At 39.1% G+C, this 72,089-nt stretch overlaps 3 protein-coding genes across 3 annotated transcripts; all 3 read right to left on the bottom strand.

The window, feature by feature from the left end:
* Positions 1-55,793: 55,793 nt before the first annotated feature.
* foxc1a (forkhead box C1a) lies at positions 55,794-57,967 on the bottom strand. Its single transcript, XM_084913443.1, has one exon. It carries the CDS (start codon positions 57,701-57,703, stop codon positions 56,285-56,287), a length of 1,419 nt encoding a protein of 472 aa, XP_084769569.1. The 5' UTR covers positions 57,704-57,967; the 3' UTR covers positions 55,794-56,284.
* Positions 57,968-64,135: 6,168 nt separating this feature from the next.
* Positions 64,136-68,006, bottom strand: foxf2a (forkhead box F2a). Its single transcript, XM_084913171.1, has 2 exons — positions 65,838-68,006; positions 64,136-64,672 (listed from the first exon to the last, which is right to left on the bottom strand). The coding sequence occupies exons 1-2, from the start codon at positions 66,826-66,828 to the stop codon at positions 64,509-64,511; spliced, it is 1,155 nt and encodes a 384-aa protein (XP_084769297.1). The 5' UTR covers positions 66,829-68,006; the 3' UTR covers positions 64,136-64,508.
* An 89-nt stretch (positions 68,007-68,095) lies between these two features.
* On the bottom strand, positions 68,096-69,650 carry foxq1a (forkhead box Q1a). Its single transcript, XM_084913172.1, has one exon. The coding sequence runs from the start codon at positions 69,379-69,381 to the stop codon at positions 68,560-68,562; it is 822 nt and encodes a 273-aa protein (XP_084769298.1). The 5' UTR covers positions 69,382-69,650; the 3' UTR covers positions 68,096-68,559.
* Positions 69,651-72,089: the final 2,439 nt, after the last annotated feature.

The following is a 72,089-nucleotide window of genomic DNA, read 5'->3' as shown; positions in this document are numbered from 1 at the left end:
ACAGGAGTGACACCCACTTTAGTCTTTGCTGCTGTAGCCCATCTGCTTCAAGGTTGGCCGTGTTGTGCAATTAGAGATGCTCTTATGCCTACTTTAATTGTAACAAGTGGAAATTTAAGTTACCTTCGACTTCAGGTCAAAGTAGTCTGTTCACTGGATATTTTCTCTTCTTTGGACTGTTCTCTGTAAACCCTAGAACAGTCAGGTACACAGTAATATGAATGTTCCTGCTCAGTGTTGGAGGAGGATTGTCTGTATCTGAATGAATTTCCACAATGGCATCTTGATGGACTTTGACTGGTACCTGGTGTGTCTGTTGTCTGTCTGTCAACACCACCCTCAGTGTGAGGTTGTGCGCAGGCACACCATTTCACTGAGAGTCTGTAACTACTGCCAACATGTAGAAGTGGATCACTCTGTGGTTCAGAACGCTAGAGCCTGTCCTCCTGAAGCTCTTGACTGACTCCTGGCTTTAAGCAAGCACAGACACATTTAGCATAAAAAGCATTCTTCTTCAAGCTACATGAAAACCAAAGGTGATGAGTTCAAGGACTAAGCTTTATGCTGTAAGCTGGTGTTCTGACAGTGTTTGTCCCTTTTCATTTGCCTCAGTCTTCAAGTTTCACAAGTTTCTCCTTTAGATGTGTCCCTCCCCTACCCCAGTCTCCACTCTTCACTTTGTCTCCTTGCTTTGCTACACCTCTCCAGCTGCGTGGCACCACACCTCCTGGTTGTTATCCTGATGGTCTCTCTCCTTTGACTCCATCCCTACCCTTTCATGCTGAGGCGTGACACGCAATGCCTTTAATGTGGCCTTGGCCCCATGTTCCTCCTGCCTGTTGGACTCATCCAGGAACAGTAGATCTCAGATCCACCCTGGGTGATTGATGGCAAGAATACCCTCTCCTCTCACCCTCCCCGCCCCAACCCCTGTTAGGGGGACAGCATAGCGTTTCATGAGCTCATCTGTGTGGCGCCCAGGAGCTGCACCTAAAATGCAGACTGCACTCATGTCTCGCCCTGTAAGACTCCCTGGGGGACACAAAGCATGTGTGACCTCCTTTTACCCAGGCTGCACCCCATCTACAAACTACTCTCACTGTATCACCATGGTCCCATCCTTAATTTGTAGTGACATACTTCAACATTTATCAAGATATACCATTTAATTTTACATCCAAATATGCCCGTGAATAAATAGATAACTTTATTTTGATTATTACAGGTAATTTCCGCAGTTTGAGATTTTGCCAAAAAAAACAAGAGAAATATCAGAGGAAATTTGAACAGCGTTGTTATTAAATGCATTTTTTAAGCCTGGCTGAAGTGGAAAAGTGGACATTAAATAAAATTTCATGAAGCATTTAATTCATATAAGTCCAGTATATCTTGTGATTATGTCTCTACCTGACGTTTGCATGGGACTGTGGTTCTTTTATGAAGAAATGTGGGAAGTAAGAGCATGAAGTGAACATGTAACACAGAACAACTCACCTATTCTCACCTCAACAGCACTGAAAGCATCAAAACACTGTAATTAAATATAATTAAGGAGCTTGCCACATTGTCTCACCAGCTATTGTCTGGCAATCACCTGCATAGTCATGTACCAACATTTCATAATCTCTCCCTCTTTATTTTGTACCCTTCTCTTCAGTGTTTCAATCAAAAATAGGCAAAAACAACTTGAAAAAGTTTATGTTTGCCATTAATCAGACAAGGCAGATTTTTTTTTTAAAGTAGAGTATAGTTGAGGTTACAGCCTGCTCCAAGACCCCAAGACAGACCCCCATGTTACATATCTAATACTACTACTACTACTACTACTACTAATAATAATAATAATAATAATAATAATGATGGGGGACAATTGCAGTTGTGCTAAAAAAGAAAGAAAGAAAAAGAATAATAGACAGAAGCTACGGGATGGAAACAGGAAAAATGTTCCATCTCCGGCATGTAAGTCTAAGTTTATTGTTGACTTTTCACCTCCTATTTAATGCCACCTCTTTTCCATCAGATTTGTTCATCTGCTTGAGTTCTTCTCATTTGTTTTATTTCGAGGATATTATCATGAAGACAAATAAAACCATCAACAGGAAAAATAAATGCAACTAGACAACTTCTTCAACATCTAACATCTTGATCCTGATTGACAGTTTTATCTGACTAGCAATCCAAAACAATCACAAATTAGACAAAGGAAACCAGTAAAAGCTAAGCTATGAGCTGAAATATTTATTTTACCTTAAAATTAAATGATTCAGTGAATAGCAAGTTTTGCTTTTGCTCTAGCATTATAGCATGAAAGGCTGATCTTTTCATGCTTTCTCCTCCCACCTTAGCAGAGAGAAGTCTGTCTCCCTCTGCATGTGGGACATTCCAAGTGGGCAGGAATCTGAGGACAGAGATCACCTAATCTCTTCGAATGAAGTAGCACCTGTTGGCGCAGTGCTGGATGAGGAAGAAAATACCAAGATCAGTGGCAGCTCTTTGTTGACCCGATACACTTCCCCCGATGTATCAGCTGGCAGCTACTTGAAAACCAGTCGTCAGGTCCATCAGGATGACTGATGGACTCCATTAAAACTTTATGTAGACATATGTAGATATAGATATAATTCACATCACTTGTACTAAATTTGTGCTAGTAAAATTTAAGTTAGAATGACACAGTCTATAATTTAAGTTTATCCCATCTTAACCATTTTTACTCCATCTATAGACACACCATCAGCTTTATTTTATAGCAATTTGGTGCACATTTCTAAATACCCGTAGTTTTTCTGGAAACATTAGAGCAGCCTGATTAGGGCAACACTCTTACCTGATGCTGTAAGAGCGTTGCTGAGTGAGCCATCTGACTCAAATGAAACCAGATCATTCATTTAAGAATAGAGCACCCATTGAAAGGACATGCAATCCAGTCTACCAGTACCAGTCAAATTATCTCACCCAGCTGTTCACGAGGTGACCATGTGCTGAAGAGGACCCTGAGAGACTTGTGAGAAGGGGCATAAATCACAACTGAGGACGCTGCAGTTGCTGCGTGTGTCTGCATGTGGTGAAGACATTAGATTTTTGCCATAGCTGCTTCGGAGAAGTTGTCGTTAGATGTGTTTGTGTTATTATTCTGATTACACTTGGGTTCTGTAAGCTGTCTCTTGTAGCCTCTGAAAATTGGAAGTGCAGAAGAGGTAATAAATGAAATGCAAGCGAAGTGCCACATATCTTCTTTGTGTAGACTAAAGTATGAATGTATCCACACTTTGGTTTATCCTGATAAATGATCTGGATTTCTCTTGGAGGGAAATTGTTAATGTGGCCAGAGGAGGTCTAGTTTTCCCTCTTGTCCAAGGTTATTTAAACTAAACCAACCATTCCTTTAAATGTCTCAAATCCCTTACAGCATGGGCCACAGCCTTAATGCCTGTCAAAGGAACGCTGCTTTGCATGTAGCCTAATTATTATCTGCTACACAAATTGCTAGGAGCTGGATTGTTCACGGCTGATGGTCCCAAAGTTTATGGATTGAAACTGTTGGAATGTGGACAATTACCACTTTCACTTTCTCACAAAAACCTTAATACAGTTTACATAAACTATTCTCTTGAAAATTCTACTTTAAAGAGCTTTATGGGGCTCTAGGGCCAGCTCAAGCAAACAGAGAATCTGCTCTGCAATTCAGACATTACTCTACTAGCAAGGACAAACAACGATGACGATGTTGTCACATTTCAGACTGTAGGCGCTGGCAGAATTCAGTTGTAAGTAGGCTTCATTTAGGTGAAATATGTTGTACCACCTACCACTAAGGTCTGCTCAAGGTTAAATTTTGCCAGACTTTAAGTTAGACTACTATATCTTTCTTGTGATTTAGGGGTCACAGAAACAGGAAACCGCAAAGAAGTTAGTCAGCAAACACCCGAACTGCTAAAAACGTTCTCCTCAGTTTCTCGCTGCTTATTGTGCTGATTTGTCACAGTGGTAATCTGTGTCAAAGACAGGTTATTTATTTGAAAAACAAGCCCTATTCTTTAGATGTTATTTTATGTATGTTCACGATTACTGAAAAGCACAGAGCACAGATTTCTTATGGGAATGTTAAAAATGCCACTATTTTAATTGTATTTACCCTCTTTCTACATATATTTAAATAAAGAAAGAATATTTGTTGTTTAGAGTCAAATATGAAGCTGTCTGTGGAAGCAATGAATTTGATAATTAATGCGATTTTTCCATCATTCCTGGGAATATTTGAAAATTTGTCCCCCCTTTATGTTATGGAATACTGAATAGAAAGAAAAGAAAAATATAAAGAATAACAAGAACAATATTATTTAAATTTAGAGTATTTACTGTTTTTTCAACAGAAACTGCTCTTAAGGAGTCTGGTTCTACAAAAAGCAATGGTGCAGGTCAGAAACAAAAGCCACAAGCTACTTATCAAATGCTTTTTTCAGCCTTTTACGACTGGAAACATTCAAGTCGATCAAAAATGACCAGTCTTACGATTTTTATTGTGTGTGCTCATATTTTAGGGAAAAAGAAGTAATGCAAAAGATGAAATAGACTAAAAAGAGTTGACCTGTTGTCAAAAGTTGCTGAGCACCTAAGAGTGGTTGAACAGTTTAACCTATAATTACCACAATTAAAATAATACTCATATTAACAAAGAAAAATTGCTTCCAAATGGTCTTTCACATGCGCAAGAAAAGAAAAACAAAAACACATGGCACAATCTGGCTTCAGATTTCTGGCAGCAGAGCATGACATGTCAAATCAGAATTAATTTTGCATAGAAATGAGTAACTAGCTGCTTTTATGAATATACCACACGTGAGTACAATATGTCCAGTAGTGAACATTTTGCAGCGTGACCTTTGATTTTAATGTTCGTAAGCAGAATTCATGCTTCCTTTTCGATTTGTTGCTGTACTATTATGTTGCATGGTGGGAATTTCCATGTAACTTGGTGGACAGAGACTGAAGGCAGGAAAAACAACTTAAATGTGTATTAGAACTGTGAGGGGATTCAAAAAGTTGCTCATAAGCCAGATAACTAAACAGATTAAGTAAGAGAGTGGAAGACAAGCCAATACGTGAACACAACGTGCAGTATTTGAACAGTAAATATGTGATTTTAGGAGATTTTGTGATTGATCATTTCCATTCTGATTCCTCACTTTAAAGTGGTCTCACAGGAGAAAGAGAGGGAAATACAGTAAATATTGCACATACTGCTCTGACGTATCACAACCTGTTTTGCAAGGAAAATTGTAGGGGTTGACATCAAAGTCAAAAGCCCACTGCCAAAATCAAAATGTCAGCCGTTTGGCCTATTAAATTCACTGGACCCCTCACTCCTGTGATGAGGAGAAACAAAAGAGACTCCAAAGTCAACACAATTTTCTCTCTTTCTGACGAAAAAAAAAAGCACACTTACAGGTTTTGTCGCTCATAGACTGAAGAACACTGTTTAAGAGATCTCCAGTGGTATTACCGCTTTGTGGGGGTTTTTTCAAACTACCTCTGGCAATAACAACCTTATGTCCAGTAAGTGCCCTTTCAGTAAAGAATTGATGTAGAGGCCCATTGCTGAGTAGTGTCAGGGAGTGATCAGAGGAGTCATGTGGATAAAATCACACTGCTGACCCTGGACATCAGTGATTGATGTCAAATGTGACCGTGAAACTCAATAGGGGTTGTTGTACTTTTGATTTTATTGGCCACCATGTCAGGCTGCCTGCTTTCTGTGGTAACAAGACCTGCACTGCTACAATGTAAGCATTTCCATGCATGCTGCTGAACAACATTATAATGATACATCACATTACATTACATTTAGTAGTAGTACCTTATTTCTTGAGAAAACATTTGAATGAATGCCGTAATACAACATCTTTTAGCCAAAACAGTTATAAGGCTAAATCGTAGCACTTTATAATATATCCCAGTAATAAGCAGAATAACTGAGGGGTAACACTTGAATGGTAAAAAGATAGTAATTTATTAACACTATGTAAATACTAGAGATGGCACGATACCACTTTTTTATGTCCGATACCGATATCATAAATTTGGATATCTGCCGATACCGATATGAATCCGATATAGTGTGTTTTTTAATCAATAAAACGTTTTTTTAATATCTTGCTGCATTTTGTATAAGTTTATACTCAAGTTTAAATAAATAACAACACTAAAGCTATTCTGTTACACCTGTATGTAAAAAATACACTGCACCCAAAATATTTCATAGTTCAGCAACACTGATCAATCTAATAAACTTAAACCTACTACATCCTCCCTGTTCTGGTATTTTAAAGAGTACTTAGCAGAAATATTAAGCAACCTAACCAATAGGGTTGCAAACTCCCAGCAAAAAACAAATAGGGAACCACCCCCCACCCTCCACCTCATGATGCTTAATCGATGTAATCAAATTTAATTTGATGCAGTGTGGAAAAATGCACAGAAATAAATTATTTTTCAAGAATAATTAAATAGATTCAACATCTTTCTTCAACAGAATTGCAGAATTCACAGATGGTACTTTCCCAAAGGAAAAAGCACTATAGCTTACTAGGGTATATTAGACTTAACAGTTACTATATACAGTAATGGACTTCTATATATTTTACATCAGATTAAAACTTTGGGTGTAAGAGTCAGATAATTATTTATTAAAAGCTAGACATTTTAAATGAGAATAAGAAAGAAAAGTATGTCTTTGTGCCCCCTTTTCCCTGTTCATGCCCTATCGGCCCCCCTGGCTAAACTTTGCTAGATCCGCCCCTGCACAGTTACCAGCCGTCAGCTACGTAGAAAAAGATCCTGGTGTAGAAAGTAATCTTAAATAAATTCTAACAACAGCTTATCAAGCTTAAACGTGCTGCTGTTGTTCAGCCGCTGGTTTCCTCTTTCTGGTGAGAAGTGGGCCAAAAACAAAGAAGAGAGACGGACTCACGACAGAAAAGCCGATCAGCTGATCATTAATCAGTTTCACGATTGAAGTAGCAGCAGGAGAGAGAGAGAGAGAGAGAGAGAGGGGCAGTCCCTCCATATATCGGTTGTTAAGCTTAACGTGGGAATGCTTTACAAACATTCAGAGATGAACTTACACACTTGCTTTACTTCTCTCTGGGAAAACTTCCTCGGAGATGAAATGCCGGATTGCTAGCAAGGCTACAAATACACACAGCCGCTCTATCACGTGATGCACACTGCTGCAACGTGCTACGGTTATGAGCCGAGTTACGCCGTGTAGCAAGTTTTGTGAGGTGCTTTTTTGATATTTAATGGATCGGATTACATTTTTTATTTCTCACCGATATCCGATCCAGTAATTTGGGTCAGTATCGGACCGATACCGATACGTAATATCGGATCGGTCCATCTCTAGTAAATACCAAAGTGATAATTGTGTCATAGTTTAGTTTTAACAATGGTTCTGTCTGGTTCAAACAACCAAATACAACCAACCAAGAGCAATGATATGTAATAATCGTTAACACGCACGCAGTTAACAAAATCTAGTCCAGGTATTGAGTCTTCTTCAGTCATATGATGATGAGATCATCATGTGATGTTATGACTTAACCAGGAAATGAGGCGGGGTGAAAAAATGTTACAAATAAATTAAATCAGACCAACCAGGCTCCACTAGTCAACATTCAATAATCACTATCAGAGTAAAATAAGCACTTTATCCCTGTATCATGAGAAATCTGTGCCAATCAAACTCAAGTAGTCAACAGATTTAGCTCCAACAGCTCAACGGGCTCCATTCTCCCAGGCAACAGGGAAATACAAGTCCTCCAAAAGCAATGATAATGCGAGCAGCTCTTCTCACGTAATCCAGTTAAGAAGCGAGATGAATCATTTCCTTTATTTTGATCCATACTGTTTATTAAAGGTTGTTTGCTTAACACACTTCCCGCATGCCGAGTTGGCCTGGTCAATACATTAAAAAACACAGTCCACGATTTTGTATGGTGGAATTATAAGACACTATCAAATGTACCACAACAATATAGCTAGCAACTTCAAAATTTTAGATGTTCAAGTAGGTAATTACCATAACTTTTGCAAATGCACTATGAACCTATGGTTCTCCAGAATGATTGTTTACTTGGAGACATACAAGCCTAGACTACAAGCATACTACAAACAAAGCTTCTGGTGAATAAAACCTTAGCTTCCACATGTTCAACTGTTACACAGTGGTCTAAGCTCAACTTTTATGTTATTATCTTACTACTCATCTCAAGCCAACTTTGCCAATACCTTAAACCAGCGGTCCCCAACCTTTTTTGCGCCACGGACCGGTTTATGCCGGACAATATTTTCACGGACCGGCCTTTAAGGTGTCGCGGATAAATACATAATAAATAAAACTAGTACCGGTACCGAAAAAAAAGATTTATTCATAACACACGTGAAAAGACCCAGGAAAACCGAGTTAACGATAAAAACGATAACAAAATAACGCTGAAAACCGATAAAAACCCTGAAAACCCTACATTTCACACCTGAGCCTCAACTCTCGCGGCCCGGTACCAAACGACTCACGGACCAGTACCGGTCCGAGGCCCGGAGGTTGGGGACCGCTGCCTTAAACCACATCTGCATGCTCAAATTTGGATCTTTAAGAGTCCGAAAATTAAAGATTTATTCCCAGAGTGTCACTTTAAACACACTTTGTTGTTTTTTTTTAATTTAATTTGAATTTGTAGTTTTAACTGTTGCACACATATCTGCAACAGTTGTGAAATTGTCAATATGTATCATTTGACCTCTGCACACCCTTTATACAGTAAACTTGCAAATTTTGTAAACAGGAGAAAGCTGGTTGCAATTTACTCACATCATGTTACACAATTTCTGGGATCTAGAGTTCAAGCTCAAGTTCACACAGTTATGCTTTATTGCAATTTAAAGCTTCAAATGTGCAAAGCTGATGTTGTTGGAAACTGGTCACCTTGTGTGTGGCTGACTCACTGGTCAGCCACAGCTAGTGGGAGGTTTGACCAACAGAACCAACAAACATGGCTTGACCATGGTAGGAGTTTGATATATACTTTGCAGAGAAAATTGTCTATATGTGGTTTGACTAATGTGTTTTTGCATAGTGTGGCTGACTTAAAATGTGATTCCTACACATTATCATTATTTATCCAAAACTCTGCCTCCTTCCACGTTGACCCTGTATACACATGTGAGTGTTTCTGGAGGCATATATGTGCACACATGTGCACATAAATCCACTTTGAATATACTGGCTGTACAATATATCGTAATTACACTGTTTGTCCCACAAATTATAATAATTTCACATGGTTTGATTAAGCAGAAGACGAGGTAATGCAATTTTGCAGCTTAAATGATTGTCATGTGTCATAAGTGTATTCGTGTAGGGTTTACTTTACTTTTTTACAGCAATGTGGCGATGTAGAGTACCCTCTTGTCAGTGTCCATAGGGTGCAGTCAGAGCAAAAGGGGTCATGTAAAATACCAGCTAAATTTTTCTTAACATTTATGCATGCTCAGAGAGGAGAAAAATAGACCCATGGTTTTCCCTGATTTCCCTGGAACATGCATTGAAATGTAAACGAGTACAATAAATTCCCTTTTAACTGCCATATTGGGAATTAACCACACAGTCTGGACATAAGGAACTCACGTACTTTCATTAAAAGCCACATCATGCCTTGTTAAAGTAACAATGTCCATCTCATAGAAATTGCAGCATATGTGCGCCGAAACTGTGCGATAGCATCTGTGCTCTGAGACCTAGTGTGTTAAAACATGGAAGTCATGAGTGTGTTGGGCTTTCACCACAGTTTCTTCACACGTTCCCAAATTGGCTTTTTTATTGCTAGATTGTTGATTATTTTTCATATGGTTCTCCTTGTTTATGCAGCACTGTTTCTGCTGAGGTTCTGTTTAGTGAAAGATGACGACAATGGCTGCGCAAAAAGCTTTCAGTAATGACATTTTAATATGCGTCTCAGGAGGACAGCTGGACCAGGTCAGATGGAGGAGAGGATTTCTGTTGTGGATATGTAATATGAATTAAGCCATAATACAAACATTATAGGGTTGGGCGATATGGCCTAAAATCCATATCGCGGTATAATTTGAAGCACGTGCAGTAACAATATATATCGCAATATATTCTTTTCTTCTGTATAATGTATTTTCCACACTAGAAGGCACACTTAAAATCCTTTAATTTTCTCAAAAATCGAGAGTGTGCCTTATGTATGAATTCTGGTTGTGCTTACTGACCTCAAACCGATTTTGGCGTGCAGAAATCTGTTAAAAAATGTTTTAGTACAACTTTGGTAAGCTGCACTGCTTGATGGATTGTCAGAGCATTACAGCTGCCGTAGTGAGGAGCTTCGCGGAGTAATCTGGGTCCAAAACTCCGTCCTCTTCAGGTCCCAAAGTCAAACGAACACTGAGAGTTAAAAACGGTCTAAATTCTTTCATCTTTAATAAAATGATCAGCGATGCTGCTTTAACAGGTGTAACAATTAAGTTTAACATCCATGCATCCATGAAAACAGAATTTATTAAATTTAACGGAGTTAGAAGTTAACAGGAAGTTAGCTCGCTAGTTTCCACCTAAACATGACATACCATGTTGTGACTGAGAGATTTTTGAAACTAATTAAAATGTACAGCTCTGCTACCACTTCCAACATAAATGAAGACAGAAAACTAAACAGCATTGGCGTTTGCAGGGTTACTGAAGTTGGACTACCTGGTATATAATGTTGTGCTACCTGATTGCTAGCGACACAGCTATGTTAGCATAACATTAGCACAGTGAAGCTGGAGGATGAACGCCAACTTTTTTTCCACTCTGGTGGTTAGAGACAAATGCAATCGCATAGCAGGATGCTATACACGGGCCAAACTTCAGTCAGGAGAACAACTGAGATTATTCATCCACAATAGGAGGTTAGTTATTAATATACTGCAACAACATGGGAATAGAACAGCTGCGAGAGAATTCAACATTAATGAATCAATGTTACGGAAGTGGAGGAAGCGCAGTTTTGGGCTTTCCCCATATTTCAACAGTGCTTCATCTCTTTGCTATGACTGTCGCCCGGCATAATTTGCAGATGATAATGGTTGTAGCCGCTGCTATGCTTTCGACCAAAAAAATTGGTGTGGCTTGATGACGTCATCAACGTGCGCTATCGCGATACAGCGGTATAGTCAAAATCTCTATCGTTGGCCAAATTTATATCGTTTCTATCGTATATCGTTTGTATCGCCCACCCCTAAAACATTATTTGTGAAAGAATGTGTCATTTTAAATCGCTCACTGAATTTGAGGGTGTTACCAATGCGGAAAGTTTCTTACCTCTTACCATCGACTGTAAGTGGTAATTTTGCAAAGTGGAAACATTTAGAAGCCACAGCAACTCAGAATGGAGTCACCAAGTACAGACTGCTAGTGTGTAAAAGTCACCAGTGCTGTCCTGATTCAGTTCCTCTTGCATTCATATCAGCACATAAACTGTGCAACAAGAGCTTGATGTTATGATTTTCCATGTCCAAGTAGCTCCTGTAGGTGTACTGCGTAGGTGGCCAACTACTTTTTTCCATATAACTTATCTTCTTTTGTTGCACCAGGCTATGGCCATCCTGATTTTTGCCTTAAAGTGGGGAATTCTAACATGTCTAACATTCATGTAGCTTCCATAAAATTACCCACTAGATAGTGTTGCTCTACTAAAACACCTAAAGCTCAGTGTTTTCACTGTTGCTATCCTGGTGTTTTGGAACCACGAAGGTGAAAAAAAAAGAAAACAACAATTGCTCAGTAAAGAATAACCTGCTCATTTTTTCTCAGACATTAGAGAAGCATCTTTTCAACTAACATTCAGCAAGAAAATGATTGCGTTTCCAAAAATGTCAATGTATTCTTTCAAATCCTCCAGGTATTTTAAAGAGTGCCATTTATTTGTCTTTATCATCTGTTCTCTGAACCTTACAGGTCATCAAACAGCTGCCTACCCAGTTAGCGTATTGCCGTCCTTCCAGGAAAACATGGCAGCTGCAGCCAACAGTGATAGAGAGAGCGGGAGAGAGAGGAGAAAGACAGCAGGAGAGAGCATAGCTATGTGCAAGGGAACTGGGGAGGCACTGGGGCATAATTTAAACAGGAGACGGCTGTTTCACAGACAGGAAATGAGAGGAAGGCTAGTTCCTGGGATGGGACTGAATTGGATGGTTCAGACCCAGACCGGTATCAGAAGGAGACTTATGTGGTGTTCATAAGGATAACAGTAAGGTCATTGAGAGCAGCATTTCCTTTTCTGATCATTTGGCGAGCTTGTCAGCACCAGTATCTCAGTTCCCACATCCCTCTAGAATCATTTCTATGGGCTGGATTCAAACTCTGAAATTCAGGCCGGAGCTGAATAAGACCTCCTGTTGCTGTGCCTGTTTATAAGTTCAGCTCCAGTTCTTATATGCTGACTACTTTGATTTGAAGTTTCGGGCAGCTTCCATCCGATGGAAGGAAGTCAAGTTGAAAAGGCACAATATTACATAAAAAAACAGTATAAAAATATGCTTACGGCTGAGAATGCCCAATGCGACCTGATCTCTTTGAGACCGCAGTTTTGATTTAAAACAGACACAGTACACCATAGTCAGAACCCCACTCTACCTAACGGTTCTCATGTCAGTGTTCTGGAGGAGCAGGCAGTCCTAAGCTGCTCTGGACTGTGTAACATCCAGCCATCTTGTGAGTTCTCAGTGATCAGACTCATGAAGAGCAGAGTCCTGTGCCAGCCCAGCAGATTACTGCCCATAATCAATCTGATTAGATTGAGAGGGTGGACACCTTGGCTCACATCTGGGCTACATGCTCTAACTCCCCACAGTTTAGTCTGACAGCTAACAGAGCCAAAGCATTCAGCTATGCAGGAAGCTGATCATTCAGTGACACTGGTGGTAGCAACCTTTTTATGCTTATGTGCAGTTCTGCAAGATACAGAGCGTGTGTGCCACTCCGTGGTATTAAGAGACCACCGAGCCGGGCTTTGATAAATGAAGCAGAGTAAATACAGTAATGGAGGAAATTCTCACATGTATTAAATCTTACTTTAGGTTAATATAATGCTTTGTTCTGGTAGATGACAATTTCAGGAACGTGTAGGAAGTGAGGCATCTGAACATATTAACTGCTGTCCCAATCTAGCTGTTCAAACACATCAATTTCTATAGTAACATTTCATAACACTCCCTTGTGAGGTCATTTCAACCACGCTTTAATGATATATGCGCGTAGGCCGAGTTCCTCTCACTTTTCTCTGCTCACAGGCAAGAATAACAGTCACATAAATCATCCCAGGCCTCCTATTTTAAACAGGTGTCACTTTGGTGATAAAAAATGACATCTTAATTCAGAGGCGCGATGCTGTGTCAGAACGGATTAACACATCAGAAGCAATTTTTATTTTTTTTGGTGCCAGCATCATTTGGGTGGCGGTTGAGCGTGTCAGTAAATATTGGCCTCCGCCTCTCCTGGGAGGGCGCAGTGGAGTGACACGGTCAGCCTTGATGTCTCTGGAAGAGGAGTCATCTGTCAGGTGATCGCTGTTGGAGGGTCACCTCGAGGAACAGATGAGAACATTTTAAGATGTGTTTTAAATTATGTTGCTTAAGGTTCAATTTAAACAGTCATGCCTGTGCTTAGACTGCAGGACAGTTTGAACTGCGTATCGTTGTTGTCTGCCAGACAAAACTTTATAGTACCACTGTAATTTCATTTGAATGTCATAGAAGAGGTAAAGCTGACAGTATCAGGTTAAAATTACAAATGCATGTTTGCTGTTCCAAGCTGGCACCAGCTGTGTGAATTGATTGCAAATATATATTTATATATATATATATATATATATATATATATATATATATATATATATATATATAATATTGCTAGGTATCAGCGAAGTGACTGCTAATACAGGCCAAGGCAGAAAGCAAGGCCCATTTTGAGTAAGATTGCCTGCTATTTCAAAGGCTAAATCTAAAAGACTTCCTCATATTTAGTAAGAATATCCCATTTCATGTTCTTTAATTAAAGGAGCAGCAAAATAAATGTCTGGTATTTATATACTCTAACTAAACACTCAAAGTATTTAAACACGACAAACTAGAATAACTCGAGCATACATGACTTTATTCTATGTACTTTAATTGCATTTTTTATCTATTACCACATGCCGATAGGTGCTTAGGGAACAGTTTGAAGTTCGGTATCTTGCCCAGGAATAGTCCAGCATGTGGACATGGAGTACTACCTACACGGCCTCTCAAAGTAAAGTTTAGTGATCTGACAAAAAGGTGTTAAAATAGTCAGTCAAATTAACCATGCTTTGTAAAAATGTGTTTGTATCCTAAAAATTATCCTAAGAAATTTGAGTAAATTGAATAGTTCTAGTGAGGATAGTATGAGAGAACTGTATAAATTTTAAAGATATATTTCATTAGTATATGGAACTATGGGCTCACACTAAGTTTGACTTTTTTAAATATATGGTTAATGTTTAAGTCTCCATCATAATAAAAGTGTTGAAATAATCCACCCTTCATCAGCTAATAGCACAAGGGAACTGACATGCAGGGGTCTCTGCAGACTTGCGCTTTCAGTGTTTATGGACACACCCGGTAGTTACCGTCTGTTTCTTATAAAGGATATCAAAGAGGGAGCGCTGCCTGAGCCACAAAGCACCTGTTTCCTGACACTTCCATAACACGTGTTTGCTGCCGTCTTCAAAAAGCTTTCAAAGGATGAAGACACCGGCCGTGCTACCTTAGCTTACTACATTACATGTTAGATCTAAATCACAGAGCTGCGTTCATTTAGTTGCTGACTGAAAAGTTACATTTGTTCTACGCTGTCACACTCTGAAATCTCTCTTAATTTTGCTTTATCTTTGCAATTATCTCCTGAGGTATTCACATGTTATACATTTGGAGTTTTTACTCTTCCATCTGATAAAACTACAGTCACAAATGCAGAGATCAAAAGTACAAAAGGACACAGACTACTGGTGTTGTATGCTTTGATACTGATGGTCAATATAGTCAGTATTGTGGCCGTGATAATGCCTGAGGACAAACATTAGCAGGAAGACAGGAGGGTTTTTGGTCTTGCTGTATGAATAGATAATCCCATTTATAAACACACATGTAAAGTGATAAAGTCAAACCCAAAGGAAGGAGAGGAAGCAGTGTTATCTCCCTTGTTGCTGGTAACAACAGGGTGTCTCAGGTAGGATGTGATTGTTTCTCTCTCCATGTTTGTACATGTGTGGTGTTTTAGAGGATCTGACGCCTTGCCTGCTTGTATTTGATCTAGTGACTGTAATCATGCCTAAATTAACCTTACTTACTACCAGGGGTTAAAGTCGGATTTGGCAGGTGGGGGGAGCCCTAAGATAGATTTATAGGGGCACACTCTGGAAGAAGAATTGCTTAGGAATAAATGAGAATAATTTGTTTTGCAAGCTCCAGTGAACATTTCTTTTTGTATGGAATGTGATCAGTGCTGCTCCTATTGTATTGTGTATTTAGCCAAATGAATTCAACAAGATATAAGAATATACCAACCACTAGACACTGTAAAGTTAGTATAAAAGTCAGTGTTGGGCAAGTTACTTTGAAAAAAGTAATTAATTATAGTTACTAGTTACTTCTTCAAAAAAGTAACTGAGTTAGTAACTGAGTTACAATATTCTAAAAGTAATTAACTACTTGAAAAGTAACTATTGCGTTACTTTAAAAAAAACGTTTAACCCTCTGGGGTCCAGGGTATAATTGGCCATTTTTAACTACTTTTGATTTTCCCTCCACATTTACCTTTAAAATCGATTTACTTTGCCTTGTTTGGTATCATCCTTTTCAGCACAACCTCACGTGTCTGAATTTACAGTTATATTTTCATTTTGACATACTGTATTAACACAACTGATCTAAAATCAGACAAAAAACATAAAATCAGAGTAGAAAAAGTTATATTTTTTACTGTAACAACCACAAACATGTTTAATGAATCATATTTCATAACTTTAAATGCAAATATAAATTGTCAATTTTAAAATCCTATGCACAAGTTTTGCAAACAACAAAGTTATTTGCATCCATTTACCTTTTACCTTGATTTTTTAAATAACCATTTCAAACTATTTACAGAACAATCAGCTGTTCTGCATTCAATAAGATGCCACATAAATTATTTGTGCCACTCCAAATATTTCTGTCCACTATAAAGGAGAACATCACAGCCTGATACCTGCAGGTCTGACAGCAGCAGGTGTATCACTCCTTTTTCTACCTGGAGACAGCAGTCGCCTCATTGTTCTGACACACAACACAAAACTATCCACAACACTACACGCTAACTACACAAGACAGCACATTAACTACACACTCCAAACACGCTAAACGTCACAAATCTCTCACATCTTAAAACTCGCTCTCTCTGTCAACTTACATTAAAATTGATGTCTGCTGAACTCGATGTAACCAAGTAGTAGATGAAACCAGTGCAACATAGTGCATCTCTGAAAGTTTTATCATAGTACTGCAAATTAACCAGTTTAGCCTGCACTAAAATGAATTAGGACACTGCATTACAGTTTAAATTTCAAATTCATAAAGATCCACTGACTGAGCAGTGCTTACCTTTCAAAATAATATCTCATCTTCCTCTCCTTTCCTCTCTTTCTTACATCTTTCCCCATCTTTTAGTGTTGCACACTTTCTCTCTGTCCATGTGAAATACTGGCAGTGAAAAACATGCGTGCAGTTTGTGAATTTGGTGATATTTGTTGAGCTGCTTGAAAAGTTGTGTTTAAAATTACCTGTGAATTTTAAAAAACAAACAAGATGTTTAAGTACCATGTCCGCAACTTTACAATTGCACAATGAACGCATCCCGGGAATGAGAAGGAAAAAGAACATGTTTAAGGTGTAAGCTCACAATGGAATGTCATTTTTTTACTGAGCAAATATAACTATGCTGTCACTGGAAGCAACATCAGGCTGCACACTCAACTCATTCAGCAGGAACATGCATGAACCTGCCTATTGGATTTAATAACTCATTAACTGAAGGTGCCAGAATGCTGCTCCCCTGCTTTAACCCCTGCTTACTGCCTTGTGGTTGTGTGCCACTAATAATCAGTCAAGGCGCAGTTTAATTCCATGTTGGACTCATAAAATATGTAGTGAAGACTTTAACAGGTGGACACCAATTCAGTATTTTACCAAATATGAAATATGGTCATAATCTTTCCTTCTGTTCCTGAATAATTTATAACATTGCATAATATTGTTTTGCCAAACAATGTAATTTAAGAACAGCACAGTGGTGAATGAGTTTACATGTTCTCACTGTGTGTGAGTGGGTTCTCTTTGTATAGACTGTCTTCCTACCACAGTCTAAACAAATTCAGGTTAGGTTAACTGGTGTTTTTAAGCTGGCCATGAATAGTCATCCGTCTCACTGTGTTGGCCCTGAATTAGACTGGTGACCTGTCCATGATGACCACACAGTTTCACTTCCATTATATACATAAAATGTTAACACTTTGTAATTGATCAGCATTAACCCAGCAATTCCTGGATTATGGTCAAAACACATTTTGTGAGCTCACAGTTAGCTTAAGTATTTAGCGACGAAAAGCAATCAGTTCCGAATGAGTGTGAAGTTAACCCCTAAGGGTGTTGAAGAGCTATCACATTCCCAAAATTAAGATGGACTGAAGCATACAAGAATGATGCTGGTGTAGAGGCATAAAAAGGCAACACTGTGTTTAGGAAGACATTTCATCATGTGGCAATCCAGCTGTCACATCATTAACATGTACTTGTTAGATCCATTCACACACTGCTATAATGCTTTAAAAAATTCTCATTTTAAATACTAAAGATGGATTTCTGCTGCTTATCCACCTGACTTGTAAAGACCTACCCAAATTACCCTGAGAAAATATCAGACCACATACTTTACATGCCCGTCCCACTAGTAAAGCATTAAGAACCTTATGTAGACTTTAAGTCTGATGTTTTGATGTCACTGTTTTTGAATCTTTTAATTTTTCCACACTTGTGTCCCATCAAATTCCCCAATCTAAAGTCTAAATTAAAGTTCTTGCATTGCAGTTTCCTGATTTGAAAATGTTCCCAAAATCCAGATACATCAAACAACATGTGGCCACAGTCATTCATGCATATCGAGTGTAATATAAACAAAACTCTGGATTATGTTCAAGCTTTAAGTTAGGCACACTCAGACAGTCTGTAAACATGGCAAAAGCATCTACTTTTGCAAGAAAAAAAATTGGCTGAATTTGCTTTTCAGTAATTCTCCACTCTTAGTTGTGGAAATTGATTTACATATGGGATATTTGAGAAATTAGGTTACCTCTGTAGCCCAGTCAGCTATGTGAATGTGTCTGCACTGAGAAACTCACACTTATAGTCACCTGCTCCTTCTTTTCCAGTGAGAGCATGTTTAGCAAAGCAGGGTACTGCATGAAGAGATTTCCCCCCCCAGTTTCTGTCTGGCTGTTCAACTGCCAACCCCATCAACAGACATTACCTACCTAACTTTGTAAAAGTCAAAGTATTTCGTCTGAACAACCAACCAAGCCAAGGGAATCAAAGTCAGGCGAACAAAAGGCAACTTGTGGGAGCAAGATCACTTAAAAGTAATTACAAAAAGTAATGAAGCTACATTAAAAGGTGCTATTTGTCTTTGAGCAGTGGTCTTGCTTTAGAAGTGAACTGAAGGGTGTAAGTACATGAACCAGTTCTTCACAAACCAGGTCTGCTGAAAAGTCAGCGGTTCATGAATGAAAGCAGTAAGGTAGTGAGGTCAGGCGAATCAGGATTCAAAGGTTTGTGTACAGTATGTGCATTCTGGTGTGGTTCAGAGGCAAATCTTGATTGATGACCACATTATCAGAGTGTTCATACAAAATGCTGCTCTGTAACTGATTCAAACAAGAAGTTGTCCCAGCAGAAACAAAACAGGATGCTTAGTAATGTCACATGAGTTAGCCACAGTTCCTTGATGACAGATAGCTCTGCATAAAGGGTGATGTTTTGTCATCTGGATGTCATCAGCTCTGTCTGTCTTTGTCCTCACAGTCTCTGATCCATCTCCCTACAGGGCTAATGGCAGTACTTGTATTGACCATTACATACAAAACATATTTACTGTTCACATGCACACACACAGACAAACACGCAAAAAATCAGATAAAACATCCACATTAAACTACTACCTCTACTCCCCTTTCTTTTTTTCCCTCTGCCCTCCCCCCACCCCTGCCTCTCCAGTAATGAAAACAAGATGTTCTTAGTCTCCATAGACAGAGAGTAGTAGCAAGTTAGGGCTCCAGTCTCCGCTCCACAATTCTCTTAAACCCTCATCTGACTTTCTTAAATATGTGACAAAAATGCATTAACGGAGACTTTAGGGGCAGCACGTTGACTGCTGTAAATAAAAAGGTGCTGCTCAACTTTTCCTCGCCTGTTAAAGGTGGGGAAGTGGCTGAGCTTCATGGAAGTGGGTACTCTGAAGGACTGAGATGAAGCTCGTTGAATAGGACATGAGAAAATTGGGAGTTTCTGTGCCTGCAGGCATCTCTCTCTCTGCATATTTGTGTGTGTGTGTGCATACTGTAAGCATCTGTGTGTGCACTTTCCACTAAAAAGAGGTGAGTATTACTACCAGACTCTGCACCTGACCTTCATTTTTCAATTTGTAAACCAATCTTCTCACAATTGGGCACCAAATTAAAGGATAAACACAGAAGATATTCATCTTGTTTACTTCAAAGCCCTAAACATCACTATACCTTCCTTGCTCTGTCCCCTTCACTTAAGCCCCCATCAGCAGCGTTCCCACCCAACCACTGCTTCTTTTCCTGCCATACATTAGTCCTAATCACGGTCAGTCCTTTTTTTTGAAGCCAGTTATTGCTTGTCACTCTGTAGCAAGCGTGTGATGAAGACATATAGCTCTTGATGATTTCATTTTACATGTATTTTCTCATAATCAAAGTGTGTGCTTGTGTCCTCCTTCTTTAAGACTATGTGCAATTTAAAATATGTGTTAATTGTGACTGATGCACACTGTTAATGGTTCCGATCAAATATTCCTATATTCCCTGTGTTGCATGTCACTGTTTTTTTTTTTTTTTGTTTTTTTTTACATGTTTTTTATATATGTGGCAAGGTTGCTTCTTTCATGTGATTTTATCTTAGCAGAGGTTAAAACAAGAAAATGACTGTTATCACGTAGTGGAGTAACCCTGTGTTAGTAAGTTACAGGTATCCATGTTTATCCAATTTTAATACAGGAAATTAGTTTTACTTTACTTATCATTAGCAGTTATTTAAAAATTCACTAACAGCAAAGTTAGCAATGTAATATACTCAACCCAATGTTTCACTGTGCTACACACAACACTATTTTTCCTTATTTGACACAGTTTAATATAGGCCTGGCCATTTTAAAATTTGATTACACTACAGAAATTGTAGGAAGATATACTACATAACAGAAAAGCAAGTTGATCACAGCATGTTTGAGTTTCTAGATTGTTTCTGATTTGTGAATGTCTGCATGTTCTTGTTTCCCTGTTTCAGAGCTTTCAAGCTTGAAAGCGCAAAATGTGCGTATGTTTACTTGGACTGACACTTGTGTTTAATTAGCTGCCCCTCAACACATTTTGGGCAGACTGTGTGAGTGGGTGTCTCAGGCCGCCAGTTTTTCAGAGCTTTTAGACATTTTAGTCTTAAATTAATTTAGTACTAGTTTACATGGTAAAAGTGTTTGGGAGAGACATTGATCTCAGTCAACAGTTCATTATCTTTAGTGGGCAATTATCCACATTGTCACGTTTGCATTTATCCCTGTGACTCTAAGGTCACAGGGGTCTAGTGTAATTCAAGCTGCATGGATGACTCCATGGCCTTAGTCTTTAGGGTAAAGCACACCCAAGGGAACTGTCTCCACAAGCACACAAAAAGCCAGTTTGGCTCAACCCATTTTACACACACAAGTAATAACTCTCTAAGTAGTTTAAAGGCTGAGATAAGCTGTATTTTCCCAAACAGTCTGTCTTTCAGGGAGTATGGTAATAATATTGAAGTAAACATTCTCTAGGACACACAACAAAAGATATATTTATATTCCAAATATTCCAATTATGATCTGTTATAACTTATTAATCAGATGCAGAGAAAATTCCATCAAAGCACTTAACCTGATTACTTTCTGGCATGTACTCACTGTGAAATAAATGCATGGGGGCAGAGACTCTTTCCAAAAATGGAAACTTCCAAGCTGAACTGGTTCACTGTGGGCAGTTTATCATTAATACAAATGCTTCACATTCAATGTTAGGCTTCCTGTTGGGGGTACCAGAACAATTCTTTTTGGCTTGGATTGGTCAAATAGAAAGTAGAAACTGAAACAAGCTCATAATCTGCTTGACGTAGCTGTTGCACACAAACTGTCTCTCTGTCTCTGCAATGCCCATGGCAGATGCACACACATCTTCTTTATTAATAATTTAAATTAAAAAAAAAACAAGCTGAAAGACACACAAATTTAATTTACCTTAAGTTTCATTGAATGTGTGCAAATATTTTTTTTGATACTTTTTTTAGTATAGGTTATTTATTTTCTGTCTTGCTTTTGTATTTGCAAATACAGATGTGTTCAAAGTCACCTTCACTGGTGTTTTCCCGTAACTATAATAACTCACCATACCATAAATATCCATCTATTTTCTGCTCGTCTAGTTCAGGTTGGTGGGATGGGGCTGAAGTGTACCTCAGCTGTCATAGGGTGAGAGGCATAGCACAGCCTGGACACATTGCCACTTTGTTGCAAGGATAACACAGAGAAATAGACAACCAGTTAACCTAACATCATGCATATTGTGAAGAAGCTGAAGGAGAGAACCCACACAGACACAGGGAGATCATGCAAACTCCACACAGAAAGGACTGGATTCAAACCTAGGACCTTCTTGTTGCAAGGCAGTGGTTATTCCCGTCACACCACCATGCTATCCCGTGCCATAAATAATTTTGTAACTGTTGTTTTACATACTTATCTACAAGTTTAAATACCCAATCTCTACTTGCTAACACTTGTTTTATTATGTGCAAATCATTTGCCAAAAAGAGAGAGGGGGTGAAAATCATTTGATTAAGAACTCATTTAAAAACTTTGGGCTGGAGTTGCAGTTTTTTGGCATAAATACTGAACAGATATTTGATTGATTTGTATACATGATTATAATTAGGACATTATTTGAGTTGCAAGTGCAACCTTTAAAATGAAAACTGTTGTAGCAATACAACATCATAGGAACATTTATAATAAGCACTGGACTTGTATTTCTAAATCCACCAGATGAGTTACGGATGTATTTAATATAGAAATGCACTTGAATCACATACTTGTTTCTTTTGGCAAGTTATCGAAGATAATATTCGTATGTTGATGATTATGAGCAACCATGTTGTGGTTTTGCCAGGCTAGATGACTCCCCCACCACCACCACATGTGGCATTTGGCCTTCAGAAACTCCTTAAACATTTTCTTCCTATGACAATACACAATACTTCATACCATAACTGACCCATATGTGTGCAAGTTCTACAGTTGTGTCTGGTAAACAAGATCAGATTTCGATTTCCCTGATTTTGAAGCCAACCATATGTGTTCAGACAGAACGTGCACATTTTCTGATGTGGTTTGATTGCACATGAAGTCAATGAAAATACAAGAGAGGCATAACCAGTTAAGATCAAAACAAAATTAAAATGTTACAGCTTGCAACTCTGGCAGACGCTGGCATGCTGTCAATGCATTTATCTCTACCTCGATCACTTAGTATGCTGGTTGTTCGAGGTAAATATGGTCAAAGGTCAAGCAGTAGACTGTGAACTGCAAGAGGCAATCCTATATAATTAACAAATCTATACACTGGGCCAGCTTTACTGACACAGCAAATTTAAGGATAAACAAGTTACTTTAAGCTACACAATGAACCTGAATGCATAACTAAAACTCTGCATTGTATGTGTGAGTTGTAATAGCACAAAAATAATATCTGTGTGTACAAAGCATTTTCTCTAGGTCCAGAAGTAGATACACACTCATGTGTGCAGATTATCCCCAACATTTCCAGTTGTTTTGCAGGTTTTCAAGTGAGATCATACTAACAGCATAAGCTTATGAATGACTCATTTTTAGTTCCAAAGAGACATGAGGGGTACTTACCAAATCTGACATGCACTGGCTCTTCAGCACAAACTTCTCCTCAGTTATGTTACATCAGTTGCTGCTGCTGTTTAGTTTATATGGATCCTTATTAGGTACACAGATGCAGCTGCTATTCTTCATATGGTCCACAAATAGCTTCACACTATGACAATATAATAACTTAACAAAGAATACAAAGACATAAATTCTCTGTGTTAAGCTGTTACAGTGCACTGCTGAAACACTAAACTACTGTTAACTGAATAATTAACTTGAGCAGCAATAACTTAACTATAACTTGATTTGCTTACAGCTGTAAATGTATACCAGCAGAACTGAACTCCCTGCCCTGGTCCCTCCCACCTGTAAGTATACATGCACTGGCACGTATCCATCAATCCAATTATTCATCCATCCATTTTCTGATGTAATGTAATTCAGGTTAGTGTTAGAGTAAGGCTGGGGCCTGTCCCAGCTGCCATAGGAGGAGAGGCTGTGCACAGCCTGGACAGGTTGCCAGTCTGTCCCATTCTGACACATAGAAACAGACAAGCATTCACGCTCATATTCACACCTATGGCCAGTTTAGAATAACAAATTAACCTAACGCTCGGGTCTTTGGACTTTGGAAGTAATGCCAGAAATTTCAAATGTAACTTAGTTCAAGGTTAAAATATAGCAGCTGCACCTGAAGGCAAATACAAAGGTATAATTTGCATGTATAACATTTAAGGTGTTGAATGATGCTTGGTAATGCAGGATGGAAAGGCATTATGCGGTGCACTCTCAGAAAAATCACTGTGGCTATATTTCATTAAAAATTTCAGGGGAATATTTAAAATAGAGAAAGGCTATCCAGCACAAATATGAATGGCTGACTTTAAACACCTTAATGGCCCTCAGACCAGAACTTGGCAGTCACTGGAGTTGTGAGTAATATCCGTCTGCAGGCAGCTAGTTCATTTAAGAGACGAGCAATAAATGGCTCAAGTGAGGGGGAAGAAAATACTGTGGTTCATTTTAAACATGGTATGGGCATGTCCATTTCCTTTGTTTTTCAGTTCCAGAATGGAAATCATAAATAATAAATAATAGCGACTTTTTTTGGTTTTATATATAGTATGGCACAACAAGGGTGCACTAACAAATAATGGCATCAAATAACTTGTAAAAGATTAACCAAATCCAGATTTTAGGTCACAAGTTCAAATATGCATCACTTATTTGAAGCTTTGCATTCCAGCTTTGACCTTCTAAATGACTTAAAAGTCACAGCGTTAGTACTAAGCACCATCTCCCTGCAGTGACACATTTTAAGCAGTATCTGTCAGTTTAGTTTTTACCCCATTTAATCTCCATGTTTCCTTTCTTTTTTTTAAGCAGATCCTCATGTTTTCTTGAGCATTGCCTGTCTTAATCTTGGGAAAAAGGCCTATTTCCTTCTGGTTCCAAGTTCTCCCACTGAGGGACAAAGTGTGTCCCTAAGTTCAAGCGGTACCTCGGGCAATGTAAAGGGGTGAGGAGGACAAGAGGTAGACCCATGTTAGAGCCAGGATATATTGTGGGAGTGTGTGGGAGAAAACTGAGAGGTTACTGACCTTACAGGGAAATAAGTAAAGCTTGAGAAAATACACAACAAACAAGAGACAGATTACAATCATCTTAAGTCATGGAACTGAAGAATATAGCCTCCATGACATAGAAAGGTTGCAGCATCGGTCAATCATTCAGCTTTAAAAAGGCCAGTGAATATTTTCTGTTTAAGCTTTCTGATTTAAAAGGGGCAGTTTAAAGAAGAATATCCTGCACAGATACAGCACTGCCATCACTACTGCCAGCATCCCTGGACTGCGTGTTGTTGTAGATTTAACAACATTAAAACACAATAAAAATTGTATGAGTGAAATGTCTACATAACAAAGCTTAACCAAACATTTAAACATGCTAGCTTAAGTAAAGAACTGTTTGCTGGTGTGACTTTAATGACAACATCTCCCAACAAAGAGACCATGCTTCCAGCAAAAATTGATGCTTTTACAAAATCTATTGAACATTTGATTAATAGTTCATCATTACAAGTGTTCATAAGAAAAGCAGTTATTAAGGAGGAGATATTTGCTCTAGTTCACACAAAAATTGTTTTTGTGTCATTTGGATTCTTACTTGAAACAAGCAAACCACAATTTAAAATAAAATTCTAGATAACAAAAGAGCTCAGCGCTGCTTCTGATGTAACAAAACTAAAACAGTTTCCTATTAGAGTTTCCAACAGTTATGTGTCACCACTTCCCTATACCTCTTATCAGAGCCCATGTACACAATGGAAGTGACTGACCTGTGCAGCTCCGTTGACATATAAAATGCTCCCAGAGGCTTTTGGTCATGTAGCAGCACCAACAACCTTAGTGGACGTACTTGGGAGGTTAGCTGAACTCCGGGCAATTATTCAGTATCTCTGGGCATCTGTAAGACATTTTCTATGATATTACACAACTGTAATATTTTCTGTTAGTCGGAACGTGTGATCAGATATAAATTACACAGACTTCTTACATTTCACAAATTCATGTTTAACCTGATACTTTAAATGGAAAATGTATGATTGTGAAATATAAATGGAATCACTGCAGCACACACAAACACATGCCTGGATGCCCATTAGCAGTTTAGCAAAGGAGATAGCCCCAGTGTGCAGAAGGGTAGAAAGAGAAATGTTGTCACAGGCCAAGATGAGAAGGTAGATTGATAGATGCTCTCCTGCTTCTAATGAAGCCCTGCCTCATATTAGCCCTGGGTGAAGGAAACAAAAAGGGAGGGTAGCGTAAGAGGCTACAATAGGGGCCAGGAGGAGAGAGTTATCTCATGCTAACTTAGTTAGCTGATAGGCTCCAGGGATACAGGAGAAGAAGGGTCAAGACCCCTACCAACATCCCTCTGGGGACCAAAGCACAGAGAAGTCAACATTCCTGAGAAACTCGGAGACTTTCCTTCCCTGGAGAGATGGAAAGATGAGGGAAAGACTGATTGAAGGGGGAGACACAGTGAGCCTAAGAGAGCAAAAGAATGAGATAACTTTGCATGTTCTTTCCATTTAGCCTCCTCACAGAATGACTGCATACACAGACACTCACTTCACTTTATGCATCACATACGTTTTCCAAGCCATTTACAATCCCAGGCATTGTTAGTGACTCATAAACTCACATTGACCTATGTACACTCATTCCTGTCATTATTTGTGAAATATTTTTAGGCGAACTCCTAAAATAGTCTTTCTCTCTCTTCTCCCCTTGGGTAAGTAATTTCCAGAGCAGTGGTGAATGGCGCCTGCAGAAGTCTGAGGGCCAGGAGGAATTCGTACTCTTTGGCAGAGAGCCTTTGTTAAAGCGATATATCAGGCTTATCGGTTGCATGTGCATGCAAAAACAATTTGCATGATCCGTACCTGTGTTTGTTTACAGACAATATGGGGACGCAGCTAAAGTACCAAATATCATGCGGGGGGCTGATTTTCACTTAATCATCAGCCTTGTGTTAGACCTCTCTCAGCTGATGCTCAGCTGAGGCATGAACTGCCAAATATGTGAACATTAAATTTTGGAGTTCTTGAAATCAAAAGATTGAAAAAGTTTAAGTTTGAGACTTTTCCCTCTGTTTCCATAAGCCTTTTTTGTCGATTCAATGAACAGTGAAAACCATTATAATCAGGGGATTATATAGACCACAACCCCCTTTTTTTTTTTAAACAAATTGTAATATTTTAGAGTCTTTGAAGAAACTACTTTGCATGAATGTGGCCCAGACTGTGTAAACTGTGCCGGAGCCAAGACCTCTAAACACAGCAGATTTCAAGGTCTTACAATGATGCATTTTAATGGCACTTTTTCTGACCTCCCAACTAAATCCCCATCACTCCCCCTACTGTACAGATAGCACACAGAGGAATTTGAATCTCAGCTTCGTGTGGGTTTGATCGTGTTGTGAAATCAGGAACACTTAAGGAGAGTACGCACACTGACACAATGGACATTTGTGTGTGTGTGTACTGTTTTCATGTTTTCAACATTCAGCTGGCAGAGGTGCAGATCAGAAGGGCAGTGCAGAATAACAAAAAAACAATCTTCTGTTTCAGAGTCATTTCCCATTCCAGACTGAGTAAGCACCAAAGAAGGGAACTCCGCCCTGACAGACTGAGTGAGTAAGTCACCGAAAGCAATCATTTGTCTTTGTTCTGCACAGCAGGCATTATTTTGTCCTGTGTGTAAGCATTTGTCTTTCTTCATCATCATCTAATACAGCGAAGCTTTGACAGCCCTCATTCTGCTCTAGAACCCAGCTTGTCGTCTGCATCTCGCTCATGACAGCCCCCACAGCAGAGTCCTATGCAAACATGTAGGAATGTATGAGAAATATACCCTCCTGGAATGCCCCTGGCAATCACTGCTGGCCAGCGAACGAGCAAGAAGGCGGTCACATGTCTTCACAAAGGTCCAGGCAACTTTACAGCATTCTCAATCACTCATCGATGGTCCCTTTTTTTTGCAGTCATCTGTGGGCTCTGTGCAGCGAGAGAAAGTAAATGTAGCATTGCCAGAAACACCGCACAGCGCTGCCGCGCTGCTCCGAATAGGAGCAATGCCCTCCAGGCACCCCTAGTCTGGGCTCAAAGCCTCCAATATCTGGCAGCAGTTGATAGTGTGCTCAAGGGGTGGAAGGATATTCAAACTTTCATCCCTGGTTAAAAATAGGCTGGCCCTCACAAAAAGAAGGCCCTGCTAATAATCACAGCTCTGTACTGGCTGTCTGAAGCATCTGGTCTGAGAATGTGTCATTTTTTAGGAGGGGCCTGGGAAACTGTAGACACCATGCTTGCTGCCCAGAATAAGAACCATGGGAATGATTGAAGGGGTCTTTTTTTGTGTGTGTGGGCTGCTGAACTAGGACTAGCCTGTCTGCAGGATTGGACAGCCTTCCTTGCTGCCTCCCGGCTGCCAAGTCAGGCATAACTCACTTAATGGCTGGTTTGCCAGAAACAGATGATTTTATGGTAACACATAAATGGCTGGGGACACAATGAGGTCAGGGACTCGTGGACATGGGAGCGATGTCAACTCTTGAAGGTCAAAAAGAAATCTTATATTGACAAGAGAGCGTTTCAGCTGGTTGCGGCACATGTATTCATGTAAATTAAATACTGGGACATTAGATTTGGGCTATTATTCCAGATATTTCCTTTAAACTTGAGGCTCACTTGACTATTACATGGTGAGAGTTATTTTCTTCTTTTGAATATGTCTGGACAAGAGTTCATTTAGAAGATCCATGCCATTGTCATGTTTATATGTGAGGTAAATGTAGCTGCTAGCCATTTAGGAAATAGAACTGCATTTGATTAAGATTAAAAATATGTATTTTTTGTATGTAAATATGTAGATTTATGTATGTAGATTCTTTTATGTATAAGAAAGATAGCTGTTGCCCTTATTTCCAGTCCTCATATCAATCTAAGCTTTCTGGGGTCTACACAAAATCACATAAAATAATAAAAAGGTTCAATTCACAACGTACCAGCCAACTTAAAAAAGTTTAAAAAAGGAAGACAATTTGTTTTTTTCTGTGTTTTAAAGTGGAATGTACTACTTAAATAAATGTGTCATTGTTGCTGACTAATTCCAAATAAACCACTGTGTCTGTTTATATTATATATTACAAAGTGTGGGAATGCTCAAGTATTACCACTATTCTTAATTTACAGGAAATGTGACAGGTGCACTGTGAATTGCCTTTTCTTGAGGAAGCAAACTTGCTGTTGTCATTAACCTGGCTAACAATTAGCTTTTAAAACAGAGAGAGGTGTTCATGGGAGACAAACTGGTTAATGAGTTGTCAGACCAGTACTTGGCTTGAAAAGCCTCCAGAGCTGAACCTGGGAGGGATGAAAACCATCGCTGAGCAAAATGTCACAAATAGTCTGAATAGAAAATCCATGATCTGCAACTTACATAACCTGTTGTACTTTTATTTATTTATATTTGTGACCCAGTAGTTGTTGCTTTGAAAATAACCATTACAGAAATGTGTTAAATTTTATAAATAAATGGCATTAATCTGCAACCTAATGCGAACAATGCATGAACAAATCCATTTTATTAAATCCATTTCATCGTGTGAATGAGCCAAAGCTTTTCAGCAGTGCTGCAGTATTAATCAATCCAAATTTCTGTTTAAATGGATATAATACTTGTTTGTTTTTGTAACTGTATATTACTTACCCCATTACTTGTGTTTAAATACTCGAGATATAAACAGTTTTTGTATTTTTCTCTAACTCTAACATCTTATATTTTAAATGAAACTTTGCACATGTTTGCCAACAGTTGTATCCAATATAAACCTGGCTTGTTGCTATACTAATCAGTTATGATCTGTTATGGATTTTCAAATTTTCTCGCTCATTATGGAGTATGGCCATAATGAGCAAATGACAAACTGTGAATGAAGTACTTGATTTATTTTTGGATTATGGCCCTGCTGAGTATAAAACTGTCATAAACGAACAGAGGATGACCACAAAAGCTTTGTGTCCGTAATTTGTGAAGAATTAACAAAGATGCAGTCTCTGTCATGTAGTGAAACTCGTGACCTTTGACACCCGCTGACCCACAAAAGCACAAGCACACTTGGAGCTGCTGGACTTCTGGCTCAGTTCTGGAAAAAGGTGTATAATGATTGGCTGGGTGAAAAGTTTAACATCAATAGCACTTTAAATGAAAAATGACTGAAGTAGGACAACTATAATATAAAAATATAATACATTTTTTAAATTGCTTTTGAGAATATTAATTTAAAATCATGCCTGAGGATGTTTTTTTTTTCTAAATCTGTACATTTTGTACTTTCCTGGTAAATAATTGCGGTATTGTACAACTTTAAAAATCTATCAGCTTGTTTGTTTGACAATGAACATGTGTGTCAGTACTGCCTGACCTTTTTTCCCAATAAAAATAAATCACATATAAAGTCCAAATCTGTTACTCCATGGTTAGTGTATAACCACAAATGAAGAATTCACAGGAGGTGAATCAACACACAACACCTTTATAAGAATAAAAAGTACATTTCAGATTAAAGAAATAAGAATGATTGGTTAATTAATCAATAAAAATTCTTACAGCTTTTGTTGAGTTTGTAAGTCTGTCCTAATTTTGATATTTTTGACTTCTAATAGTTCTGCAGAGGTGAGGAAGATTGTTGTACATTGAAGGAGCTCTGTATGTGTGTTTGTAATGTGTGTGTATCCACTTACTACTAATAAAGCTCCATTACTCTTGCGTTTTAAGGCATTAGAGATGTCAACATTGTTAAGGCATGTGTATTGTTTTCTCAGTCAAGGAAAATTAGAAAATGAATTCCTCTGGGCTGAAGTGGAGTGTGTTCACAAGAGAGGGTAAGTGAGGGTGGTGCTCGTGTGTGGGGGTCAGAGGGGAGGTGGTGGTGCTGCTAGGAAAGGGATGCCAAATTGTGCTCAGTCACTGGCAGATCATTTGCACTGAGACAGCTGAATTGTGGGAAAAGAGGAAGCATGGTGGCTCTGCCATTTGTTTTACTTGTTTTAGCCTCTTACCCACACATGCTGAGTACATCCTGGCGTAAACTCACACTTTTCTATTCGATTTAGTAGTAATTTTATTAGATAAAAATATTCCTGGAAACTGACTTCATCAAACTCCAACCCACAGTCTTTTTTATATGATATTGCAGTACATTGTAGTATATGTGTAAGTAGCTTAAAATATTTGTCTTTGCAAAAATGGTGCATTAACTAAACCATATGCTCATTATGTGTTATATTGGTACTTACTGACTGTATACAAAGAAACTCTCTCTCTGCATCCCCTCCTCTCTCCATCCCTGGCAAGGAAATAGCAGCTCAAGCACAGTTGAGAGCAGTTATGGCATTAGGACAACAGAGGCGTTGCCTGGCTTTAAATGAGGGGACTAATTGTAGCGCAAGGAGGGCCAGGAACCAGCAGTGGCACATGGGAGGTGGCCCCTGAGCAAGCTCGGCAGGGTCAACCCGGCCTCCCAACCATGTGAACAGGAAAGGTGTGTGAACTTTTGCCTTGCCTCGCTCAGTCCATCATCCAGCAAATGGAGCACATCAGCCACACTGCAGGAGAGAGGCGGGCTGGGGTGGGAGTAGGTGAACACCTCACACAGGCTCCCTTTGTGCTTTGGGCAAGACTTCGCATTACTGTGAGGGGCAGCTGTGGACTTCAGTTAGGGACATGGGCAGGGTATTGTGAAGCAATTCAAGGAGAGGACCATACTGCTGGAACAATTGGTGAACTTTGGCATTATGATACTCACATGTCTTTTCCATATTTTTTCTTTTTATGTTTAAGATGAAAACTGATCTAATCAGATCTGTGGCTTTAACTACGACCACCTCATCTGACACATACATAACAATTAGACTAAGCAGGAAACGTCTGTGCAAACTCATGTGTTGCTTTCTGTGGCTTTAGATGTTTCTACCTAAAACTCATTCAAATACTTGCCTAAAATAGATCGAACTTTTTTTGCATGTGTACTTAAATCAGGTCCTAAGATGGATTATTAGCCTGTATGTTTAATTTTGTATAACTTCTCAGACTTGTTGGTGAGATGTCTCAAACAGCAGCCATCCTAAAATTACTCTGACTTTTCACAGTGTGACTGTCAAACACTGGCATCTTACAATAATATATGAAATCCCTTTTTGTCTGTCTGTTTGTGTGTTTCTTTGTCCAGTAACCCCTCCTAGATGGTCAAAAGTTCAGTAACCATTTGGAATGCAGGTACATCTTAGACCTATGAAGGTCTTTATCTATATCAGATGTTATGGATGTAAGGTGCCTAGCAACTACCTAGAAGTGAGCTAGAATTAGCATAAATTTAGCATTTCTACACCTAAAACACCATATAAAAATCATATCATTTTCATTTCACAACAGTAACATCTAATTTATATCCACAAAAGCGGAATGATGCCTGATGTACTATGACATATTGCCTGGTAACCACCTAGCAACAGGCTAAAATGAACTGTTTTTTAACCTTTATTCACCTACAGCAACTTATGAAAGTAGGTTGTTGTTTTCATTTCCCTGCAGTAACATCTCATTTACAGCCTCAAAAGAATGATACATGCCGAGCAACCGCATAGCAACAGGCTACAGTAAACCATTTTTACCATATCCACAGAACTGACCACTTGTAATATTTTACTTTTCTTAATGCAATTAAGAATATCAGTTTCCCGACAGTATCAAAAGCCCAAATAGTACTACAGCATGGGAATGTACAAGGAACAAATAACACAAATTATGCCATTTTCAATGCAGTTGTTCAACAAAAGGAGTATTCTGTAAATGGCTCACAATACATAGTTCACTGGCACACCTTAATAGAACATGGTCATGGTTAATGTTATTAGTCGCTTTCCTTCCACAACTGGTGAGTAAGTCCTGCCACGACTGGTGAGTAAGCCCTCTTTTATGGACTTCTAACTTTTAATTATCTGTAGTGAAAGTACTGGTAAAGTATGCAATACAGCCAGTTTATTTTACAATGCCAATTCCCCCTCCACTCAAACCAGAAACGAAATTTGTTAGTTGTGCACCTGTGAGCAGATTTTCAGACTGTGAGACATCAAAATTAGATTAGAAGTGAATCTTGAGCCAGTCTGATGTGGAAACTATAATTTTTCATCATATGTACACTAAAGCCATTTTGACACATCACCTCTGGAAAGTATCTGGAGAATCGGTTCAGGGCTTTGTCCAAAGTTAATTTTCTTACCACACAATGGGAGCTTGCCTGAATCAGACATGTTCTCACCACTGGAAAAGCATTCTTTAGTTTACGGCGTGTACCTCAGTAGAGCGTCCAGAGCATTAAGAACACATAGCTCTGAATTTATGAAACAACAGGATCCTGTGCTATTACACTGGCTGAGTGTGACCTTATATGGCCTTTGTATTAGGGAGCTGGCATGGTAAAATCGATCTACTGTACTATTCTACTGATTTGGACATTAACATTCTCACATAGATCTCTGCCAGGTAGATATTTTGTGCATGTCATTATATTTATAATTTCATGCCTGGGATTGGGGGGTACATGGTTAGCATTGTACCACGTTTGCATTCCTATTTGCTGCTTATATGTTGTATTAAAGTTGGTAGATTTTGTAAGGAGCAAAGTAATAAACTTGTAAAAACGACTCAAATGATTCTTCTGTTCTATGTAGATCAACTGCTCATAATCTATTTATCACATTGCCTCCTACAGCCCTGTGCTTTAATAGAATCGGGGAAAACTAAGCTTTTAATATGGTCTTTATAAGTCTCTGATTTAAAAAGGAAAGGAAACAACAACTGATTGTGAAATTTATTTGTGTAATTTAATTAAGATGTCACTGAACAGACGGAATATTGGAGGGGGAAAAGCCACAGATTTTGTCAATCTTTACAATTGATTTAATTAACTGCAAATCTCTTGCTGTGACCCCTGTAATCCTGTTTTTTTGCCTTTTTTCACCCGCTAAAAATTAAAGTTTAACTATAAATAGAGGTGGATAATGCAGTTGACCCGAGGGGTTAATTCTCAGGCTTTTGGATGCTTTCATCCCCTAGAGGCCCCCGGTCTATGCTCTCCTCAGGTTACATTACCATGAACTCGAGAACCACCACAAGGAAATTAGTTCATATGAAGAAATCAAGCCAGGATTTGGTCTGCTTGGGTACCTTTGCAGGCGCTCCTAAGACAAGAGGCCCGAATGGGCTGTGCCTAAGTCCCGGTTAATGCTCTGACTCCATGCAGCGTCATGAGGTCAAAGGGAATTCAGACAAAAAGAGAAGCTGGGGAATAAAAGAGGCGAATCGCTGATGAGACTATAGCACACAGGATTGGTTAGTTAGAATGTGGAGTAGCTTTCTTCTCTCAACACCTGTCAGAAAGACAGACAAACACACGTGTGAGATGGAGAAAACTTAAATGAAATATCTCAATTAATACCAGATGAAAGTTCTTGGTGAGTTCAGCCAGTGTGAGCAGCCTCTGTGAATACTGCACAGCCAGCAGCATTGCTGACTAATTGCTCCTTTACATAATCTTAAAATGTTTTTACATAATCTCCAATAGTGTTTACACGTGAAAACTTCTTAGGATTAGCGTTATAAAGGACTTCACAGTGCCAGGATAAATATACATCTTGTGCAAGCGAGCCAACCGTTTTAGCATTTATCTTTCTCAATTTGTTCACCTAATCAAAATAGAGTTGGATAAATAGCTATATATGGCCTGAGTATACATACAGAAGTCAAACAGCAGATGACATGTCAGTCAGTCCACACCTTTATTTGCAGTATTTATTTGACCGTGTTAGTGACACATAGAACCTGAGGCCATTGGATTTATGTCACACCAATATGATAAATGCATCACGCTACAACACATTCGCACACCACAAGCTACACAGAGTCACAGTGTACAAACAAACACACGTGTGTGCGCAGCTACAGTCAACCCAAATTTAAGAAACCAAACTGATTGCCTGAGCAGCTGAGGTCTGGAAGCTCAATTCAAAGTGTTACTGTTGGACCTCCTGGAGTGCTGAAGTCTGGAAAAAATGGCCACTGAAGATTTGTTACTGAGGGCATCGAGTGACACAAGACATTGGAACTTAATGGCACGTGCACTTTTTTATTGAGTACATAATTTTACAACAAGCTGGAAAAAAAACCCTGTTATTTCCCTTGTATTTTAAATGCAAATCCAAACCATGTGTTTTACACATATATACTAGATAGTCGATCAGAACGGAGAAAAGAAAATAAATTTTAACTCCAAAAAAACTTGAAAAAATATAAAGAGAGGTCAAATAAAGTATGCATTAATTCCATTAATACAATACGTGCATGCTTTCTTGATTAACTTTAAAAAAAGAAATGCTTTTTCTTTTCTTGTTTTTGTTAATGTTTGTAATGCTGTTGGTCATCTTTTCAACACCAACTTGCAGATTTCCCTGTTACTTTGAAGGCTTCAATTCATTTTTTGTGGGAAAACATGTTATAGACAAGTTTTCTTCTAAATCTAAACATAATGTGAAGAGTTTAGATTCATAATCTGATTAGAAGATATTCTTTGTAAATGATTGCCTGTTTTATGTTCCAGCCCTGCGATTACCCTGTTCTCATATTAGCTGGGAAATTTCCTTTCCCTGCCACTACTATCTAAAAGATAAGCAGGTATATTTGATGGATGGATAGATAAAACATTTTAGCATTGTTGTTATACTCCTTACAGTTGCATCACTGTACTACAGCAAGGGGGAATAAAAGAAGGTGTAAGATTTCTTCATCCCTGGGTTGTGTATATGTGTGGGTGTGAAAGCAGTGTTGTGATGCCCAACTGAGTCAGTCCAGCCTTTGCTGTTTATCCACAGCTAACTGCATTATAAATGGTCTCAACTGCTTTTGCACTCAGTTACAATGACTTATCACGCTTCAGACACCTTATGGACAAAGCCTGCAAATTCTTATGCCATTGCAGGACATCCTATATGAGCAGCTCACAGTGTGCAGAACTGTCTTGAATCATTCTTGGTCCAACTGCACATGCCCCCCAAAGTTCCCCCCAGTGCCTCAGAACCCTGAAACCCCCAGTGCATGCATTAATCTTGTACACCCGGGAGGGAAAAATCCAGCAGCTGCCAATGTAGTCCCACCCAGCAAGCTGTGTCCCAGGAGTTCTACTAGTTTCAAGGTCATATGGACGCCGCCGCCCCTTTCCCCTTACTTTGCCTGCTTACCTCAGCTGTGAGGATAAGAGAGGAAGTGAGAGAGCAAACAGCAGAAGAGCACGGAGAATGCAAGGCCTTCAAAAGTAGCACTGCCACACGGAGCTCGTTGGCTGTCAAGTGAGAAGTTCCCTCATGCAACAAATCCGAGAGCACAGATCACTGGGGTGTGACAGGGCATGTATTTCTGGAAGAGGGAGGACAGGGGAGGCCCGATGCTGTCTTCAGAGTTCTCTCCATATTCAGTGATTGAATATTTCATTACTGGCGCCCAGACCAGTACCAGACATTCCTAAACCTCCCTCCTCCTCAGTGACCCCTCTCAGGTGGCAAAGGCAATAGATGTGGCTTCTATTAACCCTTGTGTGGTGTTTAATGTTTTTGCTACTCTGGTGGAGCCATTATATTTTTGGGTTTACAGCTTTAAAAATATATGTAAAAATACTTCACAGATGTTTGCTTTATTTCACCTCCAAGCAGAGAACATATAAGAGTCTACTTATAAATAAAAGTGCATTTTTTACGTGATATGTTATTATAAAATTAAAAAAAATGATCATAATGGTGGTATAAGTGAATGAAAAGCTAAAAATGAGATTTTATGTCCTGTACATCAGATGTTTGTGTTGGTCCTTGTTGTAAGACTAATTCCTTGGGCAATGAGACCATTAAACCTGACAACTTTTTGACATTCATATTTCTCCACTTTGTGACTGCTGAGACTAGTTTTGGAGCTGACTTCTGGTCAGGCTCATCCTTGTCTTCAAAGTCACTGTAAGACTCGAACTGATGGTGCTGAATTGATAGGTCGAGGCTGAGTACTGAAGGTTTCAGTCCTGGGGTTCTGGGTTGCCCCAGACCATTTCCTGTGTTTCGTTCCCCTTCACTATCTCCCCACCTTCTTGTTTAAGTTTCCTGTCTAATAACAGCAAAAATAAAAATTTTGGCATCTTGGTGAATAAGTGGCTGCATAGGCAAAGGTGTTTATTTATTGTGTCCCATCTCCGATATGCAGCCGGTAGGTAGTGTGAGAAAAAAATCGAATGGTTCCCACAAGACAGGATAAAATGTGTGGGAAGAAGCAGGTGTAGGTGCCTAAAATGTAACAATGTTGGAATTTGTGCGGCAAGAGCAGGAACGCACACACATAGACACACAAACTCACACATAATATTAATGCGGAAAAAATCCTTCTAAATGTGTTATTTTATATGTTCTTCACAGAAAATAAGCCAAAGGTAAAGACTCTGGGGTTGAAAAACTAATAAATCATATTTTTTCTTTTGGTAAATGTTGAAACGGGTCCCAAAAAACACACAAGAATTAGTCTGATTCCACTGCGGAGACACAGAGGCCTGACCAAAATCTGCCTTGCTTTTGCAGATGTCTGAGAAAAAGCAGAAAACAAACATGCTATATTGGTTAAATATCAACTGTGTTTTGTAGTAGTTTCCAGTGTTCTTTCGAACAGCTGTGTTAGATGCTACCCAGTCAGGATGCTGACGTTTAGAAATGTTTATATAACAAATATGTACTAAATTAAAACACAAAATAGTAGAAATAATATACTGATAGCATGGGGAATGGATTCACACAGACCCATTACATGAAAAATTTTGTCTAAATTACATAATAGCAGATACAATTGCTTTCATTGTTCTATTATTATATGCTGTATGTATGCAAAACAAATATTTCTTAGTTCACTTGAATCCAAAGAAAAGTTTTTTGACCTTTTTGAACAAATTTGAGCCTTTGATTGTTATTGACTGCTCACAGCCACTGTACCGTTAAATAACATTTATAAGTTTATATTACCAACAATGTCTGCATGGAGAATGCAAGCTATGTAACAACAACCCAAGACAGTGTGTTCACAAAAAGTTTATTTTGCCTGCTGTAAGTCAAAAGGAGATATTTAAAACAAGAAAATAAATGTTTTATTTTGGTGTAAGCCTTTCTTTGTCGTTTCGAGCCAACTCTTATGACTGTATGCTTACATGTTGCCATGACTCACATACTTTGTTCTGCATGAGTGAAGTCTTTTAGCCCTGTTTTCTCCACACTTCTTTCAGTGTAGGAAATGTGTTGAAAGGATGCCTTCTTTGTCTTGGATATAAGTGAGATATTCACAGTAATAAATAACTCCTTCTGTCAGCAGGATGAACTTTCTTGTCGACCTGGGATGTGCAGCAAAAAGTCAAACTTTGGACAGAGGTCTGCGACTCCCTCTTTGCAGAGAGGCCTGTTATTTTGGCATAGCACAATATAGCGTTCCGAAAAAATGGAATTACATCAAACTTATCACCTGTTTTAAGTCATGCATAGAGAAAGAGTGTGCTTAACATGTACTGTGGCTAAGCTTTTGTTTTTGTAAGTAATCAAGTACTTTTTTTGTCCATTTGCCAACCCTATGTTTAATTCTAATTCAATCAGCAGGTCCATATGTTGCAGCTTTTTTCTCTTTCAAGAATGGGGCCTATGAGGCTGTTTCATTAATCATGCCTTTAAGTCAGCTCTCCCACCACTGTCCAGCAGACTCATTAGCTGAATCTGAGATGTGGTAGTCATAAATTGTGCTGGGGGGTAGGCAATGGTATGTGACAGCCATGGGAGGAATTATAAGCTAGGTGATCCTATTGTTAAAAGAGAGCATGGTTACCTCCAAGAGAGGGATGTAGAGGCTGGAAGAGAGACGTTAGGTGTCAACAGACCCCAGTACCCGATCCTCAGCGCAGGTTGGTTAGTAGTAGGACACTGACAGTGGGAGATGAATGGGAGGGAATTATCTACTCACTCGGCCAGATAATTGCTCCATTTGGCCCTGAGTTAGAGAATAGCTTCTAATTAGCTCCCTGCAGTCCCCTAGACCTTCACTCCTCCCCCAAAAGTAAACACTCTCACACATGTTGGATATTTAACCAACTGGGTCACTTTGATGAAACCTACAAAGATGCAACCTCCTCAGCCACTTGGCAACATGTCAAATTTAAATGATTTTCCACTTCTTAAAAAAGTGAGGTTATTTGTTACTTACAACTGATTACCAGTTTGGTGCAGGTTTACTTCCACAGTAACAGAATCCGATAGGTGTGAATGATTTGCAGCTCTGCAATCTCATCTGCATATATAGGAAATGTGTCAACAAGGTGCCAAGTGATATCAAGTAAAATAAAAAGCCTTCTTTGCTTTAAAAGGACTAGTTTAGGGTAATGCTCAGTGTTGATATCACATACTGTAGAAAGCCACTTTCAGGTGCTCCCTTATTCACAACAGGTCAGCACAGCGGGCAGCTCTGCATATTTGATTTTGCATATTTATTTATTTATTTAATATACTAGATGCCCTTCCTGAAACAACCCCCAGGGGAGGATCTCTTGCTGGTTAGGTAAATGTGTAAACTACTATACTGTAGATTCCATTTATATCTTTATGGTAAATGTGAAGCTAGCCAGCAGCCAGTTAGCTGTAAAAGAAAATGTTGCACTGGCCAAACCCGGCCCCAACCTCCAAATTAAAAAACTAAATAAAAGAATCTGCATGCCAGTACCAGTAAAACTCACCAATTACTAGTTTTTATCTTATTTGCACAATCCTTATAAAACTATGTAGAAATAACTTCTGGTCTGAGTCAGATACTGAGTCATCCACGGTCTTAATTTTAGATTTTCTCATCAAACCAGAAAGTATTTTCCTCTAATGGTGAACTAGAAGAAACCTCACTTCTGCTCAAATATAATTCAAAATTAATCACCCTTACATGGATCTATTTTTTTGTCACCATTAGCTATTGTCTGTGATATGCATACACCTATCCTCTTCCGTTCAGCTGAAAGATTTAGAAAGAAAAACAAACCAAATTTGCTACAACAAACTTGCATGACCTTTTGGGCTGTTATCACATTTACAACCGCTGAATGGCCGTTTTCACCATCAGCGGGAGGCCATTTACAACTGAACTTCTCTAATTAGCATTCTGTTTATTTCTTCTCACAGTTCAAGAGCAACAAACCTCGCCCATTTCCTCCTGTTGTTGATAGGATCCATAAACCCACAGTCTCATCAGTAGTCTAGGCTTTACACTACAACCACAGTCTTCTTCAATATTTGTTGCTCTGTGATTCAATACATCTCACTAAATCCTGACCTCTGTTGAAAGTTGATGAATATCTTTGTGTGAATTCAGATCCCTTGCTTAGCCCTTCGCAAATCTCAAATCTTGATTTAAAGACATTTTAAAGCAGAGGAAATAAAAGTCATTCAGAGGGCCATTTGGGACTTCTGTGGGGAAGATAACCTCAAGCGCTGCTGCAGTAGAAGGCGGTGACAGCTTTAGTGCACATGCCTGTGTCCCTGTGAGTGGACTGCGTAGGGACCTCTGACATGTGCAAGCCTGCAGAGTAGCCCAGCTTTGTGCTGCTGCTGCTGCTAGGGTTGAGTGGGGTTAAAGTGGGTGATGATAGCTGCAAGGATTAAAAAGTCAGGAAGGGTTTATAGCACTGTGATAACCACCCTGACAACTTCTCCTGTTAGCTTGAGATGTAATATGGACACCATGCCACGAGAGGCATGATGTGAGTGGGACACTACATCAAATGTAGACATGCTACATTAGACAGACTATGACATTAACACTGTCACTGATGCACCGAGTGCTCTCATAATGGTTAAAACAGGCTTTGTATTCATGAATTTCTCATGACAGTCTCAATTTCGGGTTCATATTTTTATATTTGTGGAGATCCATCTCATCTGTCAAATGTTTATTTGAAGTGACTTCAGATATCTCAGGGTAACACGGGAACTACGGGCTTCGACGATTTCTTTGGCAAATGGGTGGAGATAATGGGGAAAGCACCCTGGGAAAATAAACTGCTGCCAATGATCCTTGTGTGCAACAAAATCCCTTCTCAAACTCCACTGTTTATGGATTTTGGGATTTCTTTCTGCAAGTGTGAAATATTTTTACCGAGGTCATGTGACTGCTTATTAAAGCAAAGATGGCTTTAAGGCAGGGAAACAACAAAATGCTTTGCTCATTGCCAAAGCTGACATAATTGTCCCAATTTGTGAGTTTAGCAGACATGTTCAATTGCAGGCAAGGATTCACTTCTGACTACAATTAATGAGGGTTTGGCAGTGGTCCTTAGAGACAGGGGGATATCGTTAAGTCATTAGTATTGTTTGACAACTAGGAATTTATCACTTTTCCTTTGGAGGACAGTTGGAGTAAATAGGGGGTGAAAAGAACATAAAGACTTAATATGCCTTTAGATAGGAAAAGTGTAGTTACCTGTATTGATAACATTTTCAAGTCAGATATTGTGAGCATGTGCAAAACTCTGGATAAAAATTAAAATAAAATTAAAACATTAGCAGGACACAACCTGGTTTTGGTTGCTCAAATACACATAAATCATCATTTAAAGCAGATATTGGTGAGTTGAGAATGTGTCACACGTCACCTGTGGGAGAATGAGTGTAGCAGAGCTCAGCAAAGTGGATGGAGCTGATAAAGCTGGATTGTCTGGCTGTAATCAGAGCCAGATGTGGTCAAGCCCCCACCACGGTGGTCCAACCACATCTGCTGTGTCAGAGGGACAGGAGAGGGGGGAGGGGGGCACAGCTGGATGACCTCTAACCTAAAGAAGGGAACCACGAGCCTAGGTTGACAGCTGCCATGGATGAGGCAGGCGACCTGCTATCATATCCGTTGTTTGCGTGTTTTATGAAAATTTCACTTCAACGGTGATACTTTAAATGTCGAAGTTTAAAAAAGGAAAAAAATGAAAGGAAAAAGAAAAAGTGAAAACATGCTTCAGATGTGAACTGAATATTATGTGTAGCTTGTAAAAGCACATTTTTGGCCATTATGATTTAAATTGTGTTTCCATGACATTGTTATGGGTATATCAAGGTAGTGTCCTTTCAAACTAAGTCGACTTCTTGTTGAAATGCACATAGAAGCGTTTCTTTAAGTTTTTGTCCACTGAAAGAGTTGGGTGCAATCAGCAAGAGGAAATCTATCACTACTGCAGCTAAACTGACTGACATTATCTCCACGTTCACTCTAACCCAGAGACGAAGGGAACTGTAGCCGGGTGATGGACAGCTTTGTGCCTGGAGCTATTAGTAGATCATGGGAGAAGCGTACCCTTCCTATTCTCAGTTCTCACTGGGAGGAGGGGGAAAAAAAGATACTGATGTGATTTAGCTTACACGACTACATTGCTGCTGAGGTTAGCCATTTGTTCCATCTACATGGAAGGTGAAATCCTACATAAGCATTCATTTGTCTGTTCATTTGTTCTTCAAGTTTCTCTCCATGTTTATCTTTCTAGTATTTTGTGTGTTGATTTTCTCCACCTTTTTTCCCCTGAATAAATAATAAGCACTAATCCTCTCTGTTTTTTAATGTATTTTTTCCCTTTAGCGTGCACTGGACTTTATGTATTTTCATTGTTAGACAGTCTTACCCGTATACATGGAAAATATTGGTTGAATGTGTTTAACATGTGTCATCAGAAGCCCACAGTGTAACCCCCCATTTCAGCCAAAAAGATGACACAAATCAAGGCCTTTCATATTTGGTCTTGATTGATAAGAAGGGCAGGCAGTCAAACATAACTCCCTATACTTGAGGTCTGTGAGGTGCAGTGATAGGGGTGGGTCGTCATCACCGTGGCAGCGGGTGCTCTATCTCCTATGCCTGATGATGGAATTGCCATAAAAGAAGAGATTTATCTGTCTTCACAGCACCAGAGATGAAGGAGGTGGTCCATGAAGTATCACCACCAAAGCCTGTCTCCTTAGTTTCACTGCTTCAGGTGCCTCATATTTCCTTCTCCGTACCCCCTCATTTTACTACAGTCAAGGTATGCATTTATCAAGAGGAAGAGAACTAAATCATTTCTTCCACCCAAGCTAGGGGTTGGAATGCCATGGCTGATATGGCTGAACACACTTGTGCTTGAGTGTGCATGCCTCTGCTTATGTGCAGTATGTCTTGTTGCTGTTCAGGTTTTCTCTTCAGTGTGCTCTAAAGGACACTGGAGATGACTCCAGGTTAGCCAGGAATTACATATTTACATTTCAGTTTAGGATTTACAGCCTTCATTTAGAAATAATCTACAATGTGTTTGATCTATTTTGGGTTATTCAAGCCCCCCTTTATGCCTGATTAAAAGCAAAAATGTTCCAAAACTATTAGTCCCTGTTACAGTATCCCGAGTTCAAGTCCGCCCCAGGTCATTTCCTGCCACTCATCCTTCTTGTCGAGGCAGTGGAGGGCAATAATAGCTTGCTGTACATGTAGAATTTCTCCATTTGCTGACGTCAAAAGTCTCAGTTCAGTACAATATCTTATTTGTCTGTCACCAGTTCTCTTGGTGCCATAATTACCAACAGTAATTGTGTAGGAACAATAGGAAGAGAAGCTCAGAAGGGATGTGATTTTTTTCCCTTCCTGTTATCAGCACCCAGCACTCCATTACATAAAAGCAGTAACACCCAGGACTATGCTAAAAGTAACAGAAGGAGGAGGGCTTGGGGGTGGGGTGTAGAAACCACATACACCTCCTTTAGAGCTCAGGTATTTCCTTCTGGGATATTCCCCTATTTTGACCTTTAATGGTAAAAGAAGAAATGGTGTTGAGCAGGGAAAAAGTGAGTGTAAAAGTTGCAGTGTCCATTAAAATGTTTCCTCCTGAGGCTCTGAGGGTTGGAGGGTAGCAAGCTACACTGACCTTTAATGGATTTGAGTGACAAGCAGTCAGCGGTGGATCAGCCAGAGAGGAGTGGCTGGAAGGAGGCTCTTTCTCCATTGTTCTCTCTGTGACGTTCCCTGCCATGCTTCAGTGAGGGCAGGTGCTTTAGGGTGTCAAAATAGGAAGACCCACGGACAGGCTTGGCTGCAGTCCATGCTCCTTTGACATATGACAAAAGCCCCACTCTCACTTCAGTACAAAAGGGAGACCAAAAGTAAGAGCAGGTCATTTACAAAGAGCTGCTGGAGACTCTGTGCTTTGCTTAAACGGGAAAGGGCTGACTAACCTTTGGACCTAAATGAGAGCATTCTGGAAAGATTTTCTCATCTCCTTTTTTTTCTCTCTCTCTGTGTGTGTATGTGTATGTTGTTGTTGTGTAACTTTGCCATAATACAGGTCACACTGATAACTGTTTCTCCATGGGAGATGGATGATATCACCATCTAATAATTGTTTTGTTTCTTTTTGACTTTCCAACAAAGAGCTTCCCTTAGTAACTTTAAAACATCACCAGAAATCAAGTGACCAAACCACACTTTAATGGCTTGTGCATGTTTTTATTGAATCATTAAAACACATGAAAACATGGCAAAACCAATGCAAGATAAATAAATAAAAGTCACAGATAATACCAAGCCAGAACTGGACACTACCCAACTGAAGACTGCAAGAAGGAGCCAAGTTGTTATCAAAGTCCAAGTTATTATTTTCCACAAGATTTTCCTGTCAGGATGTTATGAATGTCTCCATGCTCAGTGGTCAGTGATAAATGGTGTCACTTTTGCTGTGCTGATGTCACCCGCAGCCTAAAGCCCTCTTGTCCTGTCCAGGGCAGATGGTTTATATGTGCGTGTGTGTGTGTGTGTGTTAATTCAGCATGGTGTAGCTTTGTGCATACTTTCCACAACTGTATAAAGCCTTTAGGAGGATTTTAGCCACAGCTAACCCACACAATCCTCACTTTTTTCAAGTATTAGAAGACTGAATGCAATTCTGTACAGAAGCAATTGGATCTATCATCATTACAGCTGCTCCAGGGGACATTATTTACACTAGTTACTACATTATTGATTGTATTTTATCCCTAGTATGTGCTATGGGAGAGTGGAATGTATTTTTGTTGGCAGTGAAAAATCCTTCCACCGCAATAATGTATGCCATGGCATTGCATTAACAAGTCTCTATGCTTTGTTTGTTTTTATAGGGTATCTGGCCTTTACTTTGCATTTAGGTAATTGGGGTCAGGTTTCCTGCTGTGTAAAGAAAGACATGGGAGGAATGTGAGCATTTCACTGATGCACTGTGGAGGACAGTCACATAAAGCATGTTGAATGGAGATTTCAGTGGGTCATGTCACTGCCTTCAAACCGATCTGCTAACTTTGTGCGCTCTAATTGTGGGAAAGGGGTAAAGGTGTATTATCATTACTGTAGCATTAGTAACAAGAAATCCCCTAGAATCCACTTTTAAGTCTTCTGTCCTTTTGAGATAGTGCATTAGTTATGTAAACTCCAAAGAAACAGAGGGGAATCTAATGTGTGCGCATGCATGGAAGCGAATATTCCAGGATTCCTTTCCCTTATTTTCCTCTTAACGTTATCTCTTCTCTCAGTGCCAGCGAGATTGCAGGCTGAGTAACTTTTCCCGATGCCACGGGAGTCTGCGGCTATTGTTCTAGGCCCTGACGGCAGCATAGCTGTCGTTGATGGACAACACCACTGATTCGCCTGTGTTTCCTGTGCAGACCCAGACAGAGCGCACAGTTTGCTTCGCTGGCCTTATCATACAGGTCACAGTGCCAAGAGAGAAGGGGAAAAAAGGGGGGGAAGTCGGGGGAGTATTAAGAGCAAGAAGAGGGTTTTTCCTTTATTCTTCTTTGCTGGACAAAAAGTCCACAGTTAGCCTGAGTTGATGGCGTATTAGTTTCAGAATATCCAATATTTATGGCAGAGCAAGTAGCTAAAACGCTGCTTTCATTATGATTCGGTTTCTCCCTGTTTGGGCACGATGAGGTGCAAGATTGTTGCTGCTGATAAGATAAGAATGTAGCAGTCGCTTTGCTGGTGAAGAAGGAGGAAATTCCTATCTGATAGGATTTTCAAATTGGATTTTGAATGGCCAGACAGGGAAGGAGAAAAAATATTTACATAAGTGACATCTCCATCAGTGGGAGCTGTAGGCATGGGCCCTGGGCAGTATTATAAACAACAGAAACACATAAAATTAAACTGCTGAAGTTTGCAAGATTAGGTGACACTTGGCTTTGGGGGATTTGCTGATGTATTTGTCATAGTTTGACTCACTTCTCTCCTTTGTCTTTTAAACTCATTTGATATATGAAGTGTATTTTTTTAAGTGTTGACATGCGCTAAAAAATCCCCTAACTGAACGTTTAAGGTGCAAAATGTATCAATATAATTCAATCTGATGCATTTACATTACATTCCATGCTATGATAGCATAACATGTGACGAGAATATTAACACCTAACTTGCATTTACATAAGTCTAAGCATAACTTCAACCTTGTTTTAACTTTAACAATGTCCACTAAAATACACACAGTTCTTCCTCTTTATGAAAAAATACCAAGCTATTTTGCTCACAATAGAAAAATAGAAAAAGTTTTAAATTGCTTATATTTTTGTAGTAAAAGATATTGTGCATAAAGACTCCAAAAGAGAGGGGAAAAAAGTTTATTAACTCTAATGAAATTTTATGGTTACCCATCAACTGCGCTGACGCTGGAAGCACAGCCATGGAGCCACCAGCCCGCATCAGGAAGGTGAAACCTGTGTATACTCCCACATGGCCCCTGTCTACCTGGCCTTACTGTCCGCTAGCATTCACCACCCACCAAACATATCTCTTTCTTTACTCGCAGAGAAAAGGCACTTGAGTTGAGTTGTCCAGATCAGATAGGCAGGATGAGGCTTGTGAAGGAAACGGGTTCAAGCATATGTGTACATGAACAAAAGCAAATTTTGTAACAAATAACAGAGGAGACACAAGGCTTCTATTGTGTCTGTTTTCTTTAGAAGTAACATTTACGCTGCGCATTATCCAAGAGTGTTCAAATGCTTCTCAGTTGCTTTGCTAAATAACAGAAAACCACCAACAGAAGCTAAATTAAAGGCACTTAAATGTGGACCTACTTACTGGACTCTTGACCAGTTGTCAGACCCCATATGTCTGCGCAGTCGTACAGCAAACGCAAGTCAGTTATAGAAAAAGTGCATGAACAGAGGGGTCAGTGTTTTTTGAGAGTTTGCAACCTCCGCACGGCAGATTGATGGCTCCCTCACAACAGCCAATGAAACACGCAGCCTGGAACTTTTATAAACTTCAGAGTGGCCAGAAACCCTGGTGCTCAATTTGAAGAAGGTGCTGTGCCAGGTGGCTCAGGAACAGAGCTGTTTGTTTCTGTGAACTGCAGGGGACTGAGGTCCTGCAGGCAGTCCCAGAGCCTTCATGTTTCCCCCGTACACCACATGCCCTATGCAATCCGCCTGTTATGAGCATGAAGTAAACAAAACATTAGGTCATCATAAATCACTGGCCAATGACATGTCTGGAACTGAGATTAGACAACCAGAGTAGAGCAGTGGAGCACAGGGAAGCCAGACTCTCCTCCTGCAGCCTGCAGCTCCTTCGCTCCTCCTCGGTCCCAATGTGTAAGATCATTATTAAAATTGCAGCTCAATTAAGATAAGACTAAATTACTTTCTCTGTCTACCTCTTTGATGTACAGGGGATTTTTCTGCTTTCTCCAGATGAAAAACAGGCAGTTTAAAAGGAGCAGGGGCAGACAATTGTTCTGGCTGTGCTTTGATGTTGGAGTTGTAGCATTGCATGGGGCTTGGATTTGATTGGAAATGTGCATGATTATTTTTACCAAGATTATTTTCAGACAAAGCTCTATTTTCAAAAGTGAATGTTACATCTCATTTGCTTCATTGCAAAGACAATTTAACCTTCTGGCGGAATTGTGCATTCACATGTGTTTGCATGCGTGTGCATGTGTGTGTGTTTCATTCCACTTTTTCTGAACTCTTCATTTTGGTGGCCAAAGGCTCTGAATGCTGAAACGTGACTTTTTTTTTCTGGGTCAGCCCCTGGCTATGCTGAAGTCATGTAATTGGGCATGTTTCCTATTGCTTGTAGAGTGTGGTGTGCAGACCAGTGGGTGTAGAGTGTGGTTACAGCTTCCACGATGTTGCAAGAAGGGATAAGAAATTAAATAATAATATTTTAAACTGAAAGGGATTTAGCAACATTGGCAGTGTTTTTAAATGTTTGGTAAACAGAATGAAAAATTAAAATTTGATTTTTTTATGCAATTACTAATGTTTTATCATAAATAAACACCCATTTGCGTGATGGAACAATTATAATGTTTCTCTATAATCAATTGAAGCATTCGGCCACTCAGTCTATTGTTCGCCCTTGTTCTCTTTGTCGTAAAGTTAACATATTTGCCTGACTTCTCACTGTAAACACAAAGGCCGAAACATCAGAGGCCCGTGAACTGGGGATGTTTATATGAGCTGAGAACCTGGAGATGGAACAGAGATATGAGTGCTGATCTGTGAAAGGAACCACCGCTGTATCGCTGCTGCTCGCCATCACACACAAACACCATCTGGCTGTCTCTCACCGCACAGAGAAAGCCTCACACCTGCGCACATAACAGAAATTCATGGAAAACCACTGGCAATATTTGAATTTGTCCAAGCAGTTGGCAGTGCCTTTTGAGTGTCAAGTTCTGACTTTTGGGGTATGTTAGGTGTTTTCTAAAGTCAATACTAAGAATGAGAGAAGGCAGAAAGCCTTCACCCCTGCTCCTACATATATGTAGCACATTATGTGTGCGTGCGTGCGTGCGTGCGTGTGTGTGTGTGAGTTAATTTTCTTAAATTATCATACTCACCCCTGTGTTTCTATTTCGAATTCTGCTTGTAGCACAACCAAGAATGAAAACGGAGAAAGGATTACTCAAAAAAGAAATTGTTAACTGGCTGAAAAGTAAACAACTGACTGCTGAAACGGACCGTCGGGAGGAAGGCTTTCCTTCTCAGAGGTCAGAGGGCAGTTTGTCCGCTTTACACAAACTCAGACAGCTGACATTTGCACTACATTTTGAATCACTGCAAAGAGACACGCAATCTGTACACTTCAAATGTAAGAGCACTGCATTTTCCACACATGGGTATATCGTATTACGAATTTTGCAAGAATGTGTGAGAATGATGGAAGTTTACTTTGTGATTGTAAAACGTTTCATTGTTCTCTGTCTTCTAATATTTCAATTGACTTGCTTCAGGTCACAAATTACATGAATAATGGAGGCAATAGAGCCACTGTTGATGAAACTTCAAATTTGTCCTCATCAGTTATTCTTTTCAATGGTAGCGATTTGTTTTTACTTGCCTGTGTTTGACTGTGTGTGGTGTGTGTCAGTATGTGTGTGTGTGTGTCTAGGGGGGGGGGGGGGGGGGGGGGGGGGGGGGGGGGTGTGTGCAGGTAAATCCCTGCTTCCTACTATTCTGGTTGGAGATGTAACAGGAAGCAGCATGTGTGAGTGCAAGCCTGTCTCTTGAGCACAGCCACACCAATGGGTCAGCACATACACTGTCTCTCTCTCTCACACACACACACACACACACACACACACACACACGGAGTTAGTGAAACATTGTGTTGTATATTTTTTTTTTTAAAAATGCTATTTTGACAATTGCTGTTTCTGACCTGAAGGGAAATTCATTAATAAGATTTAAAAAAAAAAAAACATTTAAAGCTTGATTATGTTTCAAGCTTCAAATTGTGTTTAATCATGATGCCAGCTATCATCACATAAGTAGGAGGAATACAGCCGTGCAATTACCGAGTGACTGAAATAAATCCAATGATTACTCTAAACCTCATTTGCCTAAACATCACTTAACAAATCTGTCAGCAATATTAAAAAGGCAGGAAGGACTGAGGATAAGAGGGAGGAAAGAGTGGCGTGAGATTTTCCCTAATTACATGTGTTATTGTTGACATTCTGATTAGCTGTAGTAGCTCTGAATTGTCAGCACTTTTTAATCAGATAATTTCATGACCTGTTGACCACCATGTAGGCCATGACTGAGAGAAGCAATATGCTATCAGATATTTTCATCTCTGACTCGATACATTATATTGGATTAGTGTAACCTCGGGGGCGCAGAGCTGTTGTCAGCATTGTAGTCTTTTTGATTTTAAGATTTTATCTGAAGATATAGCAAAGACCCTTTATAAGACCGTAGCAGACAATTTGGATTGCCATGCATTTTTTTACAAAAACAAACTCTGAATTAATTATTACACACATACTGAATATTACAGAAGAGCACACTCTGCCAAAGTCTAAATGACAAAATGATGGTTTAAAACTATGCACTGATTTACCTCTTTAGTCACGTTTTCTTCAGTGATCCACCACCTGTGTGTGTGAAGCCACGCTCCTATTTCTATTTTAAGAGAGATAGCTTTTACTCTGAAACCTAATTCATCACTGTCTCTGCCTCAGTTGGTGTTACAATCCTTTTTCTTCCATGGAAATACTATAGAAGAGGTGGAGTCGAGAGTGGGTTTGAAAGAATCACTTCCAGGACTGTCCTTTTTTGTGTGTGTGTTTTTGTTTTTTTGGTCACCCACCCACCTTCCTGAGTTTAAAAGATGTGAGGAAAAGGTAGGAGTCTGGAGAAAACAAATGAAATGTGTGTATTTGGACTGATCAACTGAAAAGAAAATAAATATTTTAATCGGCATTTCTTGAAAATAATATTTATATTAACCTTCAATTATTTTTGGAATGTCATGAGCAAATTTATTTCAACAAAATAGCGTTGACCTTTGTTTTTCGGTGTCTTTTTATTTTCCAAGTTTCAGTTTCTTTAATTCAATTATTTTTGACTGGTAAAATGTATTCAATAAATGAACAAAAAATATATATAAGGAAAACTGCGTTTGCATTTTATAAACTTGCATTTTCTAAACTATATTTTATTCAAATATTCCGATATGTTAGTTTAGTTCTCATAATAAAAAGAGTTGAAAGTTTCCCTATGATATATATATATATATATATATATATATATATATATATATATATATATATATATATATATATATATATATATATATCGGACTTACAGCAGTTTAAGTCTCCTGGCCGTGTTTTCATAGCTCAGTGGCTGCCTTGCGCCATAAATGACAAGAGACCCGCGAAAGAAGTTCAAGTTGGTGCACTTTACTGCCTGCCATCAGAAACACTGCAACCGAATCCGTTCTTCACAGGAAAACTTTTTTTTTCTTTTTCTTTTTTAGCTAATTATTGTTTAAGTATGTAGGTATACATGTATGAGCGTCGTATTTACGCCATGTAAGTATAAGATTGGAGACTGGATTTTTTCAAGTGTTTGTTTGTTAACAGACCGTTGAGAACTTCTTAGATAAATATTGTTAATTTTAAAATTGTGTAAACCGCTTTGTTATAACGTTTCAACTCAGGAATCCACGCGTTAAACATGCATAACAAGCGTAAAATGAATATAATGACTCTAAAGACGATATAAAGACGATCAAAGAAGACCTCTCTCTCTCTCCATATTTATATATATACATATATATATATATATCACTTCTTTAAAAACACATTAATTTTCATCATAACCTGCACATGGCAATAAATCAATGTAATGCTCCACTTTTGATTAGGACGTTCAAGTACTCGGTGTCTAAAATGTGCTATAATTAGAAACCGCAGGCCTGAGCGGCAGAAAAGCATGTTTTGTGTAACTTGAAGGCAAGTCTGTTCGTTTTTTAGGTATTTCGCCAGGGCTGTCGGGTTATTCGCAGGTCGGCCGTTTCCCAATGGTATGAATTCACAGTACTCCATTATCCCACCCTCCCAGTGGTTATGAAGTCTGCACAAGTACATTTCTTTTTTATTTGAGGATGCTTTACGATTTCAGGATCATTATTTAATTCAGAAGCTTTGTTTACAGCTCGCCTGTTTTGACAAAGCGGGGTGAATCATTTCTTTGAAAATTATCATTTGTCTCGAAAATGAGACGTGCAAGATGAGAGGCTGCATGCGGCGGTTATTTTTCCCTCAGAAAGACAAGTGTTGGACCTCCAACCTTTCACTCTTTTGGCCGCAGAGCAGACAGAATTTGAGTCTATGGGCTCCTAATTAGAAACAGATGGCGCTTGTAGCAACCGAGAGCTAAAACACAGCATTTTCCATACTGGGCTGTGCTCACTCAGCCATACAGGTGCACAAAGTCTGCAGGGGCTCGCTGAGCCTTTACCTCATTTACTTTCTCCTTTTCTGCCCTCCCCCCTTTAAACCCAGCGGAACAGGGGGGGAATAACTTAAAAAAAAAGAGAGAGAAAAAAAAGAAAAAGAAAAGGTGCATATCCGAAATTACGCATTAGTATATTCCTGTTTGCAGGTAGTGTTAGGAGGAAGAAGTTCAGTCAAGGTAGACCTACTTTACGCTTTATACACAGCTGGTCGCAGTCGAGGCCAACGTAATAATCCAGTATTTAAATAGTAGTTGGTTCATGAGTTATAAAAAACAACTGCAAATTTTATAAAGGCCACTGTTTTACGACTTTAAAAATACTATAGAGATGGCGAAAGGAAAGTGAACTGTCCTTTGTCCTGGTAAAATATTCGTGTTTATATCAAAGAAAACTTCAAACTTTTATCCACAGCCATAACAAGTTATGATAAAAACAAAATATAAACCTCTAATCTGCCATTCTGCCATCACATTGACTGAGACAAGTCAAATCTAAAGCTGGAGTGAAGCTTTGCCTCTGACTTGCTACCTGCATGCGCATCATTGTTTTTCGTTAGCTGTAATCTATACATTGAGGAGAATATATTATGTAATGTTGTTATATATGTATATATATATATATATATATATATATATATATATATATATATATATATATATATATATATATATATATATATATATATATATATATATATATATAGATATATATATAGATATATAGATATATAGATATATATTACTCGTATATCAGTTGTTTACTTTTTAGGTGCATTTGTTGAACTTTGACCTGACCCACAAACAAAACCTCCCGCCTATAGACGCCGTAGTGTGTCAGTCAAACCTATGAAACATAAATTACGACCAAGCTGTTGCATTTATTTGACAAAAATCATACTCTATAATATATTTCAAAAGAGGAAGCTCGTGTAACACGACTTTTATCTGCTTTCAAATCAACGATGTAACATATTTAATTTTTTTTTAATTCTTTATTGTTATATTAAAGACAGGACCAGCACTGACTCTTTTATCTTTGCTAGATGACCCAAAGCAGTGAGGGATGTTGTGCATTTTCAGGAATGTAGCGGAACGTTTCAGGGAGAAGCAGACTAAAGCCTCTACACAGACTCAGACAGTAGTCTCCAAATGTCTGCTTGTTAGGGAGCCATAAAAAGACGTGCCATGTTTAATTACAATGAGCTCTGAGCAACATCTGATTAGAGTGTTTTGCTGTGAGAAATAACGGTCACAGCCATCTCTACTGTAGGTGGAAATATAGCTGTAAGCAAATGAATAAGAATACAATTCATTCTAGTCCTTCCTTCGAAAAAGGAAATGAAGGCGAAATTTAATTTGTACCTATTCTGCTGTGGGAACCCTCGGGATGGATGAAAGCCCCCGGGCCCCACGTAGGGAACTTCCAGCATGCTGCTGATTCCCCTGCAGTATCATTCTAGTACCACCTATAATCTTTTTCTTCTTTTTTTTCTGGCATGTCTAAATTCTGCACATTTGAAAGTCGTTTCTGAAACATTTTGTTCACCATGTTTACAGTTTTAAGCAATCGAAATCATATGGGATAAACCAAACTAACTCATCATCCTCTCTCTCTTTCTCTTGCTCTCTTTGTATGTGCTATGTCCTGTTATATTGTTGATGGTGCTCTGGCGACCGACATCCTCCTCATTGACCCCCGTCTCCCTCTCTGCCTTTTCCGTCTCATGAAAAACGATTCCAGCTCTCTGATTGAATTTTATTCCTTCCTGACCTGGTCCATTCTGTGAGAGCGCCATCAATCTTTTGACTAACACGACGTTTGTTTATTAGGCCTACACTTGAGAAACTATCTAATGACTTTTATGAGCCTGATTATGGTGCAATCGGAGACCCGGAAGACGCACATAAGCAGGCTTTTGTGCTAAGTTGGACTTCTATTCATAAAAATATAGACATGCTTTAAGGCCTCATATTATATTCACGTGGCATGCAGTTAAACAGATCGGGTTGTTTTGTTCTATTATTCTTCATGTTGATCTAAAGGACTGCAGCTGCCGAAAGAAAAAGATCCAAACCATTTTCCATTTTAGAAACTGGGTTTTAAAACATGTAATAAGACTTGTCGTCAGTCACGGAGTTGTGGACGCGTTGTCCTCCGTTTCTGTTCAGTGGGAAACTATTTTATAGAAATCCTCTAAATTATCCTCAAAAAGTAAGTAAGTAAAACGGCGTTAACAGAAACTCGAGTAGAAAATCTGTACTGTAACTTATTACAAGTTATTTGTCAACTAAAGGCTATCATTCCTGTTTCATTAAACCATATATATATATATATATATATATATATATATATATATATATATATATATATATATATATATATATATATGAATGGGTGAGATGCCTTTATTATTATTATTATTATCATCATCATCATCATCATCATCATTATTATTATTATTATTATTGTTGTTATTATTATTATTATTATTGTTGTTATTGTTGTTGTTGTTGTTGTTATGCAAACTGTAGATCTTTATCAAGGCTATTTCATTAAAGGCTACTAAAGTAGAAAAATATTTAAAATAAATTTGTCATTTAATAAATATAACTCGCAATAAATTATAAAGTCAAATAAGATAAAATGACGCTTTAATCATATATTACAGCAGTGGGCTACCTTTTTTTTTTTTTACCTTTTTAAAGGAAATTCGTGAGCTGCATTTTAAAGCATGTAAGCGACTCTTACCATTAATCCTGCTAAGGAAAAACAAAATTTATGCTATTAATAAATATATACATCACCTTTCAACAAGGACTACAGTAAAACCTCAATTGGACTAACTTCTACTTATTTGTCTTTAGTTAAATACCAACAACCTTTTTAAAATAGCGGTTTACATATATTGAAAAAAAAAAAACAAACCGTGACGGTTATGTTTGTCAGCGTCACGTCAGACTAGTCAGAACTCAGACATCAAAACTGAAGTGACAACGGCACTATCTTTGGCATGTGCGGTATGATATTAAGTAAGCGCTGGTATGCGCCAGTAAACACACAACGCAGTCCAAAACAAAGTTGTGCTGTGTGCAGGCTCTTTCCAGGCGCTCTGACTAAAGATCTTTTTGAGTTCTAATCATCTGTTATAAAACTCAACGCCTCTTACTTGAGATTGAACTATATATATGTATGTTGTATGAAGTACGAACAAGAAACAATACATCCTAAAATTTTTCATAATTTCTACATCTCTCATGAAGAAGATATAAGGCGACCTCCAGGGAAGTTTTACTTTTATGTGTAAATAAGGTCGTGTCCTTGCAGCAGATCACAGTACGAATATATTTAATTGTCTTTAAATTATTTGGGAAACAAAACACACACACACACACACACACACACAATGAAATGAATTAAATCCGAGGGGTCACTTCACTAAACTAACAGCTCGGGTGTAAAATATCGCGAGCCTGTTTTCAAGTCTGCAAGAAATGAGGCATAACTTTAACTCTCATAAAATGACAATTTATTAAACAAACAAACAAATCCTTCAGAATATTTTTTCAACAAATGAAGATTCTTTGAAATAGTACGGTGATATACACGTTCCTTTTTCTTACTTTTATAATGGAACAATTTTTTAGGACACTTAAGGCAGTTCAATTTAGAAACACTTTTTTTGGTGTTTGGTCCATAATATCCGGCTACAGTTTAGAAATAAATTACTATATGCATTTTACACGTCCATGAAAAGTGACATATATTTAACACATCACATAAAGCCACAAAAGCAAAGGGAGACTTACGTGTTATTTGCAGTAACACTGTTCTTTAGAAAGATCAAGTCTTTTTTTGTTTTCTTTTCTGTTTCATATTAGTCCATGTGGGAGTGAGGGAGGCAAGGAAGGGCAACAACGCTGGATTTAACTGAACGAGTTCAAACACCGTGAGGGGGAAATACTGACCCTGTTTTTGGGCTGTTTTTGTTTTGTTTTTTTGGTCAGAACTTGCTGCAGTCATACACGAATGCTCCCGATGTGCGATAGATGGACTGGCTTGGTGGGAATGACATCTGACAGCTGCTATTCCCATTCACAGGTGAATTATTCAAGCCAATTCTTTGGGATTCAAACATCTCTCTGACCGCATGGAAGTTCTGCTGTTGTGCTGGGTAAGCTGCACCCAGATGGCCCAGGTCCCCGGCCTGGTTGAGGTACCATGAGGTCAACCTTCCTTGGTGGGGATGGTGGCTTTCCTGCCCAGAGTTTAGATTACCGTGGGTCAGGGAGGATGAGGTGGTTGTGACTGAGTAATCTGGCAACGTTTCGTCCACGGTGGTGCTCGGCGCCAAATGGCTAGATCTGTCCCCAGCGTAAAGGCTCATGGCTTGCATGTTACAATGATAAGTTGCATTGGAGGTAGTGGAGATGGCGTTTTGGTTACAGGGTGAACTATAGACAGATGTCTGACTTGGAGAATAGTTTAAGGACAAAGACGGTGTTATACCTGTCCTGGTGGAGGCGGTGAGGCTGGAGTTGAGCTCAGTGGCCCCTTGTGGAGATCCCCGGAGGGAGGTCATGATATTGTCTACGCTGAAGCCCTGCGTCGAGGCCTGCCCGTGATGTTGGTGGTGCTCGGTACTGTCCATACCAATGGACCTATTGGAGGGGATGCTGTGGGGGCTCCCGCTGGACATGCTGCTACTGTCTGGACTCTCGATTTTGGGAACGGAGCTCAAGGAAGGCGACTCGGCCTGTGGTGGCGTGACCGCCCCGTTCTCGGTTTTTATATCCTGGATCCTCACAGGCTGGGAGCCCTGCACCGGCTGCTCCTGCTCCCGGCCCTGTTGCCTCGGCGGTATCTCCTTCTGCAGCCGCTCTTCTTTCTCTTTTAGTGCGTCCTTCTTTTTGAAACGCCGTCTCCTTCTCAAGAAGCTCCCGTTCTCAAACATGTTGTAAGAGTCTGGGTCCAAGGTCCAGTAGCTGCCTTTACCGGGCTTTTTATCATCACGGGGCACTTTAACAAAACACTCATTCAAAGACAGATTGTGTCTGATACTGTTCTGCCAGCCCTGCTTGTTGTCTCGGTAAAATGGAAACCTTTCCATGATAAACTGGTAAATCCCATTCAGGGTCACCTTTTTGTCAGGCGAATTTTGGATAGCCATAGTGATGAGCGCAATGTAACTGTAAGGGGGTTTGACCATATCCTTGGGCTGAGGCTGGGGTGTGTAGGGTCCATACGCCCGGGCCATGCTGGCAGGGTACTGGTCATGAGCCGCGTGAGAGTACATGTTCATAGGTGCTGGCATCCCCGTGTATCCCCCACTGGCTGCGGCCCGATAGTAGCTCGGGTCGCTGCTGATGTACGGCACGACGCCCAGTGAGTTGGGACTGGAGACGGAGTAGCGAGCCTGCATGTCTTCACTTTGATCCGGCAAAAATAAAGCTCCAAAAAACGCAGAATGAGTGCTCCTCTTCTAACTCCTTTGCAGATAGTGGCGCTCAAATCACAAGACTTCGTTCCTCACTTAAAAAAAAGCAAAAGAGGGAAAAGTCTTAACCGCAGTGCAACTTGTTGTGTTTAAGCTGTCCCCATCCTTGTGTCCCAATGAAACGCACACTGAAAAACTTCTGAACTTCGGACATCCGTCACTACAGAGGACTTTTGCGCAGTTAAATTCTTTCCTCCTTTTTTGCTGCCAGGGAAGCTCCGCCTACAAAAGCGCAGGAGCTGTCCAATGGGATGTCCGGGCGTGCAAAGGGAGCAGAAAGCTGCTGGCCACACTCAGGGATTTTAGAAAGACAAAAAAAAAAAAAAAAAAGAAAAAAAAAAAGAAAGAAACCTAGGAGGTGTCGCTAACTCCCAGTCCGCTCCAGCCAAAGCTTCGGACACGACAGAGCAACATGTACACAGTCAGCTCATGGAGTTCATTTCCCCGCACTCTGTGTTAAGATCAGACATCGTCTACAAGACATTTAATTAAGCTCAAATGGCACAAACATGGTATTTATATTTCAAATGTAGAAGTGCAGTAACTGTCCGCTATTTTCAGTGCCAAAATATTTCTGATCCCTTTAAAACAACCACATTGTATTTAATTTACATTTTCTCCTACGGTCATTGCTCTGAAAAAGAAGTTATTTCATTGCGATATTTCCTTTTTGTTTTTGCAGAAAAGGCGCTGACACCAGCGAACCAAATGGTGCAATTTAACATCTTTAAAGTGCATTTGATTGGTTAAAAACATTCAACACCAGCAGTAGGTCAGTGTGAGATCAAAGCGGGAGAGAACCTCACAGTGCTGGCAGCGTTAAGTGCGACCTCATTACAGCGAGAATCAGAGACAATTTGGGCTTCAGGTGACCAGAGTTGTGAGAGTTTATTCAGGGAGAGCATTTAGGACCGGGAACCAAATGGGACGACACCTTCCATGTGTGGCTTTTCATCAAAAAATATTTGAATATTTGTTGCGCGGTGATGGTGAAAGCTCATCTGGAAATTATTATCCTAAAGAAAACTGGACTGTAGAGAATAATTTTAGCATCAGCAAACAATCATTTACACGCACAGTTCTTTCGTTTCTTTACCCAGATTTAATTCTTTGTGTAATTAAAAAAAAAACTCTAATGAGTTTATAATGTAAAAGGTCTGAAGCGCAAATCAGATAAATAAGACATTTTGACCAAATATAAAAAACAGTTCAATAAGTCGACCCTGAAGGGCCCTAGATGTCCCCTAACTGTCAAGAGCGACGGTGCATGAAATTGTTAATGATCATTTTGAGACAAGGTTACAGTCCCAATATCGCTGTAATCCTTCGCAGGTCGTCTTAATTAAATATCCGTGCAGTGGCCTGGTTTCTCCTTACATGGACCCGGGCATGAACTTTTTCCACCGCCCTGGGCTGTTTACACAATTCACGACGGGCCTTTTACTTAATACCACGGCCTGCTCACCCACTCCTCCCTAACCCTTTATTTAAAAAAAGAAAGAAAGAAAGAAAAGAATTCACGGCTGAATCACAGTGAAAAACATGACATTGTGTCAAATCAATAAACACAACTTCAGGCGCTTTATGTGTGTCTTTTTTCGAACCAGTGTCAGTACAAGTAATGGAGATGTTATTCTCAATAAAAAATATATATTCCTGATATAATTTTTTTAAAAGTTACATTTGCCGTCAGTTTATCATATTTGTGTGTTTATGTTGATCATCACTTTCTGTCTTTCGCCTTCATAATTACTAATAACATTATACTAAGGGCCGAAATCATAGCAAACCACATAAAGAAAATATAAACAAATATAATGGCAACAGCCTAAAAGTGTAAATTTTGAATGAACTAACTATATTGTAAGCTTTATCGTTTTGCTAAACAACCGATGTTTCAAAACACAAATACGATACTGTGAATATGAAAAAATATATATAACAAACTTGAATTTTTAGTGGAGTGTAAAAAACAAGGAGAAACAGAGGGGGGGGCGTTGGAGGGTTTATCCCAATCACTATGAACGTGGCTCCCTCTAGCGTTCAGAAAGGGCACAGTTGCAGTTGCAGCCTGTCGTCATGTCAGTCTTAGCTGAGTTCATGAAGTTCAGCTGATTTCTACAAACGCAATAATTTATTAATGAGACAGTGGCGACACTGAAATAAGAGCTGTTTGTGATCACACCACATTTTCCGCATTGACAGGGACTTGCTGGTGTTTCGAGGATCAGGAGAATCACAAACCAGTGAAACAGTAAAGCAGTGCCAAGAGACATAACCATACAATTCAACAATGTCGCCGATGCGCTCTGAAACATATCGTTTCCTAAGGCTCACACCGCGCACGAACGATTTGCCAGTGCGATGAGAAGTGCGCCATCCGGTGAGCGCTCTCGCAGTATGACGTACGTTCTCCCAACCAATAAAACTGCAGAATGGCAGGGAGCGGGCGTGACCGAAAAAAGTACGGCTAGAGCACAGAAGCAAGCGCAACACAAATTTCTGGCCATTCATCCAGTCTAGCGGTCAGTGCAGCACATACAACTTCCTGTGTGAAGGGGCTACAAGAGTGGTCATGGTGCACAGAAGGCAAAGAGGTCATACAGGGGTCAGAGCTAACTGAGATTAAACTAACTGAGCATTACCTGAGAATAAAACAATGATTAAAGGAGAAGTTGGGCGGTGACCAGGTTATACTTTTAGGGCGCCTGAGCTGCCATTTCACTGAGTGTGGGAAACGCATGAGAAAATTCCACAGACACGTTTTTTTAACACTCTTTGAAAGCAATTTTTATGTTAATTAATGTGTGAATTAATATTGGTAATACTATGTAGGAGTTATTAGATTGTTTTATGATATAGCAGTGAGGATGGTGTTAAATCTTTGTAATGGTTATACATAATAAATGCCAACAGTTCCAGTGTGTTCTTCCATGTCTTGGCTATGGCCTCTGGATCATACTGTGAAGGGATGAAATATGACCAGTATGTAAGAATTATTTCAACTCTTGTCAGCTGTTGCTGTTGTGGCCATCAACCCTTTAACGTTAAACCTAACTTTTCAGAGGAACTATAATAAATATGAAGAAAGAAACTTCTTAAAAATCACCCATAGTCTGTTTAATTTTTTGTGTACATGATAACGGTATATATATATTCAGGATATTAATTATATTCAGTGATCCACATGAGCACTGAGATGGGTTTCAGAACATTTTTTAGCGGCTGCTGCCATCTCCCGATTTAATTCTGTACTACAGTTGCTGACTGACTGAGAAAATCAGAAAATACAAACAGGCACCTTCAGTTATGTGAAAGGCACAACCTTAAATACTATGAAGCAAAACTGATCATAAAAGCCTGATTGTTGTTTTCATGCACTAAATGTGCGAATAAACTAAAATAATTTCCACAGGTGCTTCAGGATACCAGAGAAGAGCATTTTCTCTGTGGCTCTCTAATGTTCCAGGTCAGCGTGTCAAACAGGACTAAAGAGATTCATTAAATGGCAAACAGACAATTTTTTTGGCCTATTTGAAAGAGTCAACAGGTTGTATATGGATTAACTTAGTATGCATAAATAGCATACTAAAGAACCGTTTATGTGCTACAGTGGTTGCGGTGTATAAGCATGACCTTTTAGGCTAGTAAAACAATCCCTTCATAAAAACGTGTATTTTTATCTTTACCTTAATTTTAACAATGACGAGTGTAGTGCCACAAATTCCTTTAAATATTAAAATAAATAGAAAAATAAAACAAAAATAAAACAAAAAGCTTCTTACTGTAGCCAAAGCATTACGATCAGTAATTTCACAAGTCATTTGCCTAATAAAGTGGTGAGTATGAACAAACGAAACAAAAGAAAAAAAAACTGTAAAATTTTACAGTAAATTACTGGCAACATCGGTGATTTCCTTTAACTTTACAAGGACCATACTGTAATTTATTTAAACATCTTTAATTTAATTAATTTATTTATTTACAGGATGATAATGTATTGTTTATTGGAAAAAGCTGTACAATTCTAATGACGTTATACTTTTATATCTATCTATCTATCTATCTATCTATCTATCTATCTATCTATCTATCTATCTATCTATCTATCTATCAGATAGATAGATAGCTGTGCAGTACTTTTTAAAGTATTTTCTCGGGTACTACTGTATTTCACATTTTTTTCTGAATCTAGACTTCTTTACAGTGATATTCCGTTTTCTGCTTTTACTTTCTTTGCTTAGAATAATAACAACAACGACAAAACTAACAATAACAGTCATTCATATTTTGTAAACAGTTATAGTTGTTAATGATAAAAAAACTTTGTCTTATTGTAAGTACTGTATTATGGTAATTTATTTATATGCAATTAAAATATCTCATATAAATAACTGTGCTTGTCACTGACACTGACTGTTTCAAGGCGCAAACCACTTCTCTGGCCCATATAAATACAGCGGCTCGTAGCTTGGACCATTGTCTCTTGCGGTCTTTGGTCTCAGTCCCTTCAGTGACATGTTGAATGAAATTATTTTCATGCGTTTGATGAATTTTCTGCTTAGACCTTGTTTTATCGTCTTTAGCTGCTCCGACGCATGCCTTTCATTCTCTCGGTCAGTTAGCAGTCACTTTAAAGAGTAAAGTATAAAGATGTCAGTCATGACTGAAACAAACTAAACCACATCAGAGCACTGATCGAAACTGGAGTCCCAGAATTCAAAATAACCATGTAGTTAAATTTTGTCATTTGCTGGGCTAGTGAGGAGCATTTGACTGTTCCTCCAGAAATAGAACAACCTCCTATTTCGGTTTTTGTTTGAAATGTTTGTTTTTTCTGACTGCATGTTACGTTATGTTAATTTGTATTTAAAAAAATAAGAATAATAATGCCAGAATTTTAATCTGTGACTTCCCAATGAAATTTAACCTTGAAGTGATTCATTAGGAGAATGCTTGGATAAAGGAATACGCTTGATGACTCTTATGCTGTCAGCAGTATCACATAAAATCACACCTACAAACACCTCAATATTTGAGATGCAATTTAATACAGTTAACCTTTGCCTTTATCGGGGCTGGACTTGTAAACCCACCAACTTTGAATTACCGATCTCTATATCACATACAACACAGTGTGTGTATTCTTATATACTGAGTGAGTATTACAATCTTAAAAATACAGAAAGTGCCCCATTACTTTTGCGTTTATAATAAAAAACGTATCAAAATAAAAAACACATATTCAGCACCATGGACAGCAGAGCCGTTAATAAGGTTTATGTAAGAAGAAGCCTTTGCTTTTAGGAAATTTAAAATTATGTAGAAACTTTCCAAATATATATACATATGAACATGTACTTTCATACTAACAATGTGGATTATGTTCGCAATAATGTGATATAAATCGATAATAATGTATGACGATAGAACGAGACCCACGTGTGGGTAATTAAGCGAGAGTATGGCTGTCTAAAAAAAATCAGGGTGCGTACACTGTCATTAGTCTATGTGAAATATAATTTATTCACCTTGTCACGTTTTTATGTCTGGAGGTTCTTTTGGTCTTAAGGTTCAGTTTATACCAGAAGAATTGTTGGATTTCTTTTCATGTTTTCATGTTTATGTTTTTGATCGATAAATACCGTTTCGTATACCGTCTGCTAAAGTGACTGAATGTCCATCTGGCTGTTCTGTGGGACCTTTTGAATCCTCTGCAAATACCAAACGCAGAAATTTTATTTTAGAATTCCAAAAACTTTCACTTACCACGAGATGGCAGTGCAAGTCAAACCAAAAAACACTGAAGAAAAATGTAAGATTTTGTCACTTCACTGTTGCTCACTGTACGTGGCCTCCTCTCCCCCTTCTTTCTGGCTACTAATTATGTCAGTATTATATTTTACATCAGTGATGCTTTTGTGGCAGCAGTTTAATGCAAAGAAGTCACAACGTATACATAAATTATCCTCAAAATATGAACAACCTTGAAGATGAACTACTTTTTATTAAGCCCAACTTTTCACAATAAATAAAATGTGCAAAAGTCGATATAACATCAAATAAAATAATCTATACTTCGTTCATATTTATGAAAGTGAGAAGAAAGCACCCATAACACAACTGGTGTTCCCTGATGAGTGTGTCTTTTACTTTTGCTTTCTCATGGTTTCAAATTTGTGCCTCTCTTGTCTGTTTTAAATGCAAAACTTTAAAGACTACTGTTCTGCTGAGCTCCTGAGAAACAAAACTTACTTTTTAAATCCAACATTTAAAAAAGATCTATACTGTTTCTAGAAAATACGTTGTCTACCCTTTCTTATAGTCATTTAGTATTTAAGACATCACTTCGAAATGGTCCTTTCAAAAATAAATCTCTTTAATGATTAGGGATTATTACAGGCGGGAAGCAACAGTTTAACCATCAGAAAAAACACAAAACAAAATTAAGTGAAAGGTTCAGATATATTGACGTTTTTGGTACAATATAGATATTGCTTATCCATGTGTGTGACGTCAGTCGCATAAGGAAAACGTGAAGTGCTAAAACAAGTCCCCACAACAAAATGATTACTAAAGAAATTGAAAGGTCAAAGTTCATTGGAAAGAAAGATGTGCTTCATATGCTGCCGTATAAGGAAATGTTATGTTAGAATCACTCCGCCAAGGGCTTAACTTAAATGAAGTGGATTTGGGGGTTTTATTTTAGGAACCACTTTGCCTCTTCTTGTCACATTACACATGGCTTTACGTCCTGATAGACGCTTTGATGATGATGATGATGATGATGGAGCTGATGATAATAAGATCCACTGGTGTTGGGATGAAGGTTTAAAACGAATTCCTTCCTGTCACACACGGGAGCTGAGTGGCTGGAATATCGAGACAATCCCACTGTAAACAAACAGGATACAAGAGGTCAAGTAGTCATTTCTTTGGTCAAGCTGTAGATTTATACAAGCACGCAACCAAAAAAAGAAAGAAAGAAAAAAGAAAAAGGGCCACAACTTTAGAGCATTTCCTTTTAGACAATTTTAGACCTAAAATTGGTTGGCGCTACTTTTGAACAACATTTATTTATTTCTGTCTTTCTTTTTTTCTTTTTTCTTTTAAATTAAAGTTGTCATATTTTCCATAGCTGCCTTTATCCTTTAACAAAGGATATAAGAGCAGTTCATGTTTACACTGTTAGGCAGTTGATGATGCAAATTCTAGTGGATTCCTCACTCTAGCATCCTAAAGTCACAAATCGTAATAAAACAACAGATTTTTCCCATTGCAAACAATAAGGAATTAAACGCATTTTGAGACAGATTCTGATAAACAAATCAAGTCTCCTGATTTTCCTAATTTTATATTTCTAAAAAGAACTACTTGTAAATATATATATATTAATGAATGTTTTTCATTGTATACAAATGTGCCTTTTAGCGTATTTTAACAAAAAACAAACAAACGTGTTTACAGACTAATCGATAATATAATAAAAGCAGGTTTGACATTTTTAGTGAAGTTTATGAATCTGCTTGAAATTTAAAAAAAAAAAGGTTTGTTTTCATAATTAACAGTTTTAATGAGCTGCTGTTATTGTGTATTTAGACCTACATTTGTGTAACACGGGGACCTCTGAAAAGGCTTCTATGCAGACGCTATGGCATGATAATAAAATGTGAAATAACAATGATAGCAATAAATCAGTCAAATGAAACACAAGCCACGATTGAACACCAATATTTTGATGCGTGATAAAAAAAAAAAAAAGAAATATCAAAAATATTTTATAGCCTTAAAAACTACTTTTCTGTTCATCTTGCTGCTTTTCAATTTTAATTTTAAATATATTACAAATGTTTTATGTATAGATTTTTAAATAAACCTGTTCGCATAAAAATACATTGTGAAATCTTGATTTTCTATGTATTTTTTATGTATGTGAAACATGGAAATCTGTTTTTCTTGACTTTATCTGTGATAGATAAATGATCAGTTATTCACGGCCTCAGGTGACTCACTGTGGTAAGTAGAGAATATAAAACAGTGTAGTTAATAAAATGCATACCTGAAATGTCAGAATCTCGTGCGTTATGGTGCAAATAGCCCTGGTCCAGCGCGTAAGACGTCATTCCCGCATGTACCGCTGAGGAGTTTGGACTGCTTGATCTCACCGACTGCTGTTTGATGTACGATGACACACCAGGTGTACTCCAATGTGAAGCTGCATTTGCATATGGAGACTGACAGTCCAAAGTGCCTATCATCGCTGGGGAGGACTGCAGGGGGCTGCTGCTGCTGTCGGGGCAATAGTCTGAGTTAGAGGCCACCTGACATGCGGCCATATATGACGACCCGGAGCTTGATGACATGTGCGGGAGGTGATGTCCTCCTCCGAGTCCATCGAAGCCACCTGGAACTGTATTACCCATTAAATCTAAGTTGTAGCTGTTATGACATGCTAATGAGCCTGCGGGTGATTGGAAATCAAAGTTCTGGGACAGCATGGATGCACCAAACCCGATCCCATTCATCATCCTGTACATTGGTTTTAAAGCTTGGCATTTCCTCCGGAATCCTCGGGGTCTGCGACGAAACGAGCCCTCCTCAAACATAAACTCACTGCCAGGGTCGATGGTCCAGTAGTGCCCTTTGCCAGGTCTGCCTAGACCTTTGGGTAGTTTTATAAAGCATTCGTTCAGAGACAGGTTATGTCTGACAGAATTTTTCCATCCCTGGTATGATCCCCTGAAGAAAGGGAATCTGGCCTGGAGAAACTGATATATTTCGCTTAAAGTAAGCCTTTTAGTTGGCGAGCTTTGAATAGCCATCACAATTAAGGCAATGTATGAGTAGGGAGGCTTTTCGGGGCGCCTCAAGCCGGAGTTTCCCTTTTTCCCTTTAGCTGATTCATTATGCGCGCTCTCCATCACTGGCTGTGGGCTCAGCACAGATGCACTTAGAGCACCGGCCGCTGGACTTGCGCGCAGAGGACTGGGTAGATCCAGATGTTGCTGGGAATTCTCAGTCGTCATAGCCGTGCCTCTTTCTGGTTTCATACAACATGCAACTCTCTTTTCCTGTATTTTAAGCACCGTTAAAGGCTTCCTAACGCAGAATTCACGGAGGTCAGTGTCCCGTTGCGATGCTCGGTAAGATTATAACCGTGAAAATCAAGAAACGCAGGCGCTGAGCCTCCTTCCTCTCTCTGCCCATCGCTGGCAATAATCCCATCAGAGAGGGGAAATAAAGCTCCTAGACTTTGCTTGCGCATATCCACCCGGCCAAACACAACTCGACCACCTATCAGTACTTAAATCTCTCTCTGCCCCTCTATTCCCCCAAATCCCTCCAAGAAATCGCTAGGAACTACTCCCTCCCCATCTGGCAAGAATCCAGCCTAGAAGCCGGACACTGCACACTGGAGTAAGACAAATCTCCTCCCACGACTCACTTTCCAAAACACTTCTGTCCACATTTGACAAACCGGTATTTGTCACGACATCATGATGAATGAAGTCTCAGAGTTCGATTAAGATCAAATTATTTCCTTTTACCTCCCTTTACAGCAAACACTGAAGGTACCCAATTGCAGCTTTAGACTGTAAAGCTGTGCGGGAGAAGCACCGACTCCTGATTTGGTTGGGATCTGTTCAGGGTTAAGGGCTCTGACATGAGAGGCCAGAGCATGTTTTTTCCATCAGAGCGTGCCAACATACCACACACAGCGCCCAAGTGTCAGTTTACCTCTCGGAGCCTGGATTACATCCCCGGAGAAATGAAAGTAGCCAATCTAACAAAAGTCTTTGGAAGGATTCAGATGATAAAATATGAACATGTCGCTATGCAAAGTTCATTTCTTCTGTGAAATGTTTAGAGCAAGTCGAGTGGCTTAAGACGTGAAATAATGTCACCATCAGTGAAGTTAAAAGCACAATCTGCGCAGGCTGTTACCAACACGAAACTCGTGCGTCCAGGATGCACAGCTGCTTTAGAGGAAATTTACTTTCTAGTGTCAGATGAATAGCACAAATTGGAATACCCTTCTTTCTGCTCTGAATTTGAGTTGAGCTCGCATTTGTATAAACCCTTTCCTGAGTATGTGTGGCGACTGAGGCGACAGCTATTTGCAGCGCCAGACAGAAAACATAAATATTGGATGCCCCTATCCGGCAGCAGCGAGCTTCATGAACATGAAAAAGTAAATACTACTATATGATATTTCTTTTGGCAGCATGAAGCAGAAAGAAAGAGGGAAAAAAGAACAATACCAAGTTTATTATTATTATTATTATTATTATTATTATTATTATTATTATTATACAAATATTGGGCAATGCAAGATTTAGAAAATAGTTTCGAGGAGGGGTCAGACGAATACGCCCTCGTGAATAGTGCGTTCTATAATTGCACTGGCAGTTAACTATGCTTTTATGAAGGATCTATAATTCCAGTTATAGGTAGGCCACAACAACAGGAAACAGATATCAGCACAACTTTTTTTTATTATTAATTTCACATTTCTCAAAATAAAAAGACATAAAAACAGTCAAAGTGCATATTTTTAACAGGTTTGTTAAAGAAATAAAGTTAATGCTCTGCTCGGTAACATTTCTAACAGAGTGTGAAATTTCAAGTTTGAAAGCGCTTTAAGGATAAACTACTACAAAAATAAAAGGGAACCACGATCCCGCCACAGTTATGTCAGATTAAACTAGCGACTAGCTCAAGATGATGATTTTGAGTCACCGAACAGCAAGTCCACATTTCTTTGTGATATTGCAAATTGTCTATGAAAGAAACCCACCACCATAGGGGGTTGATACATGCTGGGCACTGGAGTCCACATGACAGGGTGAATTAACATATAGATATGAGGCAGGTGTGTTTGAATGATAGGTCATTAGTTCAGTGTAGTAGGGCCAGGGGAAGGCAGGAAAGGGAGGCAAACGTTCGTTATTTAAGTCTCTCTTGAACGGCTTACTGAGGATGCTGTCAATAGCGAATGAACTGGTAAACTTGGGACAGGAATCAGTCTTGGTGCTCGGGGCAGACTGGTGTATGAGCTGCGGCTCCTCTGTGTGCTCGGGCTCCTCTTGTTCCCTGCTGAATTTTTTGTTAATGCGCTTTCTTCTGCGCCGGAATACCCCGTCAGCAAATGTGTATTCGCTGTGAGGATTGAGCATCCAGTAATTGTCCTTTCCCCAGGGTCTGGAAGGGTCCCGGAGCACTTTGAGAAAACAATCATTAAGAGACAGATTATGACGAACCGAGTTCCTCCAGCCGGTGTAAGTGCCTCTGAAGAACGGAAACTTTTTCATCAGATAGTCGTTTATCTCCGCCAAAGTCAGACGTCCACTGGGTGAGTCCCGGATGGCCATAGCGATTAGAGCGATGTATGAAAACGGGGGCTTGGATCTACGTGTGTACGGCTTGGACTTGCCGCTGCCGCCGCACGGGGTAACAGGTGGAGGACTGTGGGCCACGCAGTCCCCATCTGACCCCAGCTCCTCTTCAGGAGGGAAAGGAGATCGCCCATGACCCTCAGCATCACTGGACATCTCGAAATGCTTCATGTCATAGTGACTCCCACACAGCACCTCCAGCTTCATTGTTAGTGTGCTGCTCGGTAGAATCTGTCCAGCAATAAATCTCGGAGAGCTCTTTGTGTAAAGTCCGAAGCTTTGTGTGAGTCAAGATGCGGAGAGTCTTGGGCTGTATCCAAAGGAGTGTGTCTTCTTAATCATACCTGCCAGAGCGCTGAAGCCCTTCTCACCTTGGGTCCGTGTTAGCGGCACTTTATAGGCGGCTTACCTCAGACCCAGCCCAAGGGGGCGGGCCATGTGAGTTTAAAATATTGAGAATATCACAAATACCTTCACATTGCGTTCCAGTGTCTTTAATTAAAAACATCATAATGACCATTTAATATAATATTTCGAGCATTCCAACCCACACCTCATTCAAAGCCAGTTTAAAAGTCTCACCTGTGAAATGTTAAGGAACACACATTACGACTATTTTACCTGAGACAACCAGGGGGCGTATATTTCCTTTGCATTTAAGGTGCGGTGCCTCCAGGTAGTTTTATTTGTCCCATTCAGGAAGCGCCGTAATCACAGCAAGGGCTATCCGTTTTCGTGTGTGTGTGTGTGTGTGTGTGTGGAATGATTTACTTCATCTTATTTATTCTTTTTTAAACAACCGTTTTATGATGAAAACAATCAACTGCACAATCTTTCCATGCTGGTGTGTAATATTTAAACAACACTCGGGTCTCTGTGCCAGCACTCGTCACACATTCACCTGCTTTCGAGATGTCTCATATCAAAGCTCAGTGTTTAGGTGTGAACTTTTAATGTCATGCCAATTTACCAGCCCACATGGAAACTTGTGTTATTGTGTTTTTGTCACTTAAACAGTGCATCCTGTCCTTCCTGTTGCCCAGAATTCACCTAACAAATGATCATTAATTTTCTGTTTTTGGTAATTGCGTTGAGGTTTTGGAAGGCTTTAGAAATGTCTAAGTCTTGCAATTTCAGCCTGAGGAAATTGCAGTACAATTGCACCAGGTGTATCAATTGAATCATGGAGATAGGACCAAACAAGACAAACTGTTGATTTCTATGTGAACTTTATATTGTACTCTTATTGGATGATGCCAGTCATATTCTCTCAGCTACTCCCCCAGGTCAAACTCTGACTTCTGCTGAACAACCCATCTTTGTGCAACATACCTCCGGGAAAAATATGCAACCAATTGCCATGACAGACTGTGCAGCCACAGTGTCATCACATAAACGGAAAAAAATATATATCCTTGTAAAACCACCTGGAACTCGGTGTTGACATTACCCTCATGCTGTCACTGTGCCAAGTACAAAATTATTCAACTGCTGTTTATGCAAACTGTGCGTTCTGTAAGTGTTTGTAGAAGGTAGGCTATGTTTGTGCTGGTGTGAATGTTTTGATTTTCAGGTAATAATCTGTTTGCGTTGTGTGACACAGAACCTGTAGTGAAGTCACTACTTTGAATGGTGGCATGTCAAGGATGGAATTCTGTAAGCTAACCACACAATGACAGCAACTCACATACCATGTATTCACTCTGCTCAGTGCATGTAGTAGCTTGTGATGCCATGTCTCAATGTGTATATACATGGTGATATGTGTATAAAGCTTTAAATCATTTATTATGGCTTTATAATAAGATAATTAAAAAAAAAGTATACAATATCACAAGTGGAGTAATTAAAAGTTACATACAAAATCATAGATACATATTTATGTGTGTAACTGTTTCTTATGAAGGAAAGACTGTAAATATTCATTTGATAGTATGGTGTACTTAAAGCCAGTATACTAATGAGCAGTTATAGTAATTCTATGCTACTCCAATATTTCTAAAGGCATGTGTGTGCAGTGTTCATACTTAAACAACATATAATTTTGTAAAAATACACAATAATGCAATAATTTAAAATGGTCTATTTTAAAATGATTAGATAATAAATCTGTTTTATAAGCTTCTTCTTTGTGTTTTTGTGAGTTTAGAATATAAAATTAAATGCATGTAGTATGAAATATAAATGAATTGCATGAAATTTTATTTATGGTTTTAAAGCCCTTAAACCTGCAAAGCTATAAAATTGAAAAACCTCCAAAGAATGAAGAATGAAGAATGCTTTTCTCTGAACAGCACAGTAATGATAACAACGGAGACACATTGGCCGTGAAAGCACCATCTTCCTTTGTCAGAACGTCAACGTTTACTGCCAGCATGGCCCTGATGTTGTTGTTGAAACATAACCTGTTGATATGCTGGAATGCGGAACACGGTAAAGTACATAGCCAGACACTTAGTGACTAATGCCCTGATGGTTGTGAATACTGTGCAGTGATTCACTGGCACCATTTTCAGTTCCAAAACATTCAAGAATTCCAAACTTTTGCCAAAATAATAAAAATACATGCCAAGATTTTTCAATTCAGTACAATAAAGTCACGCCTATTCACAAGCATGTAGTAGTTTCATGAGAACCCATTTAAGGTAGAGCATACCTGTGTAGCACATGTGATCACTCACAGACTTCATGTGGCCAAATTCTGTGAAGTTTAAGTTCAGTCAATCAAAGTGTTGGCTTTGACTCACAAAACAGTCACAACCCAATGATTTTCCAAAGAATCGTTTGTTTAATTGTTTGTCAAGGAAAATAGTTTCCCACTCATTTGTCAGTGAGCACACAGAAGAAGTTAAATAGTTTTAGTTGACTGCACGATTAAAAGACAAAACAGCACATGAAGGGCAACAAATGCGTTG

This window comes from Perissodus microlepis, chromosome 18 (assembly GCF_051167445.1).
Source record: "Perissodus microlepis isolate ML-2025 ecotype Zambia chromosome 18, ASM5116744v1, whole genome shotgun sequence".
NCBI classification, from domain to species: Eukaryota; Metazoa; Chordata; class Actinopteri; order Cichliformes; family Cichlidae; genus Perissodus; species Perissodus microlepis.
This window is presented reverse-complemented; position numbering and strand designations above follow the sequence as displayed.

What these genes read in the sequence shown, in the direction of transcription:
- foxc1a (XM_084913443.1), bottom strand. Translation starts at nt 57,703, where the DNA reads ATGCAGGCTCGCTACTCCGTCTCCAGTCCCAACTCACTGGGCGTCGTG.
- foxf2a (XM_084913171.1), bottom strand. Translation starts at nt 66,828, where the DNA reads ATGAAACCAGAAAGAGGCACGGCTATGACGACTGAGAATTCCCAGCAA. An exon ending in ACGAGATTCTGACATTTCAG is followed by an intron (nt 64,673 to 65,837) that starts GTATGCATTTTA and finishes GTTTGTTTACAG; the next exon opens with TGGGATTGTCTCGATATTCC.
- foxq1a (XM_084913172.1), bottom strand. Translation starts at nt 69,381, where the DNA reads ATGAAGCTGGAGGTGCTGTGTGGGAGTCACTATGACATGAAGCATTTC.